The 72,089-nt window shown below is 30.8% G+C and overlaps 1 long non-coding RNA gene and 2 pseudogenes across 1 annotated transcript; all 3 read left to right on the top strand.

The window, feature by feature from the left end:
* The first annotated feature begins 19,182 nt into the window (after window positions 1-19,182).
* On the top strand, window positions 19,183-20,544 carry LOC131659632 (F-box/FBD/LRR-repeat protein At4g26340-like; annotated as a pseudogene).
* Window positions 20,545-30,939: 10,395 nt separating this feature from the next.
* Window positions 30,940-31,747, top strand: LOC131657062 (uncharacterized). The gene is made up of 3 exons (XR_009300457.1): window positions 30,940-31,126; window positions 31,271-31,565; window positions 31,648-31,747. It is a non-coding gene; the product is annotated as an uncharacterized LOC131657062 (long non-coding RNA).
* Window positions 31,748-53,181: 21,434 nt separating this feature from the next.
* On the top strand, window positions 53,182-54,487 carry LOC131659633 (F-box/FBD/LRR-repeat protein At4g26340-like; annotated as a pseudogene).
* Window positions 54,488-72,089: the final 17,602 nt, after the last annotated feature.

Below are 72,089 nucleotides of genomic sequence, written 5' to 3' on the forward strand. Positions count from 1 at the left end.
GATTATATGAAACTCTTAATTTTTAGACAGAAGTTTGTTGCCTTCTTTCTGAAAAAAGATGCGGGCAAATTTTGGGGTATAACAAAGATAAAAACTATTTGCACAAGTATTTTTATCCTGGTTCGTTGTTAACAAAACTACTCCATTCCACCCTTGACAAGGTGATTTACCTCAATTGAGGATTTAATCCACTAGTCACACGAGATTACAATGATTTTCCACTTAGACAACTTCTAAGTCTTCTAGAGTCTTCTGATCACAACCTGATCACTCTAGGAACAAACTGCTTAGATACCCTCTAAGACTTTCTAGAGTATACTGATCACAACCTGATCACTCTAGTTATAAACTGCTTAGACACCTGCTAAGACTTGCTAGAGTATACTGATCAACAACCTGATCACTCTAGTTCTTACAACTTAATGTAAATAAATTCTTTTAAGAGTTACAATGCTTCTTATAAAGCTATAATCACAACTGTGATTTTCTCTTAAGTTTAAGCTTAATCTCACTAATATATTACAACAGCAATGTAGTGAGCTTGATGATGAAGTTTGAGAGCTTTTGAATTTGACAGCGTTTCTGTATAATGTGCAAGTATTCTCAGAATTCGTAACGTAGCTTCTCATCAGAACTTCATATATATAGGCACTTGAGAAGATGACCGTTGGGAGCATTTAATGCTTTGCGTAATCCGTACAGCATTGCATTTAATGTTTCACTCTTTTGTCAACTACCTCGAGCCTTGTTTTCGCTGTGTCTACTGACGTTGCCTTTAATAGCTTCTAACGTTCCTTTTGTCAGTCAGCGTAGCCTGCCATCTAGTACTTACTTCTGATCTGATGTTTGTGTAAACAATGTTTGAATATCATCAGAGTCAAACAGCTTGGTGCAGAGCATCTTCTTGTCTTCTGACCTTGAAGTGCTTCTGAGCGTGATACCATGAGAACTTCAGTGCTTCTGCTTCTGATCTCAAGTTCTTCTGATGCTTCCATAGACCCATGTTCGGATTCTGCTTGACCATCTTCTGATGTCTTGCCAGACCATGTTCTGATGTTGCTTGCTGAACCTTCTGAGTCAGTGCTTCTTGCGCTGATTTTGTGTATACTCTTTGTATAATTCCTGAAACGGAAATTGCATAGTATTAGAGTACCAGATTATCTCATACAAAATTCATATCCTTGTTATCATCAAAACTAAGAATATTGATCAGAACAAATCTTGTTCTAACAAACGATTGTAAAAATTCCTCCATCGCTTCTTTTTGGTGGAGGGATATTTAAAAATTAAACTCTCTTTTCTCTTGTGATCCTATTGTTGATTGTAGTAGGTTCATTATTCATAATGGCTTCAATTCACCTTTTTGGGAAGGATTATGCTTGGGAGGCTCGTCTTTGAAGGAAGATTTCTTTGAAAATTTCAATTGGATTAATGAGTGTTACAAGCAAGTGTCTGGTTTTAAATTCGTGTCCTTCTCATTGATGAAGTGTACTACCTCATTTATAGGCAAAGAAAGTGCTTAAAAACTAAGCTAGGAAGCATTGATGATTTTGTTGAATTCTTGAATATTATAACATATGTAGCTCTGAATTCAAGCAACCATGGCTTGATTTTTGCACTCTCTTCTGCGGTACTAGCTCCTTGTGGCAGAGTTTTGAATGCTTCTTGATGACTCATGCTTAAGATTCAAGCTACATATTATCCTTCCATTTCTTTTTTCAATTTAATCTTAAATGTGATAAAATTAAATCAAAAAAAGAACAAAAATGCTATGGGCCTTGGCTTGGTCGTGGGGGGCCCTTCACGTTATGGGGAACATGTTTGGATTATGAAAACTTGGCCCCTTTTGGGAAAAAAACATTTTTGATCAATGTTGATTTCATGCATTTTCCCAAAAAATGGCCAACTTCAACAAGGCATAAATCCCTCAATTTTTATCATATGAAGGAGTTCTTGTACTTTTTGGAAACCTCAAAGAGTCCTCTAACCAATGCTTTTAGTCTCATATCAAAATAATTTTCCATGCTCCTTGTGTGTCCTTTTGTAAAAAGTGACTTTTTGTTGACTTTGAAAATGACCTGTAATGTCTTGGTTCATATTTTCCAAATGGTGAACCTAATGACCATGGGACCAATTAAATTTGAAAGATAATTGAATTTCCTTCAAAATGAGATTTGGTTTGAATTTTTTGGATGAAGGATGAGAGAGTTATCACCAGTCAAAGTTCAGTTGACTTTTTAGGAGAAAACACTAATTTTGAAACTTAGGATTTTGTTGATTTTTGATATTTCCTTGATGAATTATGATCAACCAATGATCAAATGATGAATATTTTTGACAAAATATGGATGTTGATAAAAAATTTCATTTTTGACTGTCTGTTGACTTTTTGGTCAAACGGGTCGTCTGTTGACTGTTTGAGCTACTGACTGTGCGTCTGAGCGAATTGAAATCTGAAAATTTATAAGGTGGTACTTTGAGATATATGGAGGTCCATGAAATCCATTTGAGGTCTCAAAAACTTGTACTCCTGAAAAAAACAAAAAACCCTAGTCAGGGACTGTTTGTGTAGGAGACAGTTAAGCGTACCTGATTTTTGTGCAGTGTTGAGTCTCTGCTAATCATGTGATATTCAGAAGACTTCTAGAACAAAAATCTTGGAATTTTGAAATGCAAAAGATTGATTTGATTGATGGTACAAAACACGGAGAATTGCACTGTCAGCGATTTGACTGTCAACTGACTGTTCAGGTATTAATGTAGCAGTTAAAGTGAAAATTCAACAGTCAAAGTTAATTTTTTCTTTTTGTTTTTTGTTATGTTAATGGTGAAAATTTATTTACATGAGTTGTTAGAAAAACACAGACATAATAAATAAATAATATATACTGTATGCGAACGAAATTACCGATAATAAACTTGAAAATTATTTAAGGCACAGAAAAATAAATATTTAACTGGCAGAAAACACAAAAAATATTATCTTAATAATTAAAAAACAGTACGACAGATAGTACGACATTTAATACTGACAGTACAAATATTACATACTATAATGAACAGTACGACGAGTGAACGGTACGTTATTAAAAAATAAAAGATACGACAAACTTTAAGAATGACGATTAATAACCCATGCTATAAATAATAACATATAGATGATTGGGAGTGTAAACAACCCAGGTCCACATTTTTCAGGACTGTGCAAACAGAAGAAGGACATGATTACCACCACGACGGTGATGACCATAAGAAAACACGTTTCCATCCGCTTCCCCATTTTTGCCGGGGAAGAAGAGAGAATGAATATGAAGTAGAAATTTTGAGAGATGATTTAGAATTTGATGTGAGATTTTATGGAAAAAATGAGAGGTATTTATAGAATGAAAAGAAGGATAGAGACGTTGGGGAATGAAGTGATTCCGTACAAAAAAGGAAAATTTGAGTGGAAGTAGGATTTGAAAGAAAGTGTATGGTAGGGTTTAAAAAAGAGATGTATAGAATAAAGTTAGGATTTGATTTTGAAAGAAAGAGAAAGAAAGAGATTTTGAAAATAATATAGTATAGTACAAAAATTAGTAGGGAACAAAAAATAATAATTTACTTGTTACCAGTACAGTCTGAATCCCCAGACTTTGCGCCTGCAAAAAGATTTAGTTCTGTACCAATTGCGTCAGTACTATTTATCTGTAAATAAATCTCAAATAAATAGCGTGTGTGAAGTAATAAACAATACTTGGCGTTTGTGTATGAATAAATTCAACAGCGAGCCAAAATACCGTATAAGAAAAATTCTAAAAACCAAGTATTCATAAACCGGGATATTTATGAGATAAAAATCCAAGATTATATGAAACTCTTAATTTTTAGACAGAAGTTTGTTGCCTTCTTTCTGAAAAAAAGATGCGGGCAAATTTTGGGGTATAACAAAGATAAAAACTATTTGCACAAGTATTTTTATCCTGGTTCGTTGTTAACAAAACTACTCCATTCCACCCTTGACAAGGTGATTTACCTCAACTGAGGATTTAATCCACTAATCACATGAGATTACAATGGTTTTCCACTTAGACAACTTCTAAGTCTTCTAGAGTCTTCTGATCACAACCTGGTCACTCTAGGAACAAACTGCTTAGATACCCTCTAAGACTATCTAGAGTATACTGATCACAACCTGATCACTCTAGTTACAAACTGCTTAGACACCTGCTAAGACTTGCTAGAGTATACTGATCAACAACCTGATCACTCTAGTTCTTACAACTTAATGTAAATAAATTCTTTTAAGAGTTACAATGCTTCTTATAAAGCTATTATCACAACTTTGATTTTCTCTTAAGTTTAAGCTTAATCTCACTAATATATTACAACAGCAATGTAGTGAGCTTGATGATGAAGTTTGAGAGCTTTTGAATTTGACAGTGTTTCTGTATAATGTGCAAGTATTCTCAGAATTCGTAACGTAGCTTCTCATCAGAACTTCATATATATAGGCACTTGAGAAGATGACCGTTGGGAGCATTTAATGCTTTGCGTAATCCGTACAGCATTGCATTTAATGTTTCACTCTTTTGTCAACTACCTCGAGCCTTGTTTTCGCTGTGTCTACTGACGTTGCCTTTAATAGCTTCTAACGTTCCTTTTGTCAGTCAGCGTAGCCTGCCATCTAGTACTTGCTTCTGATCTGATGTTTGTGTAAACAATGTTTGAATATCATCAGAATCAAACAGCTTGGTGCAGAGCATCTTCTTGTCTTCTGACCTTAAAGTGCTTCTGAGCGTGATACCATGAGAACTTCAGTGCTTCTGCTTCTGATCTCAAGTTCTTCTGATGCTTCCATAGACCCATGTTCGGATTCTGCTTGACCATCTTCTGATGTCTTGCCAGACCATGTTCTGATGTTGCTTGCTGAACCTTCTGAGTCAGTGCTTCTTGCGCTGATTTTGTGTATACTCTTTGTATAATTCCTGAAACGGAAATTGCATAGTATTAGAGTACCACATTATCTCATACAAAATTCATATCCTTGTTATCATCAAAACTAAGAATATTGATCAGAACAAATCTTGTTCTAACAAACGATTGTAAAAATTCCTCCATCGCTTCTTTTTGGTGGAGGGATATTTAAAAATTAAACTCTCTTTTCTCTTGTGATCCTATTGTTGATTGTAGTAGGTTCATTATTCATAATGGCTTCAATTCACCTTTTTGGGAAGGATTATGCTTGGGAGGCTCGTCTTTGAAGGAAGATTTTCCGGAATTATTCAAGGCTTCTAATTTGGAGAATGTTTCGGTTGCGGCCATGGGAATATGGGGTGTAGATGGTTGGATTTGGGGTGATTTTGGTTTATCCGAGGCTAGATTTAATGGTGATGCGGTGTTGGAGGATATAGTCCTAATGAAGGGGCGGTTGGAGGAGTTTCAAGGGTGGTCGGTAGGTAAAGATGAGGTGGTTTGGCAAGGTAAAGAGGGGGTGATTTTTCGGTGGCTTCTTGTTATGCTTTTAATGAGAAATTGTGTATTCATTTTGGTCCCCCGGTTAAGAGTGCCGAAGCTTTCGGGATTTTTTGGAAATTGGATGTGCCGTATAAAATCAAGGCTTTTTGGTGGAGACTTTTCCATAATAGGCTTCCTACAAAAGACCTCTTGATGCTTACAGGTATGTTCTTTACTCATGATAATTTAAAGTGTATATTATTTGATGTTGATATGGAAGATAGGAATCATTACTTTTTCAAATGTGGGGTTGTTAAAAAGATATGGAGTGAGATAGCTTTTTGGGTGGGTAAAGGGGTTAGGACGGAGGAAGAGTGTTTATCGAATTTTATGGAGTGACACTTACTCTTTCATAATCACAATGTTAGAGATTGTAAATTGGGTTTGGTGTGACTCGCTACCACTTAGACACTTAGGCCAAGAATTTAACATTCCAAACGATGTTGGAGAATCCATAGTTCTCCCATTATTATATTTCTTGATTAAAAAACAATAAAATAAAATTTCTACATTATCACAAGATCTCGTTGAAACAATTCTCACATGATGAAATTCTATTAAAAAAATCTATAAGCAATGAAATCCTTCAAGTATTCAAATATTAATACTATGGAAATGTAGGATCATTTAAATTACATAGTTTAAGAAATATAAAGTGTTGTTCTGTAAAAAAAAATAAAAAATATAAAGTGTAACCAAATCTTTCATAAATTTATTGGAATTGGCGGGGATGGGATGGGCAGATGGAATGGACGGGTATGGAGATGAGGTGACTTGGGTATTTCGGAATTGGTGGTTTTGGAGGTGGGTTTTGTGACAAAGCTCGCGGTATTACAGAACCGGCTAGTTGCGTTTGGGGGAGTGCTCAATGTGAAGGATTATGTCTTTTGGTCGCTTGACTTGGATAAGGGATATACGGTTTCTTTGTGTTATTCTTGTTATGCCTCGTCGCGTATTCCGTATGGTCGCCTAATAAATTTGATGGGGAGTTGGAATTGATTTGGAGGTTAGAGATCCCTTTTAAGATAAAAGCATTTGATTGGACGCTTTTTGTGAATAGGTTACCCACCAAAGACCTCTTGGTGTATAGAGGTATTAATTTAACTTCTACTAACTTAAATTGTATTTTTTGTGACTTGCATTTGGAAGATAGAGATCATATTTTCTTTAAGTGCAAAATGATTAAGATTATTTGGAAGGAAATTGCTTCGTGGGTGGGTTTCCCGGAAGGAACAACGGAAGGGTGTATTTCGTCCTTTATGGAATGACATTCTTTGGGCCATGTAAAAAGAATTAACGTTGGTAAATTGAGGGTGTTTTGGTTAGCCACTTCTTGGATTTGGTTGACAAGGAATGATTTCTGTTTTAGCAACAAGGTTGGAATATCAACAATATGGTTTAGAATATCAAGATTTGAGTTTGGAGGTGGTCTTTTTTTTGGCGATATTGCTCATTGTAATTTTACGAGTTTAGCAAAGACTCTTTGCCTTTTATGTCGTAATTTTATTTCATCTGTAATATCGTAGGTAGGCGGCCTCAAACCGTTTGTTGTGTATAAGGTTGGAGAACCCTTAGATCTCCCGTTAATTAATATCTTGCTTACAAAAAAAATTATTGGAAGTAATTCATTATATTAATTTAATTGTCAATTATAATATTTATTTATTTTTAGATGAGCAAACCAATATTAATGTGCACCAACCAATAGATTTATGCAATAATTATAAATATAACAATTTGTTTCAAAATCTATATTAACATGTGAATTAGTCCTTTCGACTACCATATTAATGTGCACCAACCAATAGAAGTTAAATATAAAGAACCTAATCAATTATTTAGAAAATTTTGAAGATTAATGATAAACTGATCAATTTAAGTGTAAACTACCAAATGAACTACTTAAGAAATCTTGAGAATCAGACATGATGGATAATCTAGAAGGCGTGGTTTGGAAGTTTCAAAGACGATTCCAATGTTTTTATGATAAACGTTTAGCTTTAACAACCATGTTTCTTGCAAACACAACCTTCTCTCTTCCTTTATTCTTCATTGAGTTCTTCATTGCCAATTTCAAAAGAATCATGTCGTTGCTGGTGTATCTTATCTTTTTACCTTCACTTTTGTGATTATTCTTTTTCTTTGATTTTGGTGGCAATGTTGCTTTGCATGGATTCATGTCTTTGTATATGAGTAGTAGCTAGATGATGTAGGGCTTTTTCTTGTAATGTAAAATATTTAAATGTGTTATGAATGAATTAAAATTTTGTGGTTCTCCTCCATTAAAAGTGGCTACTTTTGTTAAGGAAAAGTATGTTAAGAATATTAAAATCAAGATTTTGATTTGATTTGTAAATCTATTCATTGATTTTTAGATTTTATAATTATATTTTTTTTCACTTCATTTTTGTTGTTTTCTTAAAATAAAATAATGTTTTAAATAAAAATCGATTTCAATAGTTTTTTTTTAAATATTTTAAATACCTTTTATTTGTTGATTTTTTATTTAGACTCCAAACAATGTTGGTACACCCAAATGTATTTTAAATTCATCTATAAATATGCTATTCATTTTGACATCTATAAACATGTTATCAAATTGGATAGAAGATTAAAATTTGAAATACAATATATTTGGGTTTATTTTTTATATCTATTTAAGAATGAATTGTTCCATTCATAGTTTTTTAAATATTTAAAATTTAAAAATTCATTGTGAATTCAAAAATATATATGTTAACTTAATTCATGTTATTGTATGTGATGTTATTCACATAACACCATATGAAAAAAAAAAAAATTCTAAGTTACTTTCTCATTCAACTCGACTTCTTCAAATATTAATAAAAACATTAATAAACAATAATAAAATATTTAAAAAATTATTAATTAAACATAAAAAAAATAAAACTAAGAAAAGAACACCACAAAATAAAACATAACTAAAATTAGAAAATAATATTAAAGTAAAAAGGAAAAATAGAAATCATTAATTTAGAACAATTTGTAAAGATCAATAAGATCATTTACAACCTATTAGATAAAATTAAAAAAAATATATTAATCAAACATAAGTAAATATTAGAAAACAATAATAAAACTAAGAAGAGAACCTAACAAAATAAAACATAACAAAAAACTAAAAAACATTATTAACATTAAAAAGAAAAATAAAAATAGTTAATTTAAATTAATTTGTAAAGTATTCATCAATAACAACGAAAGAAACATCACCAAAATATAACATTGGAACTCATCCAATCATATTATAACATTATGCATATGCAATGTACTGACATTATGCCTGTGGTACCAAACATGAGATTAACCCATCTGACCGATCTAAACATCACCAAGATACGGCCCTGCCAGCACAAATTCTGCCCAATGAGAATTATGCCCTTCACTGATCCAACACATCACCTGGATTTGGCCACCAAAATGAATTATGAATGAATGCACACATATAACATACTTACAACATCACCGATCTGATGAACTACATCGTCTCATCATAATTCACCATTATCATCACCAAATAAAGTATGTACATGTCTCAGTATCATTCGAAACAAATCATTCATCTCCATAATATTCACAACAATCACCAACCAATTACAGCTATACATGGTTACATACAATCACCAACCGATCACAACAATCATGTTATAAACACAACTATACATGGTTACATACAATTATACATGCCAATAATATATAATTCACCAACTCATAAAATCGTGATTTTTAAAATAAAATTGGGCCTCTCCCCGTTTCATCATCCCAACATATAGAATATCTCATGAGCTTCACTATGCTCGAAACTGCACTAAAAACAGATCAACGATTTGAAAGTTGTTAATTTTAAAAAATATTTAAAAAATAAGCATCAGGTGTAATCGGTTACAGTAGAGGCGCTACCCGGTTACACGTTTATGTAACTCTATTCGCTATTTCCACAACGCGTGTGTAATCGTTTATAGCACAAAAAAATTCACAGTTTCTCTATTTTCTCACGCTGTAATCGGTTGCTATACATGGTTTTTTTGTTAAGACATACAAACTATTAAATTATTGTTAATTTATGTCATTATATTTTTAATTATTAATTTAAACTACAATTTGTAATATTTTTTATTAATAATTAAATTAATTAAATAATAATAATCGGAAATAATAATAATAATAATAATAATAATAATAATAATAAGTTAAACTCTTCTATTGCTTTGGCCACAATGACCGAATCAACATTAAGTTCAACTCATTGAATATTTAGTAATTTAGTGAGTTTTAGACCTTTCAGCACACCCCAAAATTCAGCGAGCACTGCACTGCAATTTCCAAGATACTTGGAGAAACCTCCTTTCCAAACTCCTCTATGATCCTAATAATCCCCCTACAACCAACTTCACTATTATTTTTACTCGCACCATCTGTGTTAAGTTTCATCATGCCAACAACAGGAGGATTCCACCCCATGAACTTGCTACCATTCTTCACCATAATAATCTTCTTAGATGCTTCTAACGCTTGCTTATAATCTTTGTGTCTTCTTAGAATATGGCAATTAGAATCCCGCGGCCTCTCAAACTGAACATCATGCTCTTCCAGATTATGCCAAGTCCACAACTGATGACACATAATAATACACACATTCTTCAACTCCTCATTCCCAGCACCACATTAATTTAAATTGATATGGATCCAACTTTTCAAATCAGCTGTAAAGAAATGTCCTCTAATCTCACTAGGAACTAGACTTCTCTAAACATGAGAACATTTAGGACAGTCAGACACAACATGTATCATAGATTCACACTCATTTCCATATAATTTGCACCAAGCACTTCCAATCCCTTTTCTGATCTTACTATAGTTTGTTAGAATTCGTCATAATTAACGAGCCACAAAAAACCTTTACAGCTCTCCGGAACCGCCGCCTTCCAAATCATCATCCAATCGCCATCTTCCCGATCTTCCTTATGGCCATCCTGCTCTTGGTACATAGATTTCACCGAGAATTTTCCGTCACACGCACTTGCAAAACAAAAAAGGTCAGAAGTTTGCCCTGAACAGGGTGGTACACAAGCTCTCAGCTTGCTAATCTATTGTTCTAGAACCCAATGAGATAGACTGTTTATTCTCCACTCTCCTCTCTCATTTACTAATTTGCAAACTTTATCCCCACATATATCATTAGGAATATGCACCTCCATGTTATCCACAACATAATCATGGCCTAACCAATTGTCCTCCCACGCACTGATGCTTCTCCCGTCTCCTACTATCCATTGTCCCATAGTTAGCATGAGAGGAATAGTATTTGAGATATCCTTCTAAAGACTCGAGTCCAAAGGCCTCGTATTCAAACAATCCTTAGCAGCTTCAATATTGTATTTACTTTTCATAATAGTGCACCAAAATTCATTAGAATCTGTATATAATTTCCAGCCCAACTTCATAAGGCAAACATCATTAAGAATATTTAGATCCCTTAATCCCGTGCCTCAAAACTTTTTCAGTTTAAGGATTGTATCCCACGCCACAACATGAATCTTCTTCTTCTTCTTTTCATCAGTTTCCCCCCAGACAAACATCCTTTGTAGTGCATGAATATCATCAATACTCTTCTTTGGAAGTTTGTTCGTCATCATCAGATAAATTGGGATTGCCTCGATAACAATTATTGCTAGATTTAATCTTCCAGCCAAAGTCATGTTTTTTTCTTCCAGCTGCTTAGTTTTGCCGCCACTTGATCCACAACATATTGGATGTCTTCCTTTACAAGTCTTTTATCACTTAAGGGGACTCCAAGATATTTACCGAAATTTTTTGTCCGCCGAAACTTGGACGAATTCAGTTACTTTGCTTGAATACTTCTCAAGACATTGTTGGAGAAAAGAATGCTAGTATTATCTTGGCTTACTTCCTGCCCTGACATTCTTCAAAAAGTATTAAGAGTATTTGTAACACACGACATTTGTCGTTTTGTAGTTTCACCGAATAAGAGAATTCATCTGCAAACATGAGATGTGACACCTAAACACCGTTCTTTACAAGCTTAACACCTCTCCGCCTATTCTGATCCACTTCCTCTTAAATAAGATGAGACAACTTATCCATGCAGAGGACGAATAAATACGGAAATATCGGGTCTAGCCTAATCCCTCTTTGAGGCCGAAAGAAGGCATTACGAGTTCCATTCCAATTCACATTTGTTTCAACACTACTAACAACATTCTTGATTACATTCATCATTGTATCTTTAATATTTATCTCTTTCAACATACGCCAAATAAATTCCCAGATTAGCTTATTGTAGGCTTTAGAGAGATCAACTTTAATAGCAAAATATCCTGCCTTACCTTTCTTCCTTTCCATAGTATGCATAGCCTCCCTAGCAATAATGATATTCTCATGTATTAATCTTCCAAGGACAAAACCAGTTTGGTAAGGGGAAATAAGACGATCCATCAGATGCTTTAACCTTCCCACAATGATCTTGCTCACCGCCTTGTAAATAGTATTGCACGGAGAAATCGGTCTAAACTGAGTCACCATGGTTGGATTCTCCACCTTCGGAATCAAACAAATATCTGTTTGATTAACTTGAGAAATTTCATGAGGTCTCTCCCATACATTACTAACAAAAGCACAAACACTGTCACCAGCCACTCCTCAAGACTTTTGATTAAACCCTGCAGGGAAACCGTCGGGACCCGGTGCCTTCCAAGGTTTCATATCAAAAACAGCCATCCGAGCCTCTTCATTACTCACAGATACATTATAGGGATGATGTGTCAAACATGTTTCAAGCAATTAATGAGGCTTTGTTTATCATAGCCTAAGAACTTCAAGCCTCAATGATTGATTATCCATGTCTCATATATTAAAGGGATGAGTTGTCCAATACTTTCACTACTAGGTCAAGGTTGGACTGGATATGGTTGAATTTATAACGCAAAGGAATCAGTCTCTCTTTGGAAAGGACCATAACTATATATATTTTACTCAATAATTTGGTCTCAACATTACTTAATCACATAATAGTCACCTTTATTGTACTCACCAAAATTACAACTGGAGCTGAATGTGAGTCTGGTAAGACTAACCTAAACAACAATGTTTTCTTTTAAATAATTATTTAGATTAACTTCACTATTGTTTCTCAATGATGGACACGGGAAATACATATAGTTCTGGCAGCGATGAGATCCAAGCGAGGATGTTGGCCACTATGGACGAACTACGCTTTCTGAAAAGTTAGACAAATATAAGCACCTTTCTCCAACACTGGAGGATACAGTCTTGCGTTAATACATGAACAATCCTAGGTTTCGTGACCAAATACTAAGATCTTATTGGGTAGTTTCTCCATCAAGTCCCGACGAGCAAACACTTCTAGGTGTCTACCTATAGTTTATAAAATATATGTAGGTGACACTTTGAGTCTCTACAAGAATACGTGGCAAGATTATATAAGGTCATCATCAATGTGATAAAATTCAACAAAGAGGTATTCTTAGGATTTTTCCGAAATAGGCTTAAGGTCGGACACTTCTACAAGTCCTCGGCCTAGAGTTCCACAAACTCAATGAATAAAATCACGGCTAGGGCATACAGTTATGTGAAAGGCGAGGGACAAGGTTTAAAAGAGGGCCATAGATGCAACAGAGCGCGTCACTAGGAGATTTGAATCCTCATGCAGGGTATGACTCAGGTCGTTACAACCACACTTTGCGAGAGCAACTGCACACATACTTGTGGATCAATAAGCATGGGAAACAACAACAATCTCATGCAAATCAATGATCTCCCTAATGTTACAAAGGAGGCAAAAATTAATGTGCATCAAAAGAATTTAATTGTAAAAAACCTAATGAATTAATTATTAGAAAATTTTGATGATTAGTAATAACCTCGTTAATAATTTTTTTAATGACAAAATATAATACTCCCTCCGTTTTTTATTATAAGTCGTTTTGGAAAAAAATTTGTATTTAAATATAAGTCACTTTAAAATTCCAATGAATAATTAATGTTATTTTTCCTATTATATCCTTAAATATTTATTATTTTCTCTCCTTTTAATTATATAAATTTATCTTCCACATGTCATTAATGAAAGATAATTTTGTAAAAACCTTCATGATTTCTCATTTTCACACAACAATTATTATTATTAATATTTTTTTTTTGACAAAAACAAACTCAATACCTTTCATTAATCAAATGTGACACAATACAAAGAGGAATCTCATTAATAACATGACGCCTAGACCAAGAATTGGCCGCCTTAGTTAACTCATGGGCAACCGAATTCGCTTGGCGCTTTATGAACTTTACCTTAAAGTTCGGAAAGAAATGTAACAATTATTATTTTTCTTAAACTGTGTGAAAAGTCTAAAACGATTTATAATAAAAAACGGAGGGAGTATTAATAAGGAGGTGAAAAGCACCAAGTTCAAAATAACAAAAGTTAATATGAATTTCATTAAAGCATCTCTTAATAGGGAAATATCTTTATCAACCTCCCAACTTTCTTGGTCACCTCCAGCAAAAATTCCAAAATGCCCCTGAATCAATTGTATTAATTAAAATTATATAATTACCAAAATTAGATTAAAATTAATTGATTATATAATTGCCTAATAAAATTAATTGATTAATTTCCAATATTATATTAAGTGTTCTTTAAAAAAATTAAAAGTTGTATTTAATTATATTTACGTCTGCCAATTACTAATTTTTTTAATTTTGGTACTTTAATTCTATACATAAAACTTTAAATTAGTATAAATAATTATTCAATTTTTTCTTTTTAAATATTAATTCTTTTCATTTTGATAAAACTTTAAGATATTATTATTTTCTTAATTTAATTGTTTATTTTTAATCTTCATTTATTTTTTTAATATATATTTTATCAATGATATGTCATTAAATAATCATTAGAACATATAATTAATCAAAAAAATTTATATATATTTTAATATACTAAATATACAAGTACCGTGAGTATTTTATATATCATTGATAAAACTTTAAAATATTATTATTTTACTAATTTAATTATTTATAACTTTAATCTTTATTAATTTATTTTTTAACGATTGTTAACTATTTAAAAAGTAAAAGGTTGAATTATTAAATAAATTATATATAAAATTGTAACTATTTAACTTAACTATTGAGATTATCTAAAAATTATTACGTTAATTATAAAATAGCTAATTTATAAATATAAATAGTTTAATAGTTAATTACAAAATATAATTTTAACTTTAATTAAAATTTATTACGTTAATTATAAAATATCTAAAAATAATAAAATTTATTAAAAAATTCAATTAAAATTTTAATTTTAACAATCAAAGCTTAACTCAAATTTATAAATAAATTAATAAAATTTAAAATTTAAATAGAAAATTATTAAACTAATAATAATTTCAATTTGTATTGGTCATAAAAAAATCATATGAAATACACAAGTGCACCACGTGAAACTTTGCAAAAAAATTTTTTAATTAAAATAGTAGCAAATAATTTAGAGGAATCAAAATTTATAATTTTTTTACTATACTAAAAATAATAGTTGATAGATTCAAAAGAATAAAGAAACAAAGCATCAAAATAAAAAAAATTATTAATTGATAGAAATAAAATGAATTGAATAGGACAGTTTTTGAGTCATTCTAGTATAATAAATTCATTCTAATTTTGCGTATCATTATTAATTAAATATAACAAATTTCCAAAATTATTAAAATATCTTTTTTCATTCTAAAATATTCCATTTATAAGATGTTTTATTTGATCGGTCCAAAATTTGAAATAGTTGTTCCCTATAATTAAAATCGACATATTTGTCATAAGAAACATTATTGTCTCTCCTTTTAACTAATAAATAGTATATAGTTGTTCCCTATAATTAAAATCGACATATTTGTCATAAGAAACATTATTGTCAATTTATTAACTAATAAATAGTATAAATCTTTGAAGATCTTAATTTTAAACTACTATTTCAAAATAATTATATACTTCAAAACTTCTGCGTTTTTTAGGAAGTGTATTTCCGAAATCTCAAAAAATGGGATTTCGGAAATGCATTTCCGAATTCTAATTATTTCGAAAATGTATTTTCGAAGTAGGGGTATTTAGGGGTTTTCGCTGGGTCAGCTCCATAGGGAGGTGAAGAAAGAAATTCTCTTTAATAGTTTGTACAAAAATTTCATATGCAAGAATACGAATTTCATTGTGAATCAGACAAATCTTGAGAATCAGACTTGATGGATAATCTAGAAGGCATGGTTTGAAAGGTTCGATGAAGACGATTCCATTGATTTGGCGACAAGCGCTTGGGTCTTACAACCATCTTTCTTGCAAATACAACCTTCTCTGCTCCTGCTTTCTTCATTGAGTTCTTAATTGCCGATTTCAAGAAAATCATGTTGTAGCTTGAGTATTTTATCTTTTTATTTTCACTTTTGTTGGGTCCAAATCCAATAGAACTTTGAAAATCTTGAGGATTAGTAATAAGCTGATCATCGATTATAGTTGGCATAATGGACAAATCTTGAGAATCAGACATGATGGATAATCTAGAAGGCATGGTTTGAAAGGATCGATGAAGACGATTACATTGATTTGGCGATAAGCGTTTGGGTCTTACAACAATCTTTCTTGCAAACACGACCTTCTCCTTTCCTTCATTCTTCATTGAATTCTTCATTGCCAATCTCAAAAGATTCTTGTTGTTGCTTGTCTTTTTCTCTTCACTTTTGCGATTATTCTTTGATATTGGTGGTAACGTTGCTTTGCATGAAGTCATGTCTCTATACGATTAGTAGCAAGGTGATGTATTTTCTCTCCCTTGTGATTTCTGTATGAAAGTATTATTTTTTCAGTCGTCCATTAAGTAGATCATAGGTAAAATAAAGTGGTAAGGAAAAGTTTGGTAAGGAGATTTTTGTTAAAGAATATCAAAATTAAAGTTCTGATTTGATTTGCAAATCTTTTCATTTGATTTTTTTTATTTTATATATTTTACCACTTCATGTTCGTTGCTGTTACACACTTTTTCGGATTTGTTTTGAAAAAATATATTTTAATTAAAAGGATTTATTATTATTATTATTATTATTATTATTATTATTATTATTGTTATTATTATTATTATTATTATTACTTATTATTATTAATTTACTTTTTTAAGAACCAATGATATGTATATAACGATGTTCACATGAATATGTTAATTTTTTAAAAATAAAGTATGAACATGTTAATTCTTTTTATTTGGGAGCAGGGTAAAATGTTTTTTTTAGAATAAAATAAAACCAAGAACAACCAGTCTGCCTAATTGGTTCCCATATTCCAAGCTGTATCAAAACATAGCCCCCATCCTATAATAAACAGAAAATTTTTAGGCCATCTCTAACATTTATTTGATTTGACCAAAATACTCTTATATTATGTGAAAAAGAATTAAAAAAAAAATTGCATTTTGAATGGAGAAAATGGATGGTGCACTGACAGTGTAAATTATTTTTACACTGTCAACCAATGATGATAATGTAACGCGCCAACTCGCACCATAAATTTTAAAATATTTTTATCATTTAGCACTTTAAACTATTCTAATTAGATGCATGTGTAATATTTTTTTACATTGGCAGTATACTACCATTAAAATCTCTTTCGAATGACTCATATTAAATTATCTAGTGATTAAAACAAAGATAACATTAGTCAACAGTGAAAATTATGGCCTAAAGTAAAGGGTCGCTTTACTTTTTGCGACGGTTTTCAAATAGTTGTCCAATATGTCATTGCGAAATGAAAAAAAAAATTAGAAAACTAATAACAAGTTATCCACTAAACACAAATTTAATAAAAAATTATAATAGGGAAAGACATATTGCCAGTTATTCGATGAACGAAAATTTATTAAAAAATTATAATATCAAAAAATTCATTGTAAGTTATTCACCAAAGAGAAATCATGTACGACGATTTTTTAAGTGACATTCTGCAGGACATTGGTTTAGGGATACAAAAATTTTCGATTTAAAAAAAAGATAAATAAAAAAAAGTATAATTAGAATATTTAAAAAATGGAGGGTGTCATACCCTTAAATTTATCCCGAAGATGGTGAGAATAATGAAACTGTGCTCTACTCCGACAACAATATGAGTTCTACAAAATCAAAGTTTATTTATATCAAGTATCTTGTTGTGAAAGAAAGAGTTCATGAGAAGAAAAATTTGATAGAATATATATAATTTTTTAATAGGCAATGATAAAATTCGGGAATCCCAATCTCCGAACATACGGAAGCAACAAGAGCCAACACTAAGGACAAAGCCTAATGCATCAATAAACAATAAGTAAACTCTGCTAACACACTACAGACACCACCGTCCCACACCCAACCAACAAAGAGAACAACCACGACAAAAACAAAGACAAACTACTGCAACAACGAGACAGAACAGCCACGCAGACCAAGCTGCAAAATGAAGCGGACCAGCCGATAACAGGCCCAAGCAACAGCAACATAAGACTACCCCGTAAAGCACCACAACGGGAAAATACTCCAACAATAGAAGTTACAACAATCTTTAATTTTGCCAGAAGAGTTCAACCACACCCACGAGTCACCGACTATCTTAGAGATGCAATCATCGAAGCTAAAAACCTCTCCCTTAAAGATGATCGCATTACGTATTCACCAAATACTCCATATCGTTGATAACCAAACAACCGCCACAATCGCTCTTTTAGAATTACTCTTCACCTTGTCAAAGTGGAAAAATAAATTTTGGAATTATGCCAAAGATGACTCTTTTAGCGATCCCTACCACTCGAATATCTTCCGCCAAATGGCCGACACAATAGTACAGCGCCCTAAAAGATGCGCAAGATTTTCCTCCGCCGTCGAACAAAACACACAATCCGGATGAATAATATTCAAAGCTATTCCCTCTTCCTTAATTGATCATTTGTTGCTATTTTGTTCAGAATTGTTCTCCACCCAAACACCTCCATTTTTGCTGGCACGGACTTAATGCTAGTTGATCCTTTAATTAAAAGTTTGACACCTAAGACATTTCACGGGCATATTGCTAATATGAGTCTTAGTTTTCGAACTGCCTTAGATTAGTGGGAGTTTTTCACTTACTTTTCCAAGTTCTATACTTTGGTTTTATTTTAGTATAAATTTTATGTTATGTTTGATTTTTCTGCGGAAATAAAAACCACGAGCTACTATTATTATAACAATGTTAACAATTTTTTTTTTTGTTATGTGTAAATATTTTAATTTTAAATTGTACTAAGTTTCTCCAGAATATTCACACGATTACTTTATCACCTTTAATATCTAAATTTATTTCACATGGTGTACAAGAGTTACATTTATGTAAGCCCGTAATAATATTTAATAGTTGTATTTTTTGGGTTATATGTAAGCTTAACTTACATTAGTCTAGATGAATCAAATTCCTAAATAATTAAAAAAATACTACTATAAATTAAACTTTGTGATGCAGAATAAAAAGTAAAAAAACGGATTCTATCCCTCGTTCTCTTCTTTCATAAAAACTTTATATTGCTGCAGCTATGCTGTTAATCCTCTACTCATGCTTCTTGCTTCCTTGCTCCATTCACCATTAGAGATGATGTCTTCTGGCCGTTCGATTCCAACCGTCGATAGAATCAGCGACTTGCCGGATTCAATTCTCTCTCACATTCTCTCTTTCCTTCCAACCAATTTCGCTGCAACCACAACCAACTTCGATGACAAAGCACTCAATGACTTTATGACATTTCGCAACTTTGTTTATTCAACCATGTTCTCACTGCGAGACAAAAAGACTTCAATCCAATCCTTTACCGTGAAATTAGGCTACTCTTCTCGCTTCCAACAAAAAGAATTGAATAGAACTCTTAAATTTGTGATGCAACGAGGAGTCGAGAATCTTAACTTTGACATGTCTGGTAGACATTGTTATATCAAATTACCTCCTCGCATTCTCAGTTGTGAGACTCTTCAAATTCTTAATTTGGTAAACATAAAACTGTGGGATTTTAATCAAGTGAATTTTCCTTGTCTCAAAATTCTTCATTTTGATAGTGTTGATTTCACATCTCCTCAATATTTAGTCATGTTTTTATATGGCTGCCCTATTCTAGAAGAATTGAAGGCAACTTCACATATCTATCAGAAATTACTTGATTTGGAGAACTTGTCACTTGTTTTGGAAAACTTGAAGGCTTTACCTAATTTGGTCAAAGTAAGGATTAATTATGACATGGATAATCTGATCACTTTGGTTTCTAAGGCAAGAATTTTGCAAATAAATCAGGTATCAATATTATGCTCCTGAGTAAGTGTTTTAGAAATTTAAGATATAATTGTAATTTGTTTTTAAACTATACCTTTATTGTATTTTCAGTCTTTTCATTAAGTGTACAAATATATAATAATTTTTTGATCAATATGCACATAAGATATGGAATATAGAATATACATTTATTTCTAATGTTTTATCGTGTGCAACTCACGCAGATATATGGGATGACTTGGAAAACACTTCCCATGTTTCTCAATTTGACTCACATGCAACTTGATTCTTTTCATAGCTCACTACATTTTCCCACATTTTCCCAAACTTCAACATTTTAAGATTTGGTTTATATTTTATAATTTTCCGGGTGCAATGGATATTTATTCTGAATGTTTGATGGTTCCACCCAATTCCACCATTGCTCCAGAATGTCTTCTGTCACAGCTTAAATCATTTAGCATTAAAGGGTACACAGAGAGAATGCGAGTTCAAATTTGTAAAATATAATTTACAACATTCAAAAGTATTAGAGACTATGACAATCAAGAGTACATGCCTTGAAAAGAAACAAATGAGTATGAAGTTATCTTCATGCACAAGAAGCTCTAAAACATGTAAACTTTTATTTGGTTGATGATGACAATTATGTCAAGGTACTTTTTGAAGAATGTAGTGGTATTTCATGAAAGAAATTTTCTGGAGTAGCATTATATACTTTTTCTTAGTGTAAAGAGAGAGACCAATTCATATAATTAAAGTTCTACATTTTATTTATTCATATAATTAAAGTTCTACATTTTAGTTATTTTATTTATTTCCTTGTCTAGAAATTGTCTTCTAACAATTGGTTACGGTTAGGAATTTTTGGAATTTTTTGTGGTTGTTCTGCAATTGATGAGTGTATGATCTTCAAAGATGAATCCGTTAGTTTCACCGATTGTATGACGGAGATTGTATTCACCTCTTGGAGTTGGATGTGTACTTTTTATAACTGAGTGAGCCTTTGTAATTTTTATTCTTGAAATATTCTATCGCTCTCGTGTTTTGTGATATAAGAGCTTTCCGTTTGTTTTGTGGGTGGAGTATCCCTTATACTCCATCTAATTCCATTGCTTATTAAAAAATAATAATTTAGTAGTTTGTAAAAGCGAATTGTCAACATGGCTAATTTATTAAATCGAAAAGTATAACAGAACTGAATAGGTAGTCTAATAGACCATGGTTCACCATTTAACAGGTATAAATATAAGGGGACAACTTATCTATCCATCAGCAAAAGTTAGGTATTGTACCTTCAACCAATCAGAAGATCCCATTTAATTTTATTATATTTAATTAATTATAAAATAGTACAATTATTTATTGTTTCCAAGACATTTTACATTGAATGTAACTTTACCCAATTTTTTGAATTGGGTAAATAAGAATTCACCAAAATATAATTGATCCATAAGTCCTTCATTCTTTCCAATTGATTTTTCAAGGCCTTGAGAGACCCTTTTAGCTGGGAGATCCTTGCTTAATGTAAAAAGGAATGGAGAGAGCAATACAAGAGACACTCACAAAATGAGAAGATTTTCAAGTTTGCATTTATGATTCAACAATTTTATCCTTTTTTAGTATTTATAGTCATTTTTTTAGTTATGCTACCGATAAGCTTCAGTATTTATAGAAATTTTTTTCGTTGACTTGAGTCAAATTTGTCTCAATTCGGTACAACTTGTTACGGGCAGGACGGGCAGACATACTTAAATATGCAGGTTCAAAAGTCAAGTTTGGCCCGCAAAAAATAACAGGTAAAACAGACTTTTTCTCGGGACCGGAACAGTTTCCCACCTCTACTGAATCAATTTCCATTTCAAATAAAAAATTAACTGCTAGGTATAATACCAGCATTTGAAAAGTAACTTAATAGGATGATTTGATTTATCAAATAAATAAATCAACAAAAAAAATCAAATTGAAATACAATAATATCATATCTCAATATTGAAACAAGAGAATATTCATGAATAAATGTGTCTCCTTTGATTACTTTCAATATAAGTTCAACAAATGAATAAAAACAAAAAACAATATTTCTACAATATCACAAGATCTCGTTGAAACAATTCTCACATGAAGAAAATATATTAAAAAAATCTATAAGCAATGAAATCCTTCATGCATTCAAATATTAATACTATGGAAATGTAGGATCATTTAAATTTCATAGTTTAAGAAATATAAATTGTTGTTCTGTAAAAAAAAATAAAAAAAATATAAAATGTAACCAAATCTTTCATAAATTTATTGGAAGTAATTCATTATATTAAATTAATTGTCAATTATAATATTTATAAATTCAATTAAACGTTATCGAATTTCAACCAATCAAATTATAAATGAAAACTACAATATATCCAAACTATTGTTCTGCAGTGACTAAATTTCTAAGTAACAATGTCAATCAAATTATAAATGAAAACTACAATATATCCAAACTATTGAATATAAAGAACCTAATGAATTATTTAGAAAATTTTGAAGATTAATGATAAACTGATCAATTTAAGTGTAAACTACCAAATGAACTACTTAAGAAATCTTGAGAATCAGACATGATGGATAATCAGGCGTGGTTTGGAAGTTTTGAAGACGATTCCAATGTTTTTCTGATAAACGTTTAGCTTTAACAACCATGTTTCTTGCAAACACAACATTCTCTCTTCCTTTATTCTTCATTGCCAATATCAAAAGAATCAAGTGGTTGCTTGTGTATCTTATCTTTTTACCTATACTTTTGTGATTATTCTCTTTCTTTGATTTTGTTGGCAATGTTGCTTTGCATGGATTCATGTCTTTGAAATGGTTCCGCATTTTAGTTAATGTTTCTTCTACTTTCTGTAATTTTCATTCTTGAAACATTTTACCTCTCTCGTATATAAAGAGGTAGTTATGTCGTGTGTAGTCCTTTTGTGATTAATGCCATTACTTATTGAAAAAAAATGTCTTTGTATACGAGTAGTAGCTAGATGATGTATGGCTTTTTCTTGTAATGTGAAATACTTAAATGTGTTATGAATGAATTAAAGTTTTATGGTTCTCCTCCATTAAATAGATAAAATTTGTAGGAAAAAGTGGCTACTTTTTTTAAGGAAAAGTATGTTAAGAATATTAAAATTAAGATTTCGATTTGATTTGCAAATCTATTCATTGATTTTTAGATATTATAATTATATATTTTTTCACTTTATGTTGGTTGTTTTGTTGAGATAAAATAATGTTTTAAATAAAACTTGATTTCAATGGTTTTTTAAAAATATTTTAATAGAGAACTAAGGGTTCTCCAACCTGTTTACACGAAATACGGGAATACTCTACTGCAAAAAAGAAAATATATCAACCAATTACAATTACGAGAGAAAAAGAAGCGGATCCTTACCAAACTCGTAAAACGAATAATTGAAATGAGTAATTTTTCCTCAAAATTACCACTTCCAAACAATGAGCTTTATGTTCCAAACCGCATCGTTAACGTTCAAAACATCCTCCCGAAAACACACCCTGTTCCTTAAAAGCCATAAAGTCTAAGTTGTAGTCAACCAAACAATATCTACTTTACTATCTCTAACCTTTTGTGTACAAAAGAACCAATGTCAATCCATAAAACTTGACAAGGACTAATCTGCGGACAATCCAAAATTGTTCCACCTACACCTCCCATCCGAACAGCCACCCATGGTCGCCATGGAAACCTCTTTTAAACAAGAAGTCTTATATAAATCAAGAAACACATCCTTCAAAATCATACCCTCCAACCATTTAGCTTCCCAAAAAGGCGCGTTAAAATCGTTTCGAATAATAAAACTACAACAATTGGCAATAGGATCCTTGTAAGAGCAAAATCCAATCTTAGCAATATCCCTCGACCAAATAGAAAAAGATGAAGATGAAGAAAAAATTTTAAAGCCTCGATCACCAAAGAATAGAAGAGAAGATAGGTCACCATACCTCGCTTTTAAGATGTAGTACCAAAGCAAATCTTTCCCTTGAAGAATTCTCCTCCTCCATATGTTGAGAAGTGCTATATTAAACACCATAGTATTTTTAATACCAAGACCCCCTTTTTCCAAAGTTTATGTAACCTTCTTCCTGAAGGTGGAGAGAAACATAAGAAAGGGGGATTTGAATTGTGTTCTTTTCAATTTTTATTTCCTTTTCTATAAATCTTTTCTTTCTTTCTGGTATCTCATTATTTGGATATACTTGATAAATGTTGCGGAAGCATGTTAAAGATAACACAGCATAACCAATGAGATACATATTCATTTTAACTTCTTTATATCATCAAAACTTCTGACTTTGCTTAGTACAGTTCTGAAGATATTCTGCGTGAATGTTCGGAGTTAAATGAAAGATGTAGAAAGTAAAATACACATTTATTTTTATCCTGGTTCACCTCCTCAAATGATTTTGCCTCTCTCAATCGAGGACTTAATCAACTATAACCAACTGATTACAACTGCATGATCGATTGTCGTGACTAACTTCCTGCACAAGCTACCCGCGAGTGACTAACCCTAGATGATGAACCGTTCAGTGATCTCAGCAAGATATAACATTCATGAACCTAGCAACACCTGCACAAGCCAACTTCTCGTGACGAACCTTGCACAAGCCAAATGCTCGTGACTAACCCTGCACAAGCCAACTACTCGTGACTAACCCTAGTCAATAATCCGTTCAGTGAACTCCACGAGATATAACGTTATTGACCTAGAACCCTCCAAGAGTCTAACCAGATCTCAATGAATTCTCAAGTATCCATATCAGAGGATACCCAAGGAACACCAATCATATTGCTTCCTTAAAAGAAGGTGGATGCAGTAGGAAGTCCTTATTTTTAATGTGTCGATGCAATAATTAAAGACATTGTATTCGTTCTATTTGTTTTAATGGATTATGGTAGTTTATTTTATTTTAAATACTTTGAGTAAAATGAAAAATTAAAATACATATTTATAAGATAATTAAAAAAATAAAATTGTATATAAATAATCAATTTTTATCAATTTTTAGAAGTCAACTTATTATCTTACATACATTGACGTTTTTAGAAGTCAAAATTTTGGATTATTGATTGCTAAAGACATTGCATTGTGATAGAAGGTGGATTTGGATTTTTTTTTTTGTCTTAATGTATTATGACAATTTATTTTATTTAAATTAATTAATCATTATTCTTTTTTTATATAAACTTATAAAATTTTTGAATTTGGAAATAAAAAAATAAGATATAACAAACATTTGAAAAATAAAATAAAAACCATATATATTAAAATAAAAATTCTAAATTGCTTTCTCACACAACTTGACTTCTTTAATATTAATAAAAACATTAATAAACAACAATAAAATATTAATTAAAAATAAAAATATAATAAAACTAAGAAAAGAACACCACAAAATGAAACATAACCAAAATTAAAAAATAATATTAAAGTAAAAAAGAAAAATAGAATTAATTTAGAACAATTTGTAAAGATCAATAAGATCATTTACAACTTATTAGATAAAATACAAAAAATAACATTAATATAACAGTATTAAATATTAGAAAACAATAATAAAACTAAAAAGAGAACCCAACAATATAAAACGTAACCAAAAATTTAAAAAAAAAATTATTAAAATTAGAAAGAAAAATAAAAATGATTAATTTAAAATAATTTGTAAAGTTCATTTACAACCTATTAGATTGACCAAATATATCAAGTTATAAAACAAAATATCATACTAAATTAATAATAATAATAATAATAAAATAAATAAATAAATAATAACTCTCGATTACAAACAATAAAAATCAACATCTTTCACTTGCATAACCCCGCTATAAATTTATTTTCTCACTTTGAAACATGCAAACAATTAAATTATTGCTATTTTTTGTTTTATCTATTGATTAACTTAAAAAAAATATTGATTTTTGTCAAATCCTAGATCAAATATTAATTGAAATAATTTAATAGTTATTATTTTTACAAACTCATAATTTACTATGATATACCACCTATAACATCTATATTTGTTTTTAAAATTATTGGTTGTTAATTATTAATTTAAACTACAATTTTTAATATTTTTTTATTAATAATTAAATTAATTAAAATAATAATAGTAAATAATAAGAATAGTAATAAGAATAATATTAAGTTAATCCCCCTCCTCACAGCCTGCACCAACCATATATATCTAAACCCTTTTCGAAACCACCAACTAAATAATAGTATTGTGAAATCTATTTCATTCATCCCATTACCCGCAATTATTCCTAATGATTCTCAATAGCAATAACTTGACAATTCCTTATTAAAACTAATTTATTTTCCATTAGAATAATTTTATTCTCATGTTCTATTTTCCATTATAACAATATACTCACTGATGCATGACAATTTACAACTCATATCTCTATTATTATTATTTATTATTATTATTATTGATATTTTTAATTATGTTTATGTTTGTTTTTGTAGGTTTACATTTTGCAGCATCATACAATAGTTCTTGTTCTTACTTTTATTATTATTATCTATTATTATTAGATATTTCTATTTATAATTATGTTTGTTTTTGTAGGAGAGGGGGGTTTGAAGATGAATTAAAAGTTATTATTTCGCATAGAGAATTTGAGAGATTAATCCATTTGGCTTTCTATGCGGAATAACCGTTTCTTTCAATTTTTTAGAGTGTGTTTGGATGTGGTAATTATAAATTTTAAAGCAATTCAAATGATTCAATTCAAATTCATTCATTTTTAAATTATTTTATTTGGATGGAGTATTAAGATAATTCATTGTTAGATTTTTGGTGTCATTTTTTATAAATTTTAAATTTCTCGTACCAAATTTAAAAATGAAAAAATTGGGACTAATTTGCAATTTTTAAAAATTTGAAGGACCAAATTGTAAATTTTAAAAATTATTAAGGACCAATTTGCAATTTTTGGAAATTTTTTGGGTAAATTTTGTAATTTTGGAAAATATGAGGCCAAATTTATAAAATTTGAAGAAATAATAATAACAAATACATTCTATGGAACATGAGAGGAATTTCAAATTCTTTAGTTTTTGGTGTCATTTCAAAATGACTAAATTTAACTTAGATGAAATACTCTATAAATTTCCATCATTTTAATTTTTCACTTTTGTATCCAAACAATGGATTTTGGTCAAATCATTTTAAATTTCCTCAAAAAATTACTTTTCCTCATTAAGATGCTCCATTCAAACACATTCTTAACGATTTTTGCAGCACTTCTATAATTTTTAAATTAGTGCAAGGTGGAAGCAAGTATGGTGAATTTTCTATTCAATTATATTGTTCTCTTTTTGTTTATTTTTCATTTTATTAACTTATCACCAGTCTTTTAACAATATGTGCAATACTCCTTTTTTTTTTAATAAGCAATTGATTATAAGAACTCGCACTAAGGGTGCAACCCTTACAAACAGAACGAACTAAACAGAATTAAAACAATCCAAAGGTACTTTGTAACAATCATAAAAACAACTAGACAAGAGCGGATTATAAGAATTCATCCAACTCCAAGAGTGAAACATCACATTAAAGCACGCCTTATCAAAACTATATTCAACCTTATCGAAAATCATCAAATTTCTCATATTCCATAAGCTCCAAACGGTAGCAATCCAAATCGAATTGATCTTCCTTCTAATGAATTAAAATTTTGTGGTTCTCCTCCAATTAAATAGATAAAAGTGGTAGGAAAAAGTGGATACTTTTGTTAAGGAAAAGTATGTTAAAAATATTAATATTAAGATTTTGATTTGATTTGCAAATCTATTCATTGATTTTTAGATTTTATAATTAATATTTTTTCACTTCATGTTTGTTGTTTTGTTAAAATAAAATAATGTTTTAAATAAAACTTGATTTCAATGGTTTTTTTATAAATATTTTAAATACCTTTTATTAGTTGATTTTTTATTTAGACTCCAAACAATATTGGAACACCCAAATGTATTTTAAATTTATTTGTAATTTTGATATGCGACCAATTTGACAATTTTTTTTGTGTAAGCAAGATATAATATAATAGAGAACTAAGGATTCTCCAACCTATTTAAACAAAATACGGGAATACTCGACCGCAAAAAAGAAAATATATCAACCAATTACAATTAAGAGAGAAAAAGAAGCGGATCCTTACTAAACTTCCAAACAAGGAGCTTTATGTTCCAAACTGTATCGTTAACGTTCTAAACCTCCTCCCGAAAACACACTCCGTTCCTTAAAAGCAATAAAGTCCAAGTTGTAGTCAACCAAACAATATCTAATTTACTATCTCTAACCTTTTGTGTACAAAAGAACCAATGCCAATCCACAACAATTTGCAATAAGATCCTTGTAAGAGCATAAATCAATCTTAACTATATCCCCCCACCAAATAGAAAAAGAAGAAGATGAAGATGAAGAAAAAGCTTTAAAGCCTCGATCACCAAAGAATAGAAGAAAAGATATGTCACCATACCTCGCTTTTAAGATGTTGTACTAAAGCGAATATTTCCCTTGGAAAATTCTACAGCTCCATTTGTTGAGAAGAGCTAAATTAAAAACCATTGTATTTTTAATACCAAGTGTCATACCCCAAATTTTTCTCATCTCATTTCACTTTCAAGCTCATACAATGACTCAAGGCTCAATGGTTAATTCAAGGCACACTCTCATAACCAAAGACCTCCTGAACTAGGGTTTTACATCCTCTCAATAAAATGGATGAATCAAGGCCTCCAATGGATTTCATATAGCTTATTGGGTTTAAAATTATCTCCATGCCAAAATTCAAGCTTCAAATCCAAAGATTGTTCATTCAAGTGCTTAGATAGTCAATAGTCGACTAGTTTGACCTAAAAGTCAATTATGGTCAAAGGACAGTCAAAATTCCTGATTCTTGGTCAACATCAACATTTTGAAGTATCATTTATCATTTGATCTTGGGTTTATCATGGTTCATCAAGGAAAGCTTCAAAATCAATAAGATTCAAAGTTGCTAAATTAGGGTTTTTGGTCTAAAAAGTCAACTGTACTTTGACTGGCCATAACTTTCACATGGAGTATAAAAAATTTATCAACCAAAGCATATTCTGAAGTAAATTGGATTCTCTACACCTTTGTCTCACACATGCCAAGACCAGAGATGCTTCATTCAAGAGATATGGTCCAAAAGATTATAGGTCCTTTTCAAAAGTCAACCAAAAGCAGTTTTTTGTCAAAGCCCATATCATCAACATAAAATCTTCAAATGAAAAAAAAGCTTCCAAAGTGGCTTATAGAAGACATCTTTAGGTTTCCCAAAAGTCATAAAACTCTTCCATATCTTAAAAATTGAGGGAGATATGTCTTGTCAAAGTTGGGCAAATTTGAAGGAAAAATGTGAAACAAAAGTGGTTCAAATTGAATTTCTTGCAAATGGGCCTAACTTTTTAGGATTTAATCTTGAACCCCAAGTTATCCAAAACTCCAAATATGATTGCCACGAATATTTATGATTTATTTGATTTATTATGATTTTTTATTCATTTAAAAAGTGATTAAAAGTCAAATAAATCAAGAGAAAATCATAAATTTGGTTTAGATGAATATTCCAATCAATTTCAATCACTCAATGGGCCAAAATATGAATCAAATTCGTGTGAAAGGGTATTGGAAAGAGAAAGAACAAAATTGGTCCAATTTAGAAAGATTTCATTCAAGTTTTAATCAAAGATCAATTTCACAAATTATGAAGATTTGATTCAATTTAGTTGACCTAACATGTTCTCCTATAAATACATAACATATGCAATGCATTAGGGGAGGAATTTCTGGAGAAAGAACCCTAATCAAGAAGCAGAAGTTCACTCAAGAACATAGATTCGATTTTGAAGTTTCGGAGAGTTTCGAAGCATTCTAAAGGCTGCAATACAATCCTTGAAGGATTATGAAGCTATTTGGATCGTTACACTACATCAACAACCCCAGAATCACCTGCATATAATGGTGAAATTGGTTTGCATATTATGGTTTGTCTTTGTGTGTTGATTGTTTCTTGGTAGTAAATTGGTCGTTTACGTGATTTAACTGTGATCCACCATTGCTAGGGTTAGTAAGTTTGATTTGGGGTTTTCTGGTTTAGGTAAAATTAGGAGCAATTAGGGGTACCATCATATTCAGAGGAATTGGACGAACATATTCGTATGGTCGCAAAACATTTATATGCGTATATGTGGGTTTTAAGATTTGCGGGTACATTGGCTACGAATGGAATCGTAGCACATCCGTAGCTAAGTGTTCAGAAAATTACAAGGTCTTGTGGGGACACTACTGCAATTTTATCTTATAATAGCACTACTTTAATAGCACTTTTTAGTAAACCGATATTAAAAATTTGACAAGAAAACCAATAATAACACTTTTTGGTCGGGTGCTATCAAATATCGGCCTCTATATTAACCCTTACTTTGAAATCGCGTGATGACAAAAATAATAATAATTAAGAAAAGGTTTTATTAGCGCTTTTTGATCAAGCGCTATTATAGTGATGCCCCTTTGTTATCGCTTTTTAATAAAACGCTATGATAGCAATGCCTCTTTGTTAGCGATTTTTAAAAGCGCTATTACATGTATGTCTAGCAAAAACTACAAAAACTCACGAAACAAACTTCTTTAGGAATTGAACTCTTTTCATTCCACCTTGTTTACGTACTTCACCCTTCCATCTTTCTATCCTTAAACCTTCTCCCTAAAAAATTCATGCATCAAACCTTCTTCATCATTCAAACTTAGAACACTCGCCTTCTTTATCATTTCCACTCATAGCCCTCTTTTCCCCGTCAAATTCAGTCCCAATTTTGAAACTCAAAAACCCTAAAACCAAAATGAACTGTAACCATAAATCAAATATCCTAAAATCAATTCAATCTACGTTCCAAAATCTTTTGATTAGTTTCTAGAAATATTTACAAAGGTTCTTGTATCTCTCTGTCTTGCCGTTACTGTATTCAATTTCGCCTTACTCTATAGTCGTATTTTGTCATGTTTCCCTCCATAGTAGTTGTCCTTGTCAATTTGCATTATTGTTGGTTGAGCTTCGTCATTCTGTTCTTACAAGAAATCCCATAAATCATCTAATCTCGCTCTTGTCTAGCTCTTTTGTTGCAATACTCGAACACTACAACCCTTTTGTTGCAATACTCAAACACTACAACTCTGACACAAAGAATATGTAAGTAAATCCTCACCTATGAATATGTCACAGTACTTTCCAAATTATATCTCGAAATTCATCTTATTTTGTTTAAGGAATTGGGGTTTTTGATAATTAGGGATTTCTAATTGTGATGTTTTGTCTTGTTTGTTTTTGAAACAGAATTGTGTTAATGTAAACTGGGATATGGAATCTAGAAGATCCTTTCGAATTCTGTCATATCTGATTTTGAACTTGATCTTTGTGGCTTTTGAATGAATGAAAAAGAAGGAAATGAATCTATTTAATGGAAGGAATGGCTACTTTAGTTTGTGTTTTGTGAGAGTATAAAAGTCTTATTTTTCTGTTTCAGGATAAGAAATTAACTTTACCAACAGATGCAGATGATGACCAGCCCTCTCATCCTGTTGAAGCTGAAATAAAATGATCTCATCAAGTTAATTCTCTATGGTTTGAGGTGAAAATCACTTGTACATTTTTTTGTTTGTTTTCATTGTGGGGGAAGCAAATTTATTGAAACACTAGTTGATTATCTGCAGGCTTGAGAAGCTTTCGAAAGATCCAAGTAAAGGAAATGCATGGCATTCTGGTCACATTGCTTTTGGAAGATATCAATTTTTAATTGTAGTAACCTCTAAGTCTCATAAATGAACATCTTGATACTTGCAACTAAGATTCTTATATGCCCAAACGAAATTCCAATATTAAAATATTGATTTAAAGTCAGCTTCCTATTGAATATTCACTATTTGCATTGAGTATACATTAATTAACTAATTTTTTAATCTATATGCGCATAAGATATCAAATAGAGTATACATTTCTAACGTTCTATTGTGTGAAAGTCAGATATCAAATAGAGTATACATTTCTAACGTTCTATTGTGTGAAAGTCACGCAGGTATGGGGGATGACTTGGAAACCACTTCCCATGTTTCACAATTTGACTCACATGGAACTTACTTTTTGAATTAGCTTATTGAAGAGGGAGTGTAGGTCCTTGTTAGAAATACTCCAACATTTTCCCAATCTTCAACATTTTAACATTAAGTTAAAATTTATGAATATAAGAGGTGCAACATATATTTGTTCTGTATGTTATGCAACATTCAAAAAACTTCAACAATTGTGAGTTTCAATTTGTAAAATATACTATGCTAACATTCCAAAGTACTAGAGAATTGAAATCTGAAAATTTATAAGGTGGTACTTTGAGATATATGGAGGTCCATGAAATCCATTTGAGGTCTCAAAAACTTGTTCTCCTGAAAAAAACAAAAAACCCTAGTCAGGGACTGTTTGTGTAGGAGACAGTTAAGCGTACCTGATTTTTGTGCAGTGTTGAGTCTCTGCTAATCATGTGATATTCAGAAGACTTCTAGAACAAAAATCTTGGAATTTTGAAATGCAAAAGATTGATTTGATTGATGGTACAAAACACAGAGAATTGCACTGTCAGCGATTTGACTGTCAACTGACTGTTCTGGTATTAATGTAGCAGTTAAAGTGAAAATTCAACAGTCAAAGTTAATTTTTTCTTTTTGTTTTTTGTTATGTTAATGGTGAAAATTTATTTACATGAGTTGTTAGAAAAACACAGACATAATAAATAAATAATATATACTGTATGCGAACGAAATTACCGATAATAAACTTGAAAAATATTTAAGGCACAGAAAAATAAATATTTAACTGGCAGAAAACACAAAAAATATTATCTTAATAATTAAAAAACAGTACGATAGATAGTACGACATTTAATACTGACAGTACAAATATTACATACTATAATGAACAGTACGACGAGTGAACGGTACGTTATTAAAAAATAAAAGATACGACAAACTTTAAGAATGACGATTAATAACCCATGCTACAAATAATAACATATAGATGATTGGGAGTGTAAACAACCCAGGTCCACATTTTTCAGGACTGTGCAGACAGAAGAAGGACATGATTACCACCACGACGGTGATGACCATAAGAAAACACGTTTCCATCCGCTTCGCCATTTTTGCCGGGGAAGAAGAGAGAATGAATATGAAGTAGAAATTTTGAGAGATGATTTAGAATTTGATGTGAGATTTTATGGAAAAAATGAGAGGTATTTATAGAATGAAAAGAAGGATAGAGACGTTGGGGAATGAAGTGATTCCGTACAAAAAAGGAAAATTTGAGTGGAAGTAGGATTTGAAAGAAAGTGTATGGTAGGGTTTAAAAAAGAGATGTATAGAATAAAGTTAGGATTTGATTTTGAAAGAAAGAGAAAGAAAGAGATTTTGAAAATAATAGAGTATAGTACAAAAATTAGTGGGGAACAAAAAATAATAATTTACTTGTTACCAGTACAGTCTGAATCCCCGGACTTTGCGCCTGCAAAAAGATTTAGTTCTGTACCAATTGCGTCAGTACTATTTATCTGTAAATAAATCTCAAATAAATAGCGTGTGTGAAGTAATAAACAGTACTTGGCGTTTGTGTATGAATAAATTCAACAGCGAGCCAAAATACCGTATAAGAAAAATTCTAAAAACCAAGTATTCATAAATCGGGATATTTATGAGATAAAAATCCAAGATTATATGAAACTCTTAATTTTTAGACAGAAGTTTGTTGCCTTCTTTCTGAAAAAAGATGCGGGCAAATTTTGGGGTATAACAAAGATAAAAACTATTTGCACAAGTATTTTTATCCTGGTTCGTTGTTAACAAAACTACTCCATTCCACCCTTGACAAGGTGATTTACCTCAATTGAGGATTTAATCCACTAATCACACGAGATTACAATGATTTTCCACTTAGACAACTTCTAAGTCTTCTAGAGTCTTCTGATCACAACCTGATCACTCTAGGAACAAACTGCTTAGATACCCTCTAAGACTTTCTAGAGTATACTGATCACAACCTGATCACTCTAGTTATAAACTGCTTAGACACCTGCTAAGACTTGCTAGAGTATACTGATCAACAACCTGATCACTCTAGTTCTTACAACTTAATGTAAATAAATTCTTTTAAGAGTTACAATGCTTCTTATAAAGCTATAATCACAACTGTGATTTTCTCTTAAGTTTAAGCTTAATCTCACTAATATATTACAACAGCAATGTAGTGAGCTTGATGATGAAGTTTGAGAGCTTTTGAATTTGACAGCGTTTCTGTATAATGTGCAAGTATTCTCAGAATTCGTAACGTAGCTTCTCATCAGAACTTCATATATATAGGCACTTGAGAAGATGACCGTTGGGAGCATTTAATGCTTTGCGTAATCCGTACAGCATTGCATTTAATGTTTCACTCTTTTGTCAACTACCTCGAGCCTTGTTTTCGCTGTGTCTACTGACGTTGCCTTTAATAGCTTCTAACGTTCCTTTTGTCAGTCAGCGTAGCCTGCCATCTAGTACTTACTTCTGATCTGATGTTTGTGTAAACAATGTTTGAATATCATCAGAGTCAAACAGCTTGGTGCAGAGCATCTTCTTGTCTTCTGACCTTGAAGTGCTTCTGAGCGTGATACCATGAGAACTTCAGTGCTTCTGCTTCTGATCTCAAGTTCTTCTGATGCTTCCATAGACCCATGTTCGGATTCTGCTTGACCATCTTCTGATGTCTTGCCAGACCATGTTCTGATGTTGCTTGCTGAACCTTCTGAGTCAGTGCTTCTTGCGCTGATTTTGTGTATACTCTTTGTATAATTCCTGAAACGGAAATTGCATAGTATTAGAGTACCAGATTATCTCATACAAAATTCATATCCTTGTTATCATCAAAACTAAGAATATTGATCAGAACAAATCTTGTTCTAACAAACGATTGTAAAAATTCCTCCATCGCTTCTTTTTGGTGGAGGGATATTTAAAAATTAAACTCTCTTTTCTCTTGTGATCCTATTGTTGATTGTAGTAGGTTCATTATTCATAATGGCTTCAATTCACCTTTTTGGGAAGGATTATGCTTGGGAGGCTCGTCTTTGAAGGAAGATTTCTTTGAAAATTTCAATTGGATTAATGAGTGTTACAAGCAAGTGTCTGGTTTTAAATTCGTGTCCTTCTCATTGATGAAGTGTACTACCTCATTTATAGGCAAAGAAAGTGCTTAAAAACTAAGCTAGGAAGCATTGATGATTTTGTTGAATTCTTGAATATTATAACATATGTAGCTCTGAATTCAAGCAACCATGGCTTGATTTTTCCACTCTCTTCTGCGGTACTAGCTCCTTGTGGCAGAGTTTTGAATGCTTCTTGATGACTCATGCTTAAGATTCAAGCTACATATTATCCTTCCATTTCTTTTTTCAATTTAATCTTAAATGTGATAAAATTAAATCAAAAAAAGAACAAAAATGCTATGGGCCTTGGCTTGGTCGTGGGGGGCCCTTCACGTTATGGGGAACATGTTTGGATTATGAAAACTTGGCCCCTTTTGGGAAAAAAACATTTTTGATCAATGTTGATTTCATGCATTTTCCCAAAAAATGGCCAACTTCAACAAGGCATAAATCCCTCAATTTTTATCATATGAAGGAGTTCTTGTACTTTTTGGAAACCTCAAAGAGTCCTCTAACCAATGCTTTTAGTCTCATATCAAAATAATTTTCCATGCTCCTTGTGTGTCCTTTTGTAAAAAGTGACTTTTTGTTGACTTTGAAAATGACCTGTAATGTCTTGGTTCATATTTTCCAAATGGTGAACCTAATGACCATGGGACCAATTAAATTTGAAAGATAATTGAATTTCCTTCAAAATGAGATTTGGTTTGAATTTTTTGGATGAAGGATGAGAGAGTTATGACCAGTCAAAGTTCAGTTGACTTTTTAGGAGAAAACACTAATTTTGAAACTTAGGATTTTGTTGATTTTTGATATTTCCTTGATGAATTATGATCAACCAATGATCAAATGATGAATATTTTTGACAAAATATGGATGTTGATAAAAAATTTCATTTTTGACTGTCTGTTGACTTTTTGGTCAAACGGGTCGTCTGTTGACTGTTTGAGCTGCTGACTGTGCGTCTGAGCGAATTGAAATCTGAAAATTTATAAGGTGGTACTTTGAGATATATGGAGGTCCATGAAATCCATTTGAGGTCTCAAAAACTTGTTCTCCTGAAAAAAACAAAAAACCCTAGTCAGGGACTGTTTGTGTAGGAGACAGTTAAGCGTACCTGATTTTTGTGCAGTGTTGAGTCTCTGCTAATCATGTGATATTCAGAAGACTTCTAGAACAAAAATCTTGGAATTTTGAAATGCAAAAGATTGATTTGATTGATGGTACAAAACACGGAGAATTGCACTGTCAGCGATTTGACTGTCAACTGACTGTTCAGGTATTAATGTAGCAGTTAAAGTGAAAATTCAACAGTCAAAGTTAATTTTTTCTTTTTGTTTTTTGTTATGTTAATGGTGAAAATTTATTTACATGAGTTGTTAGAAAAACACAGACATAATAAATAAATAATATATACTGTATGCGAACGAAATTACCGATAATAAACTTGAAAATTATTTAAGGCACAGAAAAATAAATATTTAACTGGCAGAAAACACAAAAAATATTATCTTAATAATTAAAAAACAGTACGACAGATAGTACGACATTTAATACTGACAGTACAAATATTACATACTATAATGAACAGTACGACGAGTGAACGGTACGTTATTAAAAAATAAAAGATACGACAAACTTTAAGAATGACGATTAATAACCCATGCTATAAATAATAACATATAGATGATTGGGAGTGTAAACAACCCAGGTCCACATTTTTCAGGACTGTGCAAACAGAAGAAGGACATGATTACCACCACGACGGTGATGACCATAAGAAAACACGTTTCCATCCGCTTCCCCATTTTTGCCGGGGAAGAAGAGAGAATGAATATGAAGTAGAAATTTTGAGAGATGATTTAGAATTTGATGTGAGATTTTATGGAAAAAATGAGAGGTATTTATAGAATGAAAAGAAGGATAGAGACGTTGGGGAATGAAGTGATTCCGTACAAAAAAGGAAAATTTGAGTGGAAGTAGGATTTGAAAGAAAGTGTATGGTAGGGTTTAAAAAAGAGATGTATAGAATAAAGTTAGGATTTGATTTTGAAAGAAAGAGAAAGAAAGAGATTTTGAAAATAATAGAGTATAGTACAAAAATTAGTAGGGAACAAAAAATAATAATTTACTTGTTACCAGTACAGTCTGAATCCCCAGACTTTGCGCCTGCAAAAAGATTTAGTTCTGTACCAATTGCGTCAGTACTATTTATCTGTAAATAAATCTCAAATAAATAGCGTGTGTGAAGTAATAAACAATACTTGGCGTTTGTGTATGAATAAATTCAACAGCGAGCCAAAATACCGTATAAGAAAAATTCTAAAAACCAAGTATTCATAAACCGGGATATTTATGAGATAAAAATCCAAGATTATATGAAACTCTTAATTTTTAGACAGAAGTTTGTTGCCTTCTTTCTGAAAAAAAGATGCGGGCAAATTTTGGGGTATAACAAAGATAAAAACTATTTGCACAAGTATTTTTATCCTGGTTCGTTGTTAACAAAACTACTCCATTCCACCCTTGACAAGGTGATTTACCTCAACTGAGGATTTAATCCACTAATCACACGAGATTACAATGGTTTTCCACTTAGACAACTTCTAAGTCTTCTAGAGTCTTCTGATCACAACCTGATCACTCTAGGAACAAACTGCTTAGATACCCTCTAAGACTATCTAGAGTATACTGATCACAACCTGATCACTCTAGTTACAAACTGCTTAGACACCTTCTAAGACTTGCTAGAGTATACTGATCAACAACCTGATCACTCTAGTTCTTACAACTTAATGTAAATAAATTCTTGGCTTAAATACACTTTTCGTCCCTGTAAGTTAGCGTGTTTTTGATTTTCGTCCCTGTAAGTTATTTTTTTGGGTTTTAGTCCTTATATTTCAGTTTCGCGTTCGTTTTAGTCCCTAAAATCAAAATCCGTAGGAAAATTCACAAGAAAATCCGCAGGTAACCTGCAGATTTTCCTGCGGATTTTGGCTTTAGGGACTAAACCTCAAGCAAAAAGTAAGATATAGGGACTAAAACCCAAAAAAATAACTTACAGGGACGAAAATCAAAAACACGCTAACTTACAGGGACGAAAAGTATATTTAAGCCTAAATTCTTTTAAGAGTTACAATGCTTCTTATAAAGCTATTATCACAACTTTGATTTTCTCTTAAGTTTAAGCTTAATCTCACTAATATATTACAACAGCAATGTAGTGAGCTTGATGATGAAGTTTGAGAGCTTTTGAATTTGACAGTGTTTCTGTATAATGTGCAAGTATTCTCAGAATTCGTAACGTAGCTTCTCATCAGAACTTCATATATATAGGCACTTGAGAAGATGACCGTTGGGAGCATTTAATGCTTTGCGTAATCCGTACAGCATTGCATTTAATGTTTCACTCTTTTGTCAACTACCTCGAGCCTTGTTTTCGCTGTGTCTACTAACGTTGCCTTTAATAGCTTCTAACGTTCCTTTTGTCAGTCAGCGTAGCCTGCCATCTAGTACTTGCTTCTGATCTGATGTTTGTGTAAACAATGTTTGAATATCATCAGAATCAAACAGCTTGGTGCAGAGCATCTTCTTGTCTTCTGACCTTGAAGTGCTTCTGAGCGTGATACCATGAGAACTTCAGTGCTTCTGCTTCTGATCTCAAGTTCTTCTGATGCTTCCATAGACCCATGTTCGGATTCTGCTTGACCATCTTCTGATGTCTTGCCAGACCATGTTCTGATGTTGCTTGCTGAACCTTCTGAGTCAGTGCTTCTTGCGCTGATTTTGTGTATACTCTTTGTATAATTCCTGAAACGGAAATTGCATAGTATTAGAGTACCACATTATCTCATACAAAATTCATATCCTTGTTATCATCAAAACTAAGAATATTGATCAGAACAAATCTTGTTCTAACAAACGATTGTAAAAATTCCTCCATCGCTTCTTTTTGGTGGAGGGATATTTAAAAATTAAACTCTCTTTTCTCTTGTGATCCTATTGTTGATTGTAGTAGGTTCATTATTCATAATGGCTTCAATTCACCTTTTTGGGAAGGATTATGCTTGGGAGGCTCGTCTTTGAAGGAAGATTTTCCGGAATTATTCAAGGCTTCTAATTTGGAGAATGTTTCGGTTGCGGCCATGGGAATATGGGGTGTATATGGTTGGATTTGGGGTGATTTTGGTTTATCCGAGGCTAGATTTAATGGTGATGCGGTGTTGGAGGATATAGTCCTAATGAAGGGGCGGTTGGAGGAGTTTCAAGGGTGGTCGGTAGGTAAAGATGAGGTGGTTTGGCAAGGTAAAGAGGGGGTGATTTTTCGGTAGCTTCTTGTTATGCTTTTAATGAGAAATTGTGTATTCATTTTGGTCCCCCGGTTAAGAGTGCCGAAGCTTTCGGGATTTTTTGGAAATTGGATGTGCCGTATAAAATCAAGGCTTTTTGGTGGAGACTTTTCCATAATAGGCTTCCTACAAAAGACCTCTTGATGCTTACAGGTATGTTCTTTACTCATGATAATTTAAAGTGTATATTATTTGATGTTGATATGGAAGATAGGAATCATTACTTTTTCAAATGTGGGGTTGTTAAAAAGATATGGAGTGAGATAGCTTTTTGGGTGGGTAAAGGGGTTAGGACGGAGGAAGAGTGTTTATCGAATTTTATGGAGTGACACTTACTCTTTCATAATCACAATGTTAGAGATTGTAAATTGGGTTTGGTGTGACTCGCTACCACTTAGACACTTAGGCCAAGAATTTAACATTCCAAACGATGTTGGAGAATCCATAGTTCTCCCATTATTATATTTCTTGATTAAAAAACAATAAAATAAAATTTCTACATTATCACAAGATCTCGTTGAAACAATTCTCACATGATGAAATTCTATTAAAAAAATCTATAAGCAATGAAATCCTTCAAGTATTCAAATATTAATACTATGGAAATGTAGGATCATTTAAATTACATAGTTTAAGAAATATAAAGTGTTGTTCTGTAAAAAAAAATAAAAAATATAAAGTGTAACCAAATCTTTCATAAATTTATTGGAATTGGCGGGGATGGGATGGGCAGATGGAATGGACGGGTATGGAGATGAGGTGACTTGGGTATTTCGGAATTGGTGGTTTTGGAGGTGGGTTTTGTGACAAAGCTCGCGGTATTACAGAACCGGCTAGTTGCGTTTGGGGGAGTGCTCAATGTGAAGGATTATGTCTTTTGGTCGCTTGACTTGGATAAGGGATATACGGTTTCTTTGTGTTATTCTTGTTATGCCTCGTCGCGTATTCCGTATGGTCGCCTAATAAATTTGATGGGGAGTTGGAATTGATTTGGAGGTTAGAGATCCCTTTTAAGATAAAAGCATTTGATTGGACGCTTTTTGTGAATAGGTTACCCACCAAAGACCTCTTGGTGTATAGAGGTATTAATTTAACTTCTACTAACTTAAATTGTATTTTTTGTGACTTGCATTTGGAAGATAGAGATCATATTTTCTTTAAGTGCAAAATGATTAAGATTATTTGGAAGGAAATTGCTTCGTGGGTGGGTTTCCCGGAAGGAACAACGGAAGGGTGTATTCCGTCCTTTATGGAATGACATTCTTTGGGCCATGTAAAAAGAATTAACGTTGGTAAATTGAGGGTGTTTTGGTTAGCCACTTCTTGGATTTGGTTGACAAGGAATGATTTCTGTTTTAGCAACAAGGTTGGAATATCAACAATATGGTTTAGAATATCAAGATTTGAGTTTGGAGGTGGTCTTTTTTTTGGCGATATTGCTCATTGTAATTTTACGAGTTTAGCAAAGACTCTTTGCCTTTTATGTCGTAATTTTATTTGATCTGTAATATCGTAGGTAGGCGGCCTCAAACCGTTTGTTGTGTATAAGGTTGGAGAACCCTTAGATCTCCCGTTAATTAATATCTTGCTTACAAAAAAAATTATTGGAAGTAATTCATTATATTAATTTAATTGTCAATTATAATATTTATTTATTTTTAGATGAGCAAACCAATATTAATGTGCACCAACCAATAGATTTATGCAATAATTATAAATATAACAATTTGTTTCAAAATCTATATTAACATGTGAATTAGTCCTTTCGACTACCATATTAATGTGCACCAACCAATAGAAGTTAAATATAAAGAACCTAATCAATTATTTAGAAAATTTTGAAGATTAATGATAAACTGATCAATTTAAGTGTAAACTACCAAATGAACTACTTAAGAAATCTTGAGAATCAGACATGATGGATAATCTAGAAGGCGTGGTTTGGAAGTTTCAAAGACGATTCCAATGTTTTTATGATAAACGTTTAGCTTTAACAACCATGTTTCTTGCAAACACAACCTTCTCTCTTCCTTTATTCTTCATTGAGTTCTTCATTGCCAATTTCAAAAGAATCATGTCGTTGCTGGTGTATCTTATCTTTTTACCTTCACTTTTGTGATTATTCTTTTTCTTTGATTTTGGTGGCAATGTTGCTTTGCATGGATTCATGTCTTTGTATATGAGTAGTAGCTAGATGATGTAGGGCTTTTTCTTGTAATGTAAAATATTTAAATGTGTTATGAATGAATTAAAATTTTGTGGTTCTCCTCCATTAAAAGTGGCTACTTTTGTTAAGGAAAAGTATGTTAAGAATATTAAAATCAAGATTTTGATTTGATTTGTAAATCTATTCATTGATTTTTAGATTTTATAATTATATTTTTTTTCACTTCATTTTTGTTGTTTTCTTAAAATAAAATAATGTTTTAAATAAAAATCGATTTCAATAGTTTTTTTTTAAATATTTTAAATACCTTTTATTTGTTGATTTTTTATTTAGACTCCAAACAATGTTGGTACACCCAAATGTATTTTAAATTCATCTATAAATATGCTATTCATTTTGACATCTATAAACATGTTATCAAATTGGATAGAAGATTAAAATTTGAAATACAATATATTTGGGTTTATTTTTTATATCTATTTAAGAATGAATTGTTCCATTCATAGTTTTTTAAATATTTAAAATTTAAAAATTCATTGTGAATTCAAAAATATATATGTTAACTTAATTCATGTTATTGTATGTGATGTTATTCACATAACACCATATGAAAAAAAAAAAAATTCTAAGTTACTTTCTCATTCAACTCGACTTCTTCAAATATTAATAAAAACATTAATAAACAATAATAAAATATTTAAAAAATTATTAATTAAACATAAAAAAAATAAAACTAAGAAAAGAACACCACAAAATAAAACATAACTAAAATTAGAAAATAATATTAAAGTAAAAAGGAAAAATAGAAATCATTAATTTAGAACAATTTGTAAAGATCAATAAGATCATTTACAACCTATTAGATAAAATTAAAAAAAATATATTAATCAAACATAAGTAAATATTAGAAAACAATAATAAAACTAAGAAGAGAACCTAACAAAATAAAACATAACAAAAAACTAAAAAACATTATTAACATTAAAAAGAAAAATAAAAATAGTTAATTTAAATTAATTTGTAAAGTATTCATCAATAACAACGAAAGATACATCACCAAAATATAACATTGGAACTCATCCAATCATATTATAACATTATGCATATGCAATGTACTGACATTATGCCTGTGGTACCAAACATGAGATTAACCCATCTGACCGATCTAAACATCACCAAGATACGGCCCTGCCAGCACAAATTCTGCACAATGAGAATTATGCCCTTCACTGATCCAACACATCACCTGGATTTGGCCACCAAAATGAATTATGAATGAATGCACACATATAACATACTTACAACATCACCGATCTGATGAACTACATCGTCTCATCATGATTCACCATTATCATCACCAAATAAAGTATGTACATGTCTCAGTATCATTCGAAACAAATCATTCATCACCATAATATTCACAACAATCACCAACCAATTACAGCTATACATGGTTACATACAATCACCAACCGATCACAACAATCATGTTATAAACACAACTATACATGGTTACATACAATTATACATGCCAATAATATATAATTCACCAACTCATAAAATCGTGATTTTTAAAATAAAATTGGGCCTCTCCCCGTTTCATCATCCCAACATATAGAATATCTCATGAGCTTCACTATGCTCGAAACTGCACTAAAAACAGATCAACGATTTGAAAGTTGTTAATTTTAAAAAATATTTAAAAAATAAGCATCAGGTGTAATCGGTTACAGTAGAGGCGCTACCCGGTTACACGTTTATGTAACTCTATTCGCTATTTCCACAACGCGTGTGTAATCGTTTATAGCACAAAAAAATTCACAGTTTCTCTATTTTCTCACGCTGTAATCGGTTGCTATACATGGTTTTTTTGTTAAGACATACAAACTATTAAATTATTGTTAATTTATGTCATTATATTTTTAATTATTAATTTAAACTACAATTTGTAATATTTTTTATTAATAATTAAATTAATTAAATAATAATAATCGGAAATAATAATAATAATAATAATAATAATAATAATAAGTTAAACTCTTCTATTGCTTTGGCCACAATGACCGAATCAACATTAAGTTCAACTCATTGAATATTTAGTAATTTAGTGAGTTTTAGACCTTTCAGCACACCCCAAAATTCAGCGAGCACTGCACTGCAATTTCCAAGATACTTGGAGAAACCTCCTTTCCAAACTCCTCTATGATCCTAATAATCCCCCTACAACCAACTTCACTATTATTTTTACTCGCACCATCTGTGTTAAGTTTCATCATGCCAACAACAGGAGGATTCCACCCCATGAACTTGCTACCATTCTTCACCATAATAATCTTCTTAGATGCTTCTAACGCTTGCTTATAATCTTTGTGTCTTCTTAGAATATGGCAATTAGAATCCCGCGGCCTCTCAAACTGAACATCATGCTCTTCCAGATTATGCCAAGTCCACAACTGATGACACATAATAATACACACATTCTTCAACTCCTCATTCCCAGCACCACATTAATTTAAATTGATATGGATCCAACTTTTCAAATCAGCTGTAAAGAAATGTCCTCTAATCTCACTAGGAACTAGACTTCTCTAAACATGAGAACATTTAGGACAGTCAGACACAACATGTATCATAGATTCACACTCATTTCCATATAATTTGCACCAAGCACTTCAAATCCCTTTTCTGATCTTACTATAGTTCGTTAGAATTCGTCATAATTAACGAGCCACAAAAAACCTTTACAGCTCTCCGGAACCGCCGCCTTCCAAATCATCATCCAATCGCCATCTTCCCGATCTTCCTTATGGCCATCCTGCTCTTGGTACATAGATTTCACCGAGAATTTTCCGTCACACGCACTTGCAAAACAAAAAAGGTCAGAAGTTTGCCCTGAACAGGGTGGTACACAAGCTCTCAGCTTGCTAATCTACTGTTCTAGAACCCAATGAGATAGACTGTTTATTCTCCACTCTCCTCTCTCATTTACTAATTTGCAAACTTTATCCCCACATATATCATTAGGAATATGCACCTCCATGTTATCCACAACATAATCATGGCCTAACCAATTGTCCTCCCACGCACTGATGCTTCTCCCGTCTCCTACTATCCATTGTCCCATAGTTAGCATGAGAGGAATAGTATTTGAGATATCCTTCTAAAGACTCGAGTCCAAAGGCCTCGTATTCAAACAATCCTTAGCAGCTTCAATATTGTATTTACTTTTCATAATAGTGCACCAAAATTCATTAGAATCTGTATATAATTTCCAGCCCAACTTCATAAGGCAAACATCATTAAGAATATTTAGATCCCTTAATCCCGTGCCTCAAAACTTTTTCAGTTTAAGGATTGTATCCCACGCCACAACATGAATCTTCTTCTTCTTCTTTTCATCAGTTTCCCCCCAGACAAACATCCTTTGTAGTGCATGAATATCATCAATACTCTTCTTTGGAAGTTTGTTCGTCATCATCAGATAAATTGGGATTGCCTCGATAACAATTATTGCTAGATTTAATCTTCCAGCCAAAGTCATGTTTTTTTCTTCCAGCTGCTTAGTTTTGCCGCCACTTGATCCACAACATATTGGATGTCTTCCTTTACAAGTCTTTTATCACTTAAGGGGACTCCAAGATATTTACCGAAATTTTTTGTCCGCCGAAACTTGGACGAATTCAGTTACTTTGCTTGAATACTTCTCAAGACATTGTTGGAGAAAAGAATGCTAGTATTATCTTGGCTTACTTCCTGCCCTGACATTCTTCAAAAAGTATTAAGAGTATTTGTAACACACGACATTTGTCGTTTTGTAGTTTCACCGAATAAGAGAATTCATCTGCAAACATGAGATGTGACACCTAAACACCGTTCTTTACAAGCTTAACACCTCTCCGCCTATTCTGATCCACTTCCTCTTAAATAAGATGAGACAACTTATCCATGCAGAGGACGAATAAATACGGAAATATCGGGTCTAGCCTAATCCCTCTTTGAGGCCGAAAGAAGGCATTACGAGTTCCATTCCAATTCACATTTGTTTCAACACTACTAACAACATTCTTGATTACATTCATCATTGTATCTTTAATATTTATCTCTTTCAACATACGCCAAATAAATTCCCAGATTAGCTTATTGTAGGCTTTAGAGAGATCAACTTTAATAGCAAAATATCCTGCCTTACCTTTCTTCCTTTCCATAGTATGCATAGCCTCCCTAGCAATAATGATATTCTCATGTATTAATCTTCCAAGGACAAAACCAGTTTGGTAAGGGGAAATAAGACGATCCATCAGATGCTTTAACCTTCCCACAATGATCTTGCTCACCGCCTTGTAAATAGTATTGCACGGAGAAATCGGTCTAAACTGAGTCACCATGGTTGGATTCTCCACCTTCGGAATCAAACAAATATCTGTTTGATTAACTTGAGAAATTTCATGAGGTCTCTCCCATACATTACTAACAAAAGCACAAACACTGTCACCAGCCACTCCTCAAGACTTTTGATTAAACCCTGCAGGGAAACCGTCGGGACCCGGTGCCTTCCAAGGTTTCATATCAAAAACAGCCATCTGAGCCTCTTCATTACTCACAGATACATTATAGGGATGATGTGTCAAACATGTTTCAAGCAATTAATGAGGCTTTGTTTATCATAGCCTAAGAACTTCAAGCCTCAATGATTGATTATCCATGTCTCATATATTAAAGGGATGAGTTGTCCAATACTTTCACTACTAGGTCAAGGTTGGACTGGATATGGTTGAATTTATAACGCAAAGGAATCAGTCTCTCTTTGGAAAGGACCATAACTATATATATTTTACTCAATAATTTGGTCTCAACATTACTTAATCACATAATAGTCACCTTTATTGTACTCACCAAAATTACAACTGGAGCTGAATGTGAGTCTGGTAAGACTAACCTAAACAACAATGTTTTCTTTTAAATAATTATTTAGATTAACTTCACTATTGTTTCTCAATGATGGACACGGGAAATACATATAGTTCTGGCAGCGATGAGATCCAAGCGAGGATGTTGGCCACTATGGACGAACTACGCTTTCTGAAAAGTTAGACAAATATAAGCACCTTTCTCCAACACTGGAGGATACAGTCTTGCGTTAATACATGAACAATCCTAGGTTTCGTGACCAAATACTAAGATCTTATTGGGTAGTTTCTCCATCAAGTCCCGACGAGCAAACACTTCTAGGTGTCTACCTATAGTTTATTAAATATATGTAGGTGACACTTTGAGTCTCTACAAGAATACGTGGCAAGATTATATAAGGTCATCATCAATGTGATAAAATTCAACAAAGAGGTATTCTTAGGATTTTTCCGAAATAGGCTTAAGGTCGGACACTTCTACAAGTCCTCGGCCTAGAGTTCCACAAACTCAATGAATAAAATCACGGCTAGGGCATACAGTTATGTGAAAGGCGAGGGACAAGGTTTAAAAGAGGGCCATAGATGCAACAGAGCGCGTCACTAGGAGATTTGAATCCTCATGCAGGGTATGACTCAGGTCGTTACAACCACACTTTGCGAGAGCAACTGCACACATACTTGTGGATCAATAAGCATGGGAAACAACAACAATCTCATGCAAATCAATGATCTCCCTAATGTTACAAAGGAGGCAAAAATTAATGTGCATCAAAAGAATTTAATTGTAAAAAACCTAATGAATTAATTATTAGAAAATTTTGATGATTAGTAATAACCTCGTTAATAATTTTTTTAATGACAAAATATAATACTCCCTCCGTTTTTTAATATAAGTCGTTTTGGAAAAAAATTTGTATTTAAATATAAGTCACTTTAAAATTCCAATGAATAATTAATGTTATTTTTCCTATTATATCCTTAAATATTTATTATTTTCTCTCCTTTTAATTATATAAATTTATCTTCCACATGTCATTAATGAAAGATAATTTTGTAAAAACCTTCATGATTTCTCATTTTCACACAACAATTATTATTATTAATATTTTTTTTTTGACAAAAACAAACTCAATACCTTTCATTAATCAAATGTGACACAATACAAAGAGGAATCTCATTAATAACATGACGCCTAGACCAAGAATTGGCCGCCTTAGTTAACTCATGGGCAACCGAATTCGCTTGGCGCTTTATGAACTTTACCTTAAAGTTCGGAAAGAAATGTAACAATTATTATTTTTCTTAAACTGTGTGAAAAGTCTAAAACGATTTATAATAAAAAACGGAGGGAGTATTAATAAGGAGGTGAAAAGCACCAAGTTCAAAATAACAAAAGTTAATATGAATTTCATTAAAGCATCTCTTAATAGGGAAATATCTTTATCAACCTCCCAACTTTCTTGGTCACCTCCAGCAAAAATTCCAAAATGCCCCTGAATCAATTGTATTAATTAAAATTATATAATTACCAAAATTAGATTAAAATTAATTGATTATATAATTGCCTAATAAAATTAATTGATTAATTTCCAATATTATATTAAGTGTTCTTTAAAAAAATTAAAAGTTGTATTTAATTATATTTACGTCTGCCAATTACTAATTTTTTTAATTTTGGTACTTTAATTCTATACATAAAACTTTAAATTAGTATAAATAATTATTCAATTTTTTCTTTTTAAATATTAATTCTTTTCATTTTGATAAAACTTTAAGATATTATTATTTTCTTAATTTAATTGTTTATTTTTAATCTTCATTTATTTTTTTAATATATATTTTATCAATGATATGTCATTAAATAATCATTAGAACATATAATTAATCAAAAAAATTTATATATATTTTAATATACTAAATATACAAGTACCGTGAGTATTTTATATATCATTGATAAAACTTTAAAATATTATTATTTTACTAATTTAATTATTTATAACTTTAATCTTTATTAATTTATTTTTTAACGATTGTTAACTATTTAAAAAGTAAAAGGTTGAATTATTAAATAAATTATATATAAAATTGTAACTATTTAACTTAACTATTGAGATTATCTAAAAATTATTACGTTAATTATAAAATAGCTAATTTATAAATATAAATAGTTTAATAGTTAATTACAAAATATAATTTTAACTTTAATTAAAATTTATTACGTTAATTATAAAATATCTAAAAATAATAAAATTTATTAAAAAATTCAATTAAAATTTTAATTTTAACAATCAAAGCTTAACTCAAATTTATAAATAAATTAATAAAATTTAAAATTTAAATAGAAAATTATTAAACTAATAATAATTTCAATTTGTATTGGTCATAAAAAAATCATATGAAATACACAAGTGCACCACGTGAAACTTTGCAAAAAAATTTTTTAATTAAAATAGTAGCAAATAATTTAGAGGAATCAAAATTTATAATTTTTTTACTATACTAAAAATAATAGTTGATAGATTCAAAAGAATAAAGAAACAAAGCATCAAAATAAAAAAAATTATTAATTGATAGAAATAAAATGAATTGAATAGGACAGTTTTTGAGTCATTCTAGTATAATAAATTCATTCTAATTTTGCGTATCATTATTAATTAAATATAACAAATTTCCAAAATTATTAAAATATCTTTTTTCATTCTAAAATATTCCATTTATAAGATGTTTTATTTGATCGGTCCAAAATTTGAAATAGTTGTTCCCTATAATTAAAATCGACATATTTGTCATAAGAAACATTATTGTCTCTCCTTTTAACTAATAAATAGTATATAGTTGTTCCCTATAATTAAAATCGACATATTTGTCATAAGAAACATTATTGTCAATTTATTAACTAATAAATAGTATAAATCTTTGAAGATCTTAATTTTAAACTACTATTTCAAAATAATTATATACTTCAAAACTTCTGCGTTTTTTAGGAAGTGTATTTCCGAAATCTCAAAAAATGGGATTTCGGAAATGCATTTCCGAATTCTAATTATTTCGAAAATGTATTTTCGAAGTAGGGGTATTTAGGGGTTTTCGCTGGGTCAGCTCCATAGGGAGGTGAAGAAAGAAATTCTCTTTAATAGTTTGTACAAAAATTTCATATGCAAGAATACGAATTTCATTGTGAATCAGACAAATCTTGAGAATCAGACTTGATGGATAATCTAGAAGGCATGGTTTGAAAGGTTCGATGAAGACGATTCCATTGATTTGGCGACAAGCGCTTGGGTCTTACAACCATCTTTCTTGCAAATACAACCTTCTCTGCTCCTGCTTTCTTCATTGAGTTCTTAATTGCCGATTTCAAGAAAATCATGTTGTAGCTTGAGTATTTTATCTTTTTATTTTCACTTTTGTTGGGTCCAAATCCAATAGAACTTTGAAAATCTTGAGGATTAGTAATAAGCTGATCATCGATTATAGTTGGCATAATGGACAAATCTTGAGAATCAGACATGATGGATAATCTAGAAGGCATGGTTTGAAAGGATCGATGAAGACGATTACATTGATTTGGCGATAAGCGTTTGGGTCTTACAACAATCTTTCTTGCAAACACGACCTTCTCCTTTCCTTCATTCTTCATTGAATTCTTCATTGCCAATCTCAAAAGATTCTTGTTGTTGCTTGTCTTTTTCTCTTCACTTTTGCGATTATTCTTTGATATTGGTGGTAACGTTGCTTTGCATGAAGTCATGTCTCTATACGATTAGTAGCAAGGTGATGTATTTTCTCTCCCTTGTGATTTCTGTATGAAAGTATTATTTTTTCAGTCGTCCATTAAGTAGATCATAGGTAAAATAAAGTGGTAAGGAAAAGTTTGGTAAGGAGATTTTTGTTAAAGAATATCAAAATTAAAGTTCTGATTTGATTTGCAAATCTTTTCATTTGATTTTTTTTATTTTATATATTTTACCACTTCATGTTCGTTGCTGTTACACACTTTTTCGGATTTGTTTTGAAAAAATATATTTTAATTAAAAGGATTTATTATTATTATTATTATTATTATTATTATTATTATTATTGTTATTATTATTATTATTATTATTACTTATTATTATTAATTTACTTTTTTAAGAACCAATGATATGTATATAACGATGTTCACATGAATATGTTAATTTTTTAAAAATAAAGTATGAACATGTTAATTCTTTTTATTTGGGAGCAGGGTAAAATGTTTTTTTTAGAATAAAATAAAACCAAGAACAACCAGTCTGCCTAATTGGTTCCCATATTCCAAGCTGTATCAAAACATAGCCCCCATCCTATAATAAACAGAAAATTTTTAGGCCATCTCTAACATTTATTTGATTTGACCAAAATACTCTTATATTATGTGAAAAAGAATTAAAAAAAAAATTGCATTTTGAATGGAGAAAATGGATGGTGCACTGACAGTGTAAATTATTTTTACACTGTCAACCAATGATGATAATGTAACGCGCCAACTCGCACCATAAATTTTAAAATATTTTTATCATTTAGCACTTTAAACTATTCTAATTAGATGCATGTGTAATATTTTTTTACATTGGCAGTATACTACCATTAAAATCTCTTTCGAATGACTCATATTAAATTATCTAGTGATTAAAACAAAGATAACATTAGTCAACAGTGAAAATTATGGCCTAAAGTAAAGGGTCGCTTTACTTTTTGCGACGGTTTTCAAATAGTTGTCCAATATGTCATTGCGAAATGAAAAAAAAAATTAGAAAACTAATAACAAGTTATCCACTAAACACAAATTTAATAAAAAATTATAATAGGGAAAGACATATTGCCAGTTATTCGATGAACGAAAATTTATTAAAAAATTATAATATCAAAAAATTCATTGTAAGTTATTCACCAAAGAGAAATCATGTACGACGATTTTTTAAGTGACATTCTGCAGGACATTGGTTTAGGGATACAAAAATTTTCGATTTAAAAAAAAGATAAATAAAAAAAAGTATAATTAGAATATTTAAAAAATGGAGGGTGTCATACCCTTAAATTTATCCCGAAGATGGTGAGAATAATGAAACTGTGCTCTACTCCGACAACAATATGAGTTCTACAAAATCAAAGTTTATTTATATCAAGTATCTTGTTGTGAAAGAAAGAGTTCATGAGAAGAAAAATTTGATAGAATATATATAATTTTTTAATAGGCAATGATAAAATTCGGGAATCCCAATCTCCGAACATACGGAAGCAACAAGAGCCAACACTAAGGACAAAGCCTAATGCATCAATAAACAATAAGTAAACTCTGCTAACACACTACAGACACCACCGTCCCACACCCAACCAACAAAGAGAACAACCACGACAAAAACAAAGACAAACTACTGCAACAACGAGACAGAACAGCCACGCAGACCAAGCTGCAAAATGAAGCGGACCAGCCGATAACAGGCCCAAGCAACAGCAACATAAGACTACCCCGTAAAGCACCACAACGGGAAAATACTCCAACAATAGAAGTTACAACAATCTTTAATTTTGCCAGAAGAGTTCAACCACACCCACGAGTCACCGACTATCTTAGAGATGCAATCATCGAAGCTAAAAACCTCTCCCTTAAAGATGATCGCATTACGTATTCACCAAATACTCCATATCGTTGATAACCAAACAACCGCCACAATCGCTCTTTTAGAATTACTCTTCACCTTGTCAAAGTGGAAAAATAAATTTTGGAATTATGCCAAAGATGACTCTTTTAGCGATCCCTACCACTCGAATATCTTCCGCCAAATGGCCGACACAATAGTACAGCGCCCTAAAAGATGCGCAAGATTTTCCTCCGCCGTCGAACAAAACACACAATCCGGATGAATAATATTCAAAGCTATTCCCTCTTCCTTAATTGATCATTTGTTGCTATTTTGATCAGAATTGTTCTCCACCCAAACACCTCCATTTTTGCTGGCACGGACTTAATGCTAGTTGATCCTTTAATTAAAAGTTTGACACCTAAGACATTTCACGGGCATATTGCTAATATGAGTCTTAGTTTTCGAACTGCCTTAGATTAGTGGGAGTTTTTCACTTACTTTTCCAAGTTCTATACTTTGGTTTTATTTTAGTATAAATTTTATGTTATGTTTGATTTTTCTGCGGAAATAAAAACCACGAGCTACTATTATTATAACAATGTTAACAATTTTTTTTTTTGTTATGTGTAAATATTTTAATTTTAAATTGTACTAAGTTTCTCCAGAATATTCACACGATTACTTTATCACCTTTAATATCTAAATTTATTTCACATGGTGTACAAGAGTTACATTTATGTAAGCCCGTAATAATATTTAATAGTTGTATTTTTTGGGTTATATGTAAGCTTAACTTACATTAGTCTAGATGAATCAAATTCCTAAATAATTAAAAAAATACTACTATAAATTAAACTTTGTGATGCAGAATAAAAAGTAAAAAAACGGATTCTATCCCTCGTTCTCTTCTTTCATAAAAACTTTATATTGCTGCAGCTATGCTGTTAATCCTCTACTCATGCTTCTTGCTTCCTTGCTCCATTCACCATTAGAGATGATGTCTTCTGGCCGTTCGATTCCAACCGTCGATAGAATCAGCGACTTGCCGGATTCAATTCTCTCTCACATTCTCTCTTTCCTTCCAACCAATTTCGCTGCAACCACAACCAACTTCGATGACAAAGCACTCAATGACTTTATGACATTTCGCAACTTTGTTTATTCAACCATGTTCTCACTGCGAGACAAAAAGACTTCAATCCAATCCTTTACCGTGAAATTAGGCTACTCTTCTCGCTTCCAACAAAAAGAATTGAATAGAACTCTTAAATTTGTGATGCAACGAGGAGTCGAGAATCTTAACTTTGACATGTCTGGTAGACATTGTTATATCAAATTACCTCCTCGCATTCTCAGTTGTGAGACTCTTCAAATTCTTAATTTGGTAAACATAAAACTGTGGGATTTTAATCAAGTGAATTTTCCTTGTCTCAAAATTCTTCATTTTGATAGTGTTGATTTCACATCTCCTCAATATTTAGTCATGTTTTTATATGGCTGCCCTATTCTAGAAGAATTGAAGGCAACTTCACATATCTATCAGAAATTACTTGATTTGGAGAACTTGTCACTTGTTTTGGAAAACTTGAAGGCTTTACCTAATTTGGTCAAAGTAAGGATTAATTATGACATGGATAATCTGATCACTTTGGTTTCTAAGGCAAGAATTTTGCAAATAAATCAGGTATCAATATTATGCTCCTGAGTAAGTGTTTTAGAAATTTAAGATATAATTGTAATTTGTTTTTAAACTATACCTTTATTGTATTTTCAGTCTTTTCATTAAGTGTACAAATATATAATAATTTTTTGATCAATATGCACATAAGATATGGAATATAGAATATACATTTATTTCTAATGTTTTATCGTGTGCAACTCACGCAGATATATGGGATGACTTGGAAAACACTTCCCATGTTTCTCAATTTGACTCACATGCAACTTGATTCTTTTCATAGCTCACTACATTTTCCCACATTTTCCCAAACTTCAACATTTTAAGATTTGGTTTATATTTTATAATTTTCCGGGTGCAATGGATATTTATTCTGAATGTTTGATGGTTCCACCCAATTCCACCATTGCTCCAGAATGTCTTCTGTCACAGCTTAAATCATTTAGCATTAAAGGGTACACAGAGAGAATGCGAGTTCAAATTTGTAAAATATAATTTACAACATTCAAAAGTATTAGAGACTATGACAATCAAGAGTACATGCCTTGAAAAGAAACAAATGAGTATGAAGTTATCTTCATGCACAAGAAGCTCTAAAACATGTAAACTTTTATTTGGTTGATGATAACAATTATGTCAAGGTACTTTTTGAAGAATGTAGTGGTATTTCATGAAAGAAATTTTCTGGAGTAGCATTATATACTTTTTCTTAGTGTAAAGAGAGAGACCAATTCATATAATTAAAGTTCTACATTTTATTTATTCATATAATTAAAGTTCTACATTTTAGTTATTTTATTTATTTCCTTGTCTAGAAATTGTCTTCTAACAATTGGTTACGGTTAGGAATTTTTGGAATTTTTTGTGGTTGTTCTGCAATTGATGAGTGTATGATCTTCAAAGATGAATCCGTTAGTTTCACCGATTGTATGACGGAGATTGTATTCACCTCTTGGAGTTGGATGTGTACTTTTTATAACTGAGTGAGCCTTTGTAATTTTTATTCTTGAAATATTCTATCGCTCTCGTGTTTTGTGATATAAGAGCTTTCCGTTTGTTTTGTGGGTGGAGTATCCCTTATACTCCATCTAATTCCATTGCTTATTAAAAAATAATAATTTAGTAGTTTGTAAAAGCGAATTGTCAACATGGCTAATTTATTAAATCGAAAAGTATAACAGAACTGAATAGGTAGTCTAATAGACCATGGTTCACCATTTAACAGGTATAAATATAAGGGGACAACTTATCTATCCATCAGCAAAAGTTAGGTATTGTACCTTCAACCAATCAGAAGATCCCATTTAATTTTATTATATTTAATTAATTATAAAATAGTACAATTATTTATTGTTTCCAAGACATTTTACATTGAATGTAACTTTACCCAATTTTTTGAATTGGGTAAATAAGAATTCACCAAAATATAATTGATCCATAAGTCCTTCATTCTTTCCAATTGATTTTTCAAGGCCTTGAGAGACCCTTTTAGCTGGGAGATCCTTGCTTAATGTAAAAAGGAATGGAGAGAGCAATACAAGAGACACTCACAAAATGAGAAGATTTTCAAGTTTGCATTTATGATTCAACAATTTTATCCTTTTTTAGTATTTATAGTCATTTTTTTAGTTATGCTACCGATAAGCTTCAGTATTTATAGAAATTTTTTTGGTTGACTTGAGTCAAATTTGTCTCAATTCGGTACAACTTGTTACGGGCAGGACGGGCAGACATACTTAAATATGCAGGTTCAAAAGTCAAGTTTGGCCCGCAAAAAATAACAGGTAAAACAGACTTTTTCTCGGGACCGGAACAGTTTCCCACCTCTACTGAATCAATTTCCATTTCAAATAAAAAATTAACTGCTAGGTATAATACCAGCATTTGAAAAGTAACTTAATAGGATGATTTGATTTATCAAATAAATAAATCAACAAAAAAAATCAAATTGAAATACAATAATATCATATCTCAATATTGAAACAAGAGAATATTCATGAATAAATGTGTCTCCTTTGATTACTTTCAATATAAGTTCAACAAATGAATAAAAACAAAAAACAATATTTCTACAATATCACAAGATCTCGTTGAAACAATTCTCACATGAAGAAAATATATTAAAAAAATCTATAAGCAATGAAATCCTTCATGCATTCAAATATTAATACTATGGAAATGTAGGATCATTTAAATTTCATAGTTTAAGAAATATAAATTGTTGTTCTGTAAAAAAAAATAAAAAAAATATAAAATGTAACCAAATCTTTCATAAATTTATTGGAAGTAATTCATTATATTAAATTAATTGTCAATTATAATATTTATAAATTCAATTAAACGTTATCGAATTTCAACCAATCAAATTATAAATGAAAACTACAATATATCCAAACTATTGTTCTGCAGTGACTAAATTTCTAAGTAACAATGTCAATCAAATTATAAATGAAAACTACAATATATCCAAACTATTGAATATAAAGAACCTAATGAATTATTTAGAAAATTTTGAAGATTAATGATAAACTGATCAATTTAAGTGTAAACTACCAAATGAACTACTTAAGAAATCTTGAGAATCAGACATGATGGATAATCAGGCGTGGTTTGGAAGTTTTGAAGACGATTCCAATGTTTTTCTGATAAACGTTTAGCTTTAACAACCATGTTTCTTGCAAACACAACATTCTCTCTTCCTTTATTCTTCATTGCCAATATCAAAAGAATCAAGTGGTTGCTTGTGTATCTTATCTTTTTACCTATACTTTTGTGATTATTCTCTTTCTTTGATTTTGTTGGCAATGTTGCTTTGCATGGATTCATGTCTTTGAAATGGTTCCGCATTTTAGTTAATGTTTCTTCTACTTTCTGTAATTTTCATTCTTGAAACATTTTACCTCTCTCGTATATAAAGAGGTAGTTATGTCGTGTGTAGTCCTTTTGTGATTAATGCCATTACTTATTGAAAAAAAATGTCTTTGTATACGAGTAGTAGCTAGATGATGTATGGCTTTTTCTTGTAATGTGAAATACTTAAATGTGTTATGAATGAATTAAAGTTTTATGGTTCTCCTCCATTAAATAGATAAAATTTGTAGGAAAAAGTGGCTACTTTTTTTAAGGAAAAGTATGTTAAGAATATTAAAATTAAGATTTCGATTTGATTTGCAAATCTATTCATTGATTTTTAGATATTATAATTATATATTTTTTCACTTTATGTTGGTTGTTTTGTTGAGATAAAATAATGTTTTAAATAAAACTTGATTTCAATGGTTTTTTAAAAATATTTTAATAGAGAACTAAGGGTTCTCCAACCTGTTTACACGAAATACGGGAATACTCTACTGCAAAAAAGAAAATATATCAACCAATTACAATTACGAGAGAAAAAGAAGCGGATCCTTACCAAACTCGTAAAACGAATAATTGAAATGAGTAATTTTTCCTCAAAATTACCACTTCCAAACAATGAGCTTTATGTTCCAAACCGCATCGTTAACGTTCAAAACATCCTCCCGAAAACACACCCTGTTCCTTAAAAGCCATAAAGTCTAAGTTGTAGTCAACCAAACAATATCTACTTTACTATCTCTAACCTTTTGTGTACAAAAGAACCAATGTCAATCCATAAAACTTGACAAGGACTAATCTGCGGACAATCCAAAATTGTTCCACCTACACCTCCCATCCGAACAGCCACCCATGGTCGCCATGGAAACCTCTTTTAAACAAGAAGTCTTATATAAATCAAGAAACACATCCTTCAAAATCATACCCTCCAACCATTTAGCTTCCCAAAAAGGCGCGTTAAAATCGTTTCGAATAATAAAACTACAACAATTGGCAATAGGATCCTTGTAAGAGCAAAATCCAATCTTAGCAATATCCCTCGACCAAATAGAAAAAGATGAAGATGAAGAAAAAATTTTAAAGCCTCGATCACCAAAGAATAGAAGAGAAGATAGGTCACCATACCTCGCTTTTAAGATGTAGTACCAAAGCAAATCTTTCCCTTGAAGAATTCTCCTCCTCCATATGTTGAGAAGTGCTATATTAAACACCATAGTATTTTTAATACCAAGACCCCCTTTTTCCAAAGTTTATGTAACCTTCTTCCTGAAGGTGGAGAGAAACATAAGAAAGGGGGATTTGAATTGTGTTCTTTTCAATTTTTATTTCCTTTTCTATAAATCTTTTCTTTCTTTCTGGTATCTCATTATTTGGATATACTTGATAAATGTTGCGGAAGCATGTTAAAGATAACACAGCATAACCAATGAGATACATATTCATTTTAACTTCTTTATATCATCAAAACTTCTGACTTTGCTTAGTACAGTTCTGAAGATATTCTGCGTGAATGTTCGGAGTTAAATGAAAGATGTAGAAAGTAAAATACACATTTATTTTTATCCTGGTTCACCTCCTCAAATGATTTTGCCTCTCTCAATCGAGGACTTAATCAACTATAACCAACTGATTACAACTGCATGATCGATTGTCGTGACTAACTTCCTGCACAAGCTACCCGCGAGTGACTAACCCTAGATGATGAACCGTTCAGTGATCTCAGCAAGATATAACATTCATGAACCTAGCAACACCTGCACAAGCCAACTTCTCGTGACGAACCTTGCACAAGCCAAATGCTCGTGACTAACCCTGCACAAGCCAACTACTCGTGACTAACCCTAGTCAATAATCCGTTCAGTGAACTCCACGAGATATAACGTTATTGACCTAGAACCCTCCAAGAGTCTAACCAGATCTCAATGAATTCTCAAGTATCCATATCAGAGGATACCCAAGGAACACCAATCATATTGCTTCCTTAAAAGAAGGTGGATGCAGTAGGAAGTCCTTATTTTTAATGTGTCGATGCAATAATTAAAGACATTGTATTCGTTCTATTTGTTTTAATGGATTATGGTAGTTTATTTTATTTTAAATACTTTGAGTAAAATGAAAAATTAAAATACATATTTATAAGATAATTAAAAAAATAAAATTGTATATAAATAATCAATTTTTATCAATTTTTAGAAGTCAACTTATTATCTTACATACATTGACGTTTTTAGAAGTCAAAATTTTGGATTATTGATTGCTAAAGACATTGCATTGTGATAGAAGGTGGATTTGGATTTTTTTTTTTGTCTTAATGTATTATGACAATTTATTTTATTTAAATTAATTAATCATTATTCTTTTTTTATATAAACTTATAAAATTTTTGAATTTGGAAATAAAAAAATAAGATATAACAAACATTTGAAAAATAAAATAAAAACCATATATATTAAAATAAAAATTCTAAATTGCTTTCTCACACAACTTGACTTCTTTAATATTAATAAAAACATTAATAAACAACAATAAAATATTAATTAAAAATAAAAATATAATAAAACTAAGAAAAGAACACCACAAAATGAAACATAACCAAAATTAAAAAATAATATTAAAGTAAAAAAGAAAAATAGAATTAATTTAGAACAATTTGTAAAGATCAATAAGATCATTTACAACTTATTAGATAAAATACAAAAAATAACATTAATATAACAGTATTAAATATTAGAAAACAATAATAAAACTAAAAAGAGAACCCAACAATATAAAACGTAACCAAAAATTTAAAAAAAAAATTATTAAAATTAGAAAGAAAAATAAAAATGATTAATTTAAAATAATTTGTAAAGTTCATTTACAACCTATTAGATTGACCAAATATATCAAGTTATAAAACAAAATATCATACTAAATTAATAATAATAATAATAATAAAATAAATAAATAAATAATAACTCTCGATTACAAACAATAAAAATCAACATCTTTCACTTGCATAACCCCGCTATAAATTTATTTTCTCACTTTGAAACATGCAAACAATTAAATTATTGCTATTTTTTGTTTTATCTATTGATTAACTTAAAAAAAATATTGATTTTTGTCAAATCCTAGATCAAATATTAATTGAAATAATTTAATAGTTATTATTTTTACAAACTCATAATTTACTATGATATACCACCTATAACATCTATATTTGTTTTTAAAATTATTGGTTGTTAATTATTAATTTAAACTACAATTTTTAATATTTTTTTATTAATAATTAAATTAATTAAAATAATAATAGTAAATAATAAGAATAGTAATAAGAATAATATTAAGTTAATCCCCGTCCTCACAGCCTGCACCAACCATATATATCTAAACCCTTTTCGAAACCACCAACTAAATAATAGTATTGTGAAATCTATTTCATTCATCCCATTACCCGCAATTATTCCTAATGATTCTCAATAGCAATAACTTGACAATTCCTTATTAAAACTAATTTATTTTCCATTAGAATAATTTTATTCTCATGTTCTATTTTCCATTATAACAATATACTCACTGATGCATGACAATTTACAACTCATATCTCTATTATTATTATTTATTATTATTATTATTGATATTTTTAATTATGTTTATGTTTGTTTTTGTAGGTTTACATTTTGCAGCATCATACAATAGTTCTTGTTCTTACTTTTATTATTATTATCTATTATTATTAGATATTTCTATTTATAATTATGTTTGTTTTTGTAGGAGAGGGGGGTTTGAAGATGAATTAAAAGTTATTATTTCGCATAGAGAATTTGAGAGATTAATCCATTTGGCTTTCTATGCGGAATAACCGTTTCTTTCAATTTTTTAGAGTGTGTTTGGATGTGGTAATTATAAATTTTAAAGCAATTCAAATGATTCAATTCAAATTCATTCATTTTTAAATTATTTTATTTGGATGGAGTATTAAGATAATTCATTGTTAGATTTTTGGTGTCATTTTTTATAAATTTTAAATTTCTCGTACCAAATTTAAAAATGAAAAAATTGGGACTAATTTGCAATTTTTAAAAATTTGAAGGACCAAATTGTAAATTTTAAAAATTATTAAGGACCAATTTGCAATTTTTGGAAATTTTTTGGGTAAATTTTGTAATTTTGGAAAATATGAGGCCAAATTTATAAAATTTGAAGAAATAATAATAACAAATACATTCTATGGAACATGAGAGGAATTTCAAATTCTTTAGTTTTTGGTGTCATTTCAAAATGACTAAATTTAACTTAGATGAAATACTCTATAAATTTCCATCATTTTAATTTTTCACTTTTGTATCCAAACAATGGATTTTGGTCAAATCATTTTAAATTTCCTCAAAAAATTACTTTTCCTCATTAAGATGCTCCATTCAAACACATTCTTAACGATTTTTGCAGCACTTCTATAATTTTTAAATTAGTGCAAGGTGGAAGCAAGTATGGTGAATTTTCTATTCAATTATATTGTTCTCTTTTTGTTTATTTTTCATTTTATTAACTTATCACCAGTCTTTTAACAATATGTGCAATACTCCTTTTTTTTTTAATAAGCAATTGATTATAAGAACTCGCACTAAGGGTGCAACCCTTACAAACAGAACGAACTAAACAGAATTAAAACAATCCAAAGGTACTTTGTAACAATCATAAAAACAACTAGACAAGAGCGGATTATAAGAATTCATCCAACTCCCAGAGTGAAACATCACATTAAAGCACGCCTTATCAAAACTATATTCAACCTTATCGAAAATCATCAAATTTCTCATATTCCATAAGCTCCAAACGGTAGCAATCCAAATCGAATTGATCTTCCTTCTAATGTTAGCTTTAACCACCTTATCTTGAAAGCCACCAAAATCCAAAAACTCCTCAAACGAAAAGGGAAGGTCCTCACCTAACCAATGGAAGATACGACTCCAAACGGTCTTAGAAACCGTGCACAAGAAAAACAAGTGAACCGGGGATTCTAAATGAGCCTTACAAAACTCGCAACAAAGATTATCGGAGATGTCAAGTATGCCTCTTCTACTCAAAGCATCTTTGGTTGGAATTCTTTTGATACACAGTCTCCACATAAAAATCTGAATTTTGGTCGGGATAATAGCATTCCAAACCACCTTCAGAAACACTGGGCACAGAAAACAGACCATCCACATTAGGCAACCACGTGAAACTATCCTTCTAGGGTTTAGGGTTTAGGCAACCATGTGCAATAGCCCTTTAAATTCCTAGCTTCATGCAAGGTGCATGGATAATTATATATACAATTATATTATTCTTTTAATTTATTCAAATTTTATTTACTTATTACATTATTTAAAAGACAATCTTATTTTAGTTTTGCAGGTGCCAACGGTGCCATGGATAAGAGAAATATTTTTAATTACATTGTTTATTTGAGTTGTGTCCTTTTCATTTTTTTATCTGAATTGGACTAAATTCAAAATTTCAAATTCTTTTCTGTAGTTATGTTATTGATATTTGAAGAATAATTATAATGTAATTAATATTTGATTTAATAATATTTTTTTTATAATTATAGTGCTTGTTATTATAATTTTAGTTTTATCCAATTCTTTATTCTTCTTATTTTTTATTATTATTATTATTATTATTATTATTATTATTATTATTATTATTATTATGTGTTGTATAGTAATAAATTCCTATTCACGTGCTTATTGGAATAAAATATAATATTTTTTTGAAGGTGCTATAGAATATGGTTAATGAGGTAAAGTGTGAGTTTTACTTTTTTTTTTCAAAATTTTTTAATTATGTAAAAAAATGTATATTATACTTTTTTTTATAACATACAAATTATTAAATTAAAATTATTAATTTAAAAACACAAATATTAATAACACAAATTAAATTAAAAACACAAATATTAATAATATATTTTAAATTATTTTTAAATTAAAATTTTTATGTTAACAATAATTTAATTTACTAAAAATTATCTGTGCATCGCACAGGTAGACGGCTAATTTATAAAAAATTGTTATAAGTCTATACCGAAAAAATGAATTAGCTAGATTCCATCAATAAAATTATAATAAAGTAAAATAACATAATAATAAATAATAATTAAAAATAATAATAAAATAAATAAAAAGTAAAATTCTCTATACGTGACAAAAAAAATATTTTAATTCATCTTAAAACTCATTTTAATTCACAACTTGAATTATTAAAAAAAACATTTACTAAAATAATGTATTTTAGAATGCTTCAAGATCACCTACAAATAAACACAGCTAAAATTAGTAAACAAAGTAAAATTCAAAATAAAAGAAAATAGAAATTAAAAAAATAATAATAAGTAAATAATAGAAATATAAAATAGAGAATACACATTTTCTCTTACCGAGTTAAAAGGTGGTGCACTGACAGTGTAAAAAATCTTTACACCGTCATCCAATAGAAACATTTTATTTTGCCACATCATATCAGTAATTTAAGATTTAAAGTATGACTTGGTGCTTAACAAAGTCGTGATTGGTTGACAGTGTAAAACTTTTTTACACTGTCAGTGCATCACCCATTTTCTCTTACCTTAATATGAATTTAAACAAATAAAAAATAAATAAATAAATAAATAAATAAATAATAAAAATAAAAAATGGAAAAGACACAATTATCTTAATACAGAGGGTAAGCAACTCACCAAAACAAAAGAAACTGAGAAGTAAAATGAAGTGAGATGAAATGTAATCTAAATATATATTTATATTCTTACAAATAATGACAAATCATATCTTCACAAAAAAATATTTCATTTTCCAAACTCACACTATTTCTAAATTTGATTTATTCAACAAAATATTCGCTAAAACAATGTATTTTAGAATGCTTCAAAATCAACTACAAACAAACAAAATTACAATTAAAGGGTTAAGTTAAGTGATGGTTAGTTGGAAAGTGAAAGTTAATTTTTTAAATATTAATAATTAATTTAATAATTAATATAAATATTGGTGAATGGGGTAAAAAGAAGGGAGTAAATGAATAGTTTTTTTATTAATTTAATATTTTTAGTTAATTAATTTATCATAGATTTTGGAGGGAAATTTGGTGGGAAGAACTTTTAGAATTATAATTTAGTATGATATTATAATAAGTTTTTTAGTATATAATAAGTATGAAATTGATTCTCATTTATCCATATATTAAATTGGAGAAAATTTATATGCAACTCTTTAAATTTGTTTTTACTATTTTGTATAATTTTATAATTTAATTGGTATACACTGACGTGTAAAATTTTTTTTACACTATTATCCAGTTAAAATTAATTCTTTTAACACATAAGTATATAATTAAATTCTAATTAAAAATAAATAAATAAATTTAATTAGATCATTCAAATAACAACTTTCTTCATGTTTCTCTTTCTTCTTCCACGTTCCTCTCATTCCTCTGTTTTCAATTTCACGCTTCCATTATTCATGCAAACTATGTCTTTCTTGAAATTATTTGGAGGGTACTTTTTTAGAGGCGGGTGTGTTGAAGTTGATGAGTCGGGTGGATGCTTTTACCGGGTGGAGACACGGTTCGGATTCGGTTTGTTGGACCGAAGGACCGTTGATGGAATTCTCGGTAGCTTCTTGTTATAATTTTTACTTGAATCTCCATATTCCGTTCGGACCTCCTAACATTCATGATGGTGTTTTTGGCATTTTGTGGAAAATGGAGGTTCCGTACAAAATCAAGGCATTTGGATGGAGACTTTTTCTAGATAGGCTCCCAACGGTTGACGGTTTGGTGTATAGAGGTATGACCTTCTCCATTGATAATTCTAAATGTGTTTTGTGTGGTATTGTTCCGGAAGATAGGAACCATTTCTTTTTTGGTTGTTTGGTGGGTACAAAGATTTGGAGTGACATAGCTTTTTGGATTGGTAAAGGAGGAATTTTGGAAAAGGAGTGTATACCGCATTTTATGGAGTGGCACTCTTTCTTCCGTTCTCGTAAGATTATAGATAGTTAATTGGACGTGGTGTGGCTAGCAACCGTTTGGTCTTTTTGGTTACTTAGGAATGGTGTGCGTTTTCGGAAGGAAGCATGGAGCATTAACAATACCGTTTGGAACATCAAGTTCTTGGTTTGGAAATGGTCTTTTTGTGGAAAGATTACTCATCCCAATTATTCTTTTTACGATTTTAGTAAGGATCCGCTCTTCTTTCTTTCGTAAGGGTAATTTGTGTGTATTTTTTCTTTTTGTCAGGCTTTTCCGCCCCTCCTTTGTAATCGGGTTGGAGAACCCTTAGTTCTCCGTTTAATATAATTTCTTGATTAAAAAAATAATAATAAATTTATAGCAACAATTTTTGGGTAACTCTGGTTTAGCTTAGGTGAAGAACCAAATTTTTAAAAAGTGTAAAGACTCTTCACACTAGAAACATTTAGAATTGTAGTGCGTATACAATTCTGAGACCCATCATAACCTTGTATTGAAATTCAACTTTTGTTGAAAAGAATATGGTCTCCTCACTAATTAAGAGAACATGTATTATTTAACTAACGCCATTTTTCTTTAAAATATCATAGGAACTTTTGGCAATAAGTAGGGTAGTGATATGGCCTTTTATATGCAAGATACATGGGAATGTTAGGAATAGGAAGTAGTAAAAATATTAATAAAATAGTCTCTGAGTTATCAAAGTTGATAAGTAAAAATATCAACCTTTTGATCCATGATTTATCTAGTGCAAGCATGGCATTGTCTTGACTTATGTATCGAATAAAATCAATTCTCTCCAATCTTCTCCCGTTATTGCATCTTTAACCATCTTAATTATTATCGTACGTAAAAATTAGTGTTAGCAAAATTTTAAAAAACGTATGTAAGAACAAAACTAAAAGGGCATCGCTAGATGTTTATACCGATATCGTTATTCACCGTTTTTATATTAAAGAATAAATTGGGGTTAATTGACGATTGTAATTAGTGTTGAGACGAACTATATCGACCAAAACCGCGAAAATCTTTACGCGACCACGTTTGTTTTTAAAACCTTGATGGTTACCATTGTTTCTCACGCTAAATAAGATTAGAGTACCTCACTAAAGATGAAGCAAATCACTTTAAACGCTAAATAGTATATTTGATTTGATATTATTTGTGTAAATAGTATCTAAATTTTTATTGTTATGGATACTAAGGTAAGATATCCCTTAATATGCTTATGAAAATGTTTATTTATACTTTATTATAAAGCTGATCAAAACTAACTAAATTATCAAGTCATATTTTTTTTTATTTTGGAGTGTATGAGGGATTGGAGTGTATCAAGTCATCATTTATTCTTTATTAGAAAGAAATCACATTTTTTTATGTTCCTACTATACTAACAGAAAACAAATAACTGGGAGTATGACATTATTTAAATAAACAAATTAGATATGCGTTAAAAAAAAATGAGAATGTTATTGTTGTAGGCATATGTGTGTGAATATGAAAAGTGTAACTCACTTGAGCAATGTACCCTTACAAAATTTAAAATTTTTAACCACTTTCACTGGCATAATCTAATTAGAGTTATAATATTCAGTTAGATACAAATACAACTGACATTGTCATGTCAATAACTAAAGTAATCACATCCCATAAATCAATGTATAAATACATCGAGCAGTAATAGAACATAGGATAAAGTGTTTATTAAAATTGTTTTCACTTCAACATGATCAACATCCATTAAAAGGTAGTGATAATAAAACTTTTATTCTTATCCATTAAAAAATACCCAATCAATTCAAATCAACATAAAACTAAAATGATCAAAACTAACCAAAAACTCTAAAGTTCAGCGATGCTTGTCCTAAAAAAATACCCAACACAAAAAGGAAAACAGAAAAGTTCAGCGTCTAAAACATAGGCACGACGAAACTCTTAAAGGTACGAGGCTGCTAAGTTAGTGCTAAATAGATAGGTACTAGATATTGATAACAAGGATACCGTAGTGACACATATCCGCATTTCGGGGACAAAAACTCCGTCCTATGCAAAACCAATCTGAATGATGCCATTATACCTCGACCTACACTCTTTGTTCTTTTTCACCTCTTTTTCATTCTAGCGCAATCACATTAAGCCCGTTATCCGTACACAGTCATAGTAAAGAAACTGGTTAGCAACTATGATCATTTTCATTAGCACGGGGTTCTGGTTACAAAAGTGGCACACCCCTTTTTATAACCCATCGCAAATGTGGAGGATCGGACCGTAATCCGCCCTATCGAGCCCAATACCAGAAATCAATGGACCAACTAACAATGAGCGTTACTGATTTTTTTTGTAGGATCAACAACCGTTGGGCTAAATGACCGTGTGAGGGTCACCTAACTTAGAAGGCGTATTCCCATTTTTTTCAATTTAATCAGACATTTATTTGTATTTTTTAGGATCATTCACTTATATTCATCGGCCGCCCTACGTAGTGCGTGCTTATGATGGTGCCGACTGCTAGTATAAACTACTTAAGAAGCTACTTCAAAACATAGAACTCGAGGTCTCGGCATAATTGTTATTAAAATCGAACCCACATACTTAGGTAATTTAGGATGTTAGGATGGCACCGATATTATCAAAATTTTCCCAAGTCTACCTAACATAACTTAGGAAATGGAAAACAACCTATACCCTCAGAGTGTCATGCCATTGAATCAAACCGCAAGTCTTTTTGAGCACGAGACTTGATGGATAATTTATACGGTATTGGTGAGATGAGAAAGTCTTCTTGAGCAGGAGACATAATGGATAATTTAGACGATATTGGTGAGATGGGCATGTCTTCTTGGGCGGTAGACATGATGGATGATATTGATGGTGTGGTTTGGAAGTTTTGACGACGAAGATAACATTGTGTTGTCGATACGCGTTTGGACTCTATATCCATGTTATTTGCAAGCATGGTCTTTTTGGAAATCATTTGTAAAAGCTTGACATAGTTTATCGACGGTGAGACGGGCAAGGCTTTTTGAGTAGGAGACTTGATTGATAATTTAGAAGGAATTGGTAAGAAGGGAAAGTCTTCTTGAGTAGGAGACTTGATGGATAATTTAGAAGGTATTGATGAGATGGACAAATCTTTTTGAGCACGAGGCATGATGGATAATTTAAGTGGCATTGGTGAGACGGGCGAGTTTTCTTTTCGGACGGTAGACATGATGGATAATGTAGACGGCATGGTTTGAAAGTTTTGACGACGAAGATAACATTGAGTTTTTGATACACGTCTGGACTTTATAAACATTTTATTTGCAAGCTCAGCCTCCAACCCTCCTTTGTTCTTCATTGAATTCTTCATTGCCGTTTTTAAGAGGATCATATTGTTACTTGTGTATCTTATATTTTCACCCTTCTATTGTAATCATGATTTTTCTTTGGTTTTAATATTGGTGACAACGTTGCTTTGGATGTATCCATGTTACTGTGTACAAGTAGTAAACAGAAAATGAGGCTTGAGAATGAATTATAAAATTGTGGTTCAACATTAAATAGGTAGAATGTTAGATAAAAGCTGATATTTTTTAAAGGAAAAAGTTTGTTAAGATTTTTTAAATTAAGACTTTAATTGAAATATTTTTTTTCATGTTATGCGAATAGTTTGTTACACTCATTTTAAAAATTAGGACTTTATTATTTAGTCTTTCAGTACGACCCTTATATAAACTTGTTATTGAATGTCTAATATTTCAATTAGAGAATAGGAGTAGTTTGTTACACTTTTAAAATTAAGATTATTGTAATTTGTTTCTTTATGAGAACACAGGACTTAATATCATAGCCCTAGTTTGTTTCAGTTTTTTTAAAATAATTATATAAGATTTTTTTTTCCAAATTAAAAAAATAAAAATGATTTGTATGGTGTTGTATATTTTTTATTGTAAGAATATAAATATTTCTTAAAATAAACTAATTTAAAATATTATTTTGAAAATAATATTTTAAATATTTCAATCGTTGATATAATATTTTTTGATTTTAAAAATTTTAAATCACTTAAATTTGAAAGTTTTTCTAATATATATATATATATATATATATATATATATATATATATATATATATATATATATATATATATATATATATATATATATATATATATATATATATATATATATATATATATATATATATATCATAAAAATATTATGTTTTAGAAAACAAGGCAAACTAAAATATTTATTAATTATAGTGGCATAAATGGTGACACAAAGAATCATTTTAAATCCTTTTTCGTGAATATTGATTATCATTAACTAGAGAATAAAACAAAAAATCCGATCTTTAGTTGGTTCAGTGGTGATTGACGCTGAATTCAGTAAGGTGGACCACGGTTCAATCCTCCGCAACTGCCACCGAGAAGGGCGATTAGACCATGCTATGGACCAAATACTTTTGATGATAACTTCTTAAAAAAGAGAATGCATGACAAATCACTTAGAACTAACCAAACACGTGAGTATATTTAATTATTACAAATAGTAAAATAGAGACCGAAAATTTTGACTGGAACACTTTTTTATATATAAATATGCATGGTGTTTAAGAAAATTATTTTCTTTAAACACTTATAACATCAAAATTCAAAGGTTTTACAACTAGTGTGTTGTATATATATATACACACACACGACAATCTTACTTGATTTGACTAACTCACTATAATCCAATTTGCATAACAACCCATTTAGGTAAATTTAGAAAAGTCATAGTTACAATATGCTCATAACGAGAACTCAATCTATTATTCTTATTGTTCTTGTAGTTATTTTTTCCTCTACGGCCATTAATTATGCCAGCTTCATCAATCCCAATGATCTGTTTAATATTTGAAATTCAAGAAGGTCTTAACTGGTGTATCTAGAATAACACCACGTGTTAATGAGATGGGGTCTTGGGCTGAGGATTGTTGGAGGTGGGGGATTGATACTGGCATGGCAGTGTTGAGTCAGGAAGCTACGAACGAAAAGAGAGAATTGTTGGAGATATTGGTTGGGTGCACGCTTAATGTTAGATATTTGTGTGATAATCCTGGATATCTTCAAGAATCGTGTTTGTTCACTTTCCGAACAAAGTATTTCGACCCTATTCTTTGTCTGGGTTCACGAAATCTTTGCGGGGATAATTCTTGAAGAACAATCTGTTTCTGACAATGGAGAACAGATCAGAATGTAGAGAGGAAGTATGTAATTTCGTGTTCCAAATCGAGACCAAAAGACTCCTTATATAGGAGACCCATAATAGAAGCGAACAGACACACCTCTTCGGAAACAGTTATGTCTGTTGGAACGGGTGCAACTATTCAAACGAATCGTTATGTCCGTTGGGAACGGGTGCAACTATTCAAACGAATCGTTATGTCCGTTGGGAACGGGTGCAACTATTCAAACGAAATGTTATGCCCGTTTCTATTATTCATATTCAATTACGTGTTTGGTTCGACGAGCGTGCACTCCGCACTACCCTAACTCGTTTCAAACTTAACGCATAATTGCATTGGCCTATAGTAAATCACATTACTACCAAAATGCATTGATGATACTAAAATCACCAACAAACTCCCCCCATTTTAGTATAATCCTTGATTTACTTTACTGGTATAACGATCAAACAAATGCATAGAAGAAAAATGTCTTACGATTGAATTTTCATCTTAGTACAAATACACATTCTAAATATTCGAAAATCCGGGTGTCATAATGATTGAACCCGTCAATCCATTTGAATATTTAAAGATATAGTACACATATGTTTCTTACAATACTCTACTATTCATACTTGACACTTTACAAGCCATGTGTCCTTATCCATTAATAAGCATATAGGATGCCAAGTCCAAGCTTCTTGAAGCGGCAAAACTTCATGCTCACATAGGTGATCCTTTTAATATTGCAACTGCATTTGCAATTTTTCAAAAGAACCATTAAGAAGATATACTTCAACCTAGCCATCACTTGCAGGTCTGAGCACATACCTTGGGAAGATAAACACAATTGCTCCAATCTTTAACTATGATCTTTCCACATTGAATTCTGCTTCTAACGTTGTATTAGAAGGGAATTGGGTATACCATAACTAATAGATTTAAATGGACTTTAATCACATCCCAATTACCGACTTCTTCACTAAGTCTCTTGCTAACCCCTTCGTCAAGTGGTCAGCTAAGTTTTGTTGCGACCAAACAAACTCAATAGATATCACCCCATTCATGATTAATTCCCTAATCATACTATGTCTAATACCCAAATGTCTAGACTTTCCATTGTATATTTGACTATACGCTTTAGCCAGTGTGGCACTGCTATCACAACGGATAGAAATTGGTGATATCAGTTTAGGCCATATCGGAATCTCATATACCAAGTTCCTTAGCCATTCTGCTTCTTTACCAGCAACAGCCAATGCTACAAACTCAGATTCCATTGTGGAACTAGTTATACATGTTTGCTTTTTGGAAGCCCATGAGATGGCACTTCCCCCAAGCAAGAACACCCATCCACTTGTAGAGGATGAATCTTCAACATTATTTATCCAACTAGCATCCGTATAACCTTCTAACACCGAAGGAAATCCCATATATGACAATCCATAATTCATAGTACCCTTTAAGTAGTTGAATACCCTAGTTATTGCATGCCAATGATGTCTACTAGGATTACTAATAAATCTGCTCAACTTTCCAACCGCATAAGCAATATCCGGTCTAGTGCTAATCATAGCATACATCAAAGAGCCTATAGCTCTTGAGTATTCGAGTTGATCCATAGGTTTACCTGTATTTGGCATAAGCTTTTCTCCTGGATCCATGGGAGTACTTTACTGGAGAACAATTTCCATAATTGAACTTCTTAAGTATTTTCTCAATGTAATGAGATTGCATAATTACAATCCCCCTATTCTCCCGTTTAATCTTAATACCAAGAATAACATCTGCTTCTCCCAAATCTTTCATGGAGAACTTTGACGACAAGAAATTCTTTGTTTTATCAACTTGATTTTGGTCGGTGCCAAAGATCAACATGTCATCAACTTTATGTACAAACACTTATCACAAGAATTAGATGAAGAAATATATTTAGATAATCATGCATGATGATGCAAGAAGGTTTTCAGATGAAGTGAGAGATGAAATTAAGAGCAATTTAAAATAGTATAATATAAATTGCAATGAGTACCTTGGTTATGTTCACTTCTCTCAAATCTTCACTTGAATTTCTATGTTCAACCTTCTTGTTCAACTTCATCATTGATGTGCATGAAACTTTTGATCCTTTTTCCTCTTTGATAACCTTTGTCTTCATCAAAATTAGATATAAG

This window comes from Vicia villosa, linkage group LG3 (assembly GCF_029867415.1).
Source record: "Vicia villosa cultivar HV-30 ecotype Madison, WI linkage group LG3, Vvil1.0, whole genome shotgun sequence".
Lineage (NCBI taxonomy): Eukaryota > Viridiplantae > Streptophyta > Magnoliopsida > Fabales > Fabaceae > Vicia > Vicia villosa.